The sequence below is a fragment of the Aegilops tauschii genome, chromosome 1, assembly GCF_002575655.3.
Source record: "Aegilops tauschii subsp. strangulata cultivar AL8/78 chromosome 1, Aet v6.0, whole genome shotgun sequence".
Lineage (NCBI taxonomy): Eukaryota > Viridiplantae > Streptophyta > Magnoliopsida > Poales > Poaceae > Aegilops > Aegilops tauschii.
In genome coordinates this window covers 48,937,949-49,010,037 of record NC_053035.3, presented here as the reverse complement: position 1 = coordinate 49,010,037, position 72,089 = coordinate 48,937,949, and the positions used below count along the sequence as shown (strand labels likewise).

Genomic DNA, 72,089 nt, shown 5'->3' with positions numbered 1-72,089 from the left:
ACCGGCCGCTGAACCGGATGCTCCTTACCCACCTCCTTGCGCTCCACCACAATAGCCACGCTGACGGCTCGTGCGTTTGCCGCTACATACAGTAGCAAGGGCTCCTTATCAACCGGAGCAGCAAGGACGGGGGGCTCTGCCAGTTGCTTTTTCAAATCCTCGAAGGCGGTATTAGCTGCATCATTCCAGACAAAGTTATCAGTTTTCTTCATCAATTGATATAAGGGCATAGCCTTCTCACCCAAACGGCTTATAAACCGGCTTAACGCAGCGATGCGACCCGCCAAACGCTGAACGTCATTTATACATGCCGGCTTAGCTAGAGAAGTGATAGCTTTGATCTTCTCTGGGTTAGCCTCAATGCCCCTGTCAGAGACCAAGAAGCCCAATAGTTTGCCTGCAGGAACACCAAAAACACATTTGGCCGGGTTAAGCATCATCTTATAGACCCGGAGATTGTCGAAGGTTTCCCTTAAGTCATCTATCAGGGTTTCCTCCTTGATGGATTTAACCACAATGTCGTCCACGTAAGCGTGAACATTGCGCCCGATCTGCTTATGAAGGCAATTCTGCACACAACGCTGGTAAGTCGCCTGTGCACACTTGAGTCCAAAGGGCATAGACACATAGCAGAAGGCTCCAAAGGGAGTGATGAACGCCGTCTTCTCCTGGTCCTTAACTGCCATCTTAATCTGATGATACCCGGAATAAGCATCCAAGAAACTTAAGCGTGCACAACCTGCCGTGGCGTCAATGATTTGATCGATACGGGGGAGAGCAAAAGGATCAGCCGGACACGCCTTGTTCAAGTCCGTATATTCCACACACATCCGCCAGGTGCCGTTCTTTTTAAGTACGAGCACCGGGTTAGCCAACCACTCTGGGTGAAAAACCTCAACAATGAACCCGGCCGCCAAAAGCCGGGCCACTTCTTCACCAATAGCCTTCCGCCTCTCTTCGTTAAACCGTCGAAGGAACTGTCTGACCGGCTTAGATTTTGGATCCACATTGAGAGTGTGCTCAACGAGTTCTCTAGGTACACCTGGCATGTCAGAAGGTTTCCATGCAAAGATGTCCCTATTCTCACGGATGAACTCGATGAGCGCGCCTTCCTATTTCGGGTCCAGATTTGCACTGATGCTGAACTGCTGAGACGAGTCACCTGGAACAAAATCAACAAGCTTAGTCTCATCGGCTGATTTAAACTTCATTGCTGGTTCATTCTCCGTGGTTGGCTTTTTCAGAGAGGTCATATCTGTTGGGTCAACATTGTCTTTATAAAATTTCAACTCTTCTGTGGCACAAACAGACTCTGCATAAGCCGCGTCACCTTCCTCACACTCCAGAGCCACTTTCCGGCTGCCGTGAACTGTAATGGTCCCATTATGACCCGGCATCTTGAGCTGTAAGTACACATAACACGGCCGTGCCATGAACTTGGCGTAAGCCGGCCGTCCGAATATAGCATGGTATGGACTTCTTATCTTGACCACCTCAAAGGTCAACTTCTCCACCCTGTAGTTGTTTTCATCACCAAAAGCCACTTCCAATTCGATCTTGCCGACTGGATAAGCCGACTTACCGGGTACCACACCATGGAAGATAGTATTTGACTGGCTGAGGTTCTTATCAACTAGCCCCATACGACGGAAAGTCTCATAATAGAGGATGTTGATGCTGCTGCCTCCATCCATGAGTACCTTTGTGAACTTATAGCCTCCCACCTGAGGAGCCACTACTAAGGCCAGGTGGCCCGGGTTATCTACCCGGGGAGGGTGATCCTCCCTACTCCACACTATGGGCTGCTCCGACCACCGTAAGTAGCGTGGAACCGCCGGCTCAACAGCATTAACAGCCCTCTTGTGAAGCTTCTCGTCTCGTTTGCACAAACTAGTGGTGAACACGTGATACTGTCCACCGCTAAGTTGCTTCGGGTTGGTCTGATAGCCCCCCTGTTGCTGTTGATGACCCTGACCAGACTGTTGATTGAAGCCCCCTTGACCGTTCTGAGGACCGGAATTTGACCCGCCACCCGGGCCATGAAAGCCGCCAGCGCCGGAGCCGCCTGCGCCTGGGCCGCCGCCCGGGCCATTGTAGTTTTTAAAGGCCTTCATGATAGCACAATCCTTCCACAGATGAGTCGCTGGCTTCTCTCTAGCGCCGTGTCTCGGACAAGGTTCATTCAACAGCTGCTCCAGAGAAGGTCCTGACCCGCCGCCTCGGGGAGGGGGCCTCCCCTTGCGTCGCTGGTTGTTGCCTTGGGTGTTGGCTACGAACTCCAGGCTGCCATCGGCCTTGCGCTTGCCTCCTCCTTGATTCCCCGGGTTAAACTGAGGGCCCTTGCCATTGCCGTTCTTCTTTCCCTTCCCTGTCCTTTCATCATCTGAAGGGGGATCCTTGGTACCATCGGAATCAGCGTATTTGACAAGAGCCGCCATTAGTGTACCCATATCCGTGCAGTCACGTTTAAGCCGCCCAAGCTTCATCTTTAGGGGCACAAAACGACAGTTCTGTTCTAACATCAAGACTGCAGAGCCGGCGTCCATCTTATCTGACGAATGTATGATCTCCTTGACCCGGCGAACCCAATGGGTTGTGGACTCACCCTCCTGCTGCTTACAGTTAGTCAAATCCACAATTGACATAGACTGCCTACAGGTATCCTTGAAGTTTTGAATGAACCGGGCCTTCAGCTCAGTCCAAGACCCAATGGAGTTCGGTGGCAGCCCTTTTAACCACGTGCGGGCAGTTCCATCTAACATCATGGTGAAATATTTGGCCATGGCCGCCTCGCTGACCTCTAGCAGTTCCATAGCCATCTCATAACTCTCAATCCAGGCCGCAGGCTGTAAGTCAGCTGTATAGTTAGGCACCTTCCTAGGGCCCTTGAAATCCTTAGGTAAACGTTCATTACGGATGGCCGGCACCAAACAAGGGACACCCCCGGTCCTGGTAGAAATACCCACATCAATGGACGCCGTTGGATAAGCCGGGGGGGTCTGATAAGCCATCAATTGCGGCACCTGCTCCGCCTCTTGCCGTGCTTGGTCTGCGGCGTAGAAGGTTCCAACATGAGCCGGGCCATGGCGTCGGACATTACTTGAGCTGGTCGCCGAGACCATGTGCCGGCTGTAGCTCGGGCTCTGGCCTGGGCGAGGAGTTGAGTGGATCCTGTCCCGGCTGTAGGAGTACGCCTCTTGCTGCGCTAGGGCCGTCTGCAGGAGTTCCCTGACCCGGCGGGTTTCCACGGCTGCCGGAGAATTGCCGTCAACGGGAAGAGCCGCCAGTCGTGCTGCCGCAGCTACCATGTTCTCCAGCGGGTTATCGTAATGACCCGGGGGTATTGGCACATACTGAGGTGGGGCAGGGGGCGCCTGGGGAGGCCCCATTACTAGTGGCTGAATAAGGGGTCCCGACCCGGGCGCAATGACCCCTGGTGGGTTACTGGATCCCGCACCCGGTGTGTTGAATAGATTGCGCGGATCATAAACCGGCGGGAGTCGAGACCGGGCCTTCTGATGCCTCCTTCTCATGACCTCGTTGGCCGCGTTCTGATCCATCGTGAGTTGGAAGGACTGCGCCTGAATCAACTGAGTCCGGGCGTCGAGAGCCGCCCGCTCCGCCGCCAGCCTGATCCCTTCTGCTGCAAGATCCTCTTTTGCTTTCATCAGATCCAATTTTAACTGTGCCACCTCCGCGTCATGCTGGGCTTGATCTGCCGGGTCAACCATGGCAGTTAACAGGGCCGTTATTTTATCTGTGAGATCCATCAGCATCTGAGCTGGGGAAGGCTCCGGGTTTTCTGATCCGGTAGCGGGGTTCTGAACAGGCTGCGCACCAGCCATAAAAACTCCAACCTGACTTGGCGGCTCAAAAAGGTCCGGAATACTGTTGCCATCGGAATAACTCATGAGCCTGCCATCTTGAAGTTGGTACAACGAGTTTGACTCATCAGCGGCCGACTCGCCGTCAGAGCCGGCGGCCGCCTCATCCCCAGACCCAGATGGATCGGAGGGCCTTCCATGGATGCATCCCACAAAAGCGCGTTTTAAGGCAGGCCAGGCCCGGGCGGGTCGTGCGCGCTGAGCCGTTTCGATGAGATCGGCGCAGAGACCCGGCTCGGGGCCCGGCTCACCAACCTTGCCAATGAAGACATGAATTCCGCCAAAGGGGACCCGGTACCCGTACTCCACTGAGCCGGCGTCGGGGCCCCAGTCCGCGTCGTCGATGTAGAGCCTGCCGCGACGACTCTTGGTCATCCGGCCCACAGCGTATCCCTTGAGCCCTTCGAAGCTGCCCTTCAAGAACTCAAATCCACCGTGCGCTGGCCCCACGGTGGGCGCCAACTGTCGTGGAATTGTCACGGCAGATGTCCTTGGGCTAGGACTTAGTCGTGGAGCCATCGCAACTAGGAAGCTTGAAGGGGTTATGCGGGGCAAGGAACACGAGGGGTTATACTGGTTCGGCCCCTTACGGTGAAGGTAAAAGCCTACGTCCAGTTCGAGGTGTTATTGATTAGGGTTATGATCGCCAGGGAGCTAAACAGCTATCCCGGCTCTCGGAGAGATTGTTGTCGCCCCCAAACCGCTGCCGGGTCGTCCCTTTATATAGGGAGGCTGACGCCCAGCAGCCCTTAGAGTCCCGGCCGGCTCATAAGAGTGTCCGGCTCGGACTCTAAAACAATACTTGCCTTACACTACAAGTCTACTATAACAATGATTGTAACTACGGGCTTTAAGTCATATCCGGGTCTCAGCCCATCTCTGGCCCATTATCCTGAAACTTAGCTCCGGGCTTCTGGTAATGATCCTTGGAGTAACCCGGCCCTCCTGGCGGGTGACCCCCAGGTCTATATCCTCAACAATTATGCTTAACTTTTCTGTCCTTTCAGTGCCCAGGCCAAGCCTACCAAGTGGGCGAAGAAAACCAAGCCAGTCGAAGAGCCGGATTTGCCTGAGCTAGAGGCAGCCGCTCAAGAACCGCCAACTGCCTCTGCTCCTGAGGCCGCTGCTCCAACCAACAAGCCTGTAGCAGAAGCTTCTGTTAACCCGGAGGCCTCCAGCTCGGCTCAACCCGCAGATGACCCGGACGTGGTAATCACCCGGACGGAATTTGTTGAACCGGGGAGGCCTACTGCGCTGGCCAAGTGCTCCGCCAAGGGGGAGTTGCTACAGCCCCGCCGGGTTAATCTGGACCTTACTGACTACACCAACCTGAACATCGGAGAGATCGTCTCCGGCTTCGTCAGTCAAGTGCACAAGAACCGGGATGCAGAGATCGGCATGGTGAACCAAATTCAGCAGAAGTCTGAGGTGTTACTCTTCTGTCTTTTTACTTACTGCATAGTTACCTTTACCATGCTAGCCCCCAAGTCGATGACTTATGACAGAATATGTTGTAGACTTAAGTTCCGGCTTACGCAATTGAACCGGCAATTTGTAGATAGAAACGTTCAATATGCATTAGCCCCCAAGTGCCAAGTGTCTTTTCTTGGAAAGTGCTTGGGACTTTAAAACTGTTCATCCTATAACCCGGAAATTATGCATACAGGCTGCTTGTAAAAAGTATGAAGCTGACATCTCCGATCTGAAGAACCGGCTAAAGATGCAAGAAATGGAGACCCGGAAGGCAAATGCCAAATTTGTGTCCAGTATCGCCGCGCAAGAAAAGCTGAAGACAGAGTTTGACGCTGAACGGAAGGCTTGGGCTGAAGAAAAGGCCGCGCTGGTGAACCGGGCTGAACAAGCGGAGAAGGCTCTCTCAGAGAAGACCGCCGAACTCTCCGGCTTAAAGTGCTAGGTGTCCCAAATGGTTGCCGCAATCTTCGGTAAGTCATCTCACCAGCTTTCATCAAGTTTAGAATCTTTATATCTCATAATTCATCCTCGTCGGCGGCTTATCTGATTCTGTTAAACAGGTCCCAGAAGTGCCAACCTCAACCAGAGTGTGGTAACCAAGCTGAAGGCCGTGTACACCCTGGTGGAGCAACTCTACACTGGGTCACAGCGTGCCTTGGCTGTGGTGGCCCTATCCAACGAGGTGCCGACTCACCTGGCGGAAGTTCTTCGCCGGCTTGCCGTTCTGCCTCAACGTATCCAAGAGCTGCGACGGGCCTCTGCAAGAGCTGGAGCGATCGCCGCGCTGAGCCGGGCCAAGGCGTTCCTTCCAGAGTTAGACCCGGCGGACATCGCCCTCGGCTATCCAAGTTTGAAGGAAGACGGCACAGCCTTCGACCAAAGGGACTTTGCCGCCTGCGTGAAGGTCGTGCGCCCGGTGGCCACTCTCATTGGAAACGACACAGATCTGACCAAGTACCAGCCAGGTTACAATGCGGAAAATCAGAGGATCCCGACCCCGCGCTATGAAGCCCTCAGCTTAATCCCGCCGGCTCGTCAGCACACCTTCGCCCCGGAGATTGACCCGACAGGGTTAATTGATGAGGAGGCTCAATTCGAAGCTCTGAGCGGCATCGACTGGAAGTCGTCGACTTTCCAGGCTTTGGGAACAGCCGGAGGAGAAGAAAGGGAGGAGCCGGAGACGTCAACCCAGCAAGCATCGTAACTCTGCTGGCGGCTTATCAAACAATGCCTCACCCTTTTGGACTCAATGAGTCTTGTAATAGAGTAGGACCAACACTTTATCTTTGCCGTGCCATCGTGCACGCCTTGAATGCTGAAGTCTATTGAAGTTGTCTCCTTTATATTTCTCCGGGTCATAATTAATCATTTGTTTTCCTTAAGCTTGAAATAGTTGCTTTTAACTATCCTGCATGGAAGGACAAATCACAAGCCTCGAGGCGGCTTACAGCCCTGAGAATCATAGGTGTTAGATATACAACCCGGAATATGAATCAAAAAAGACTGGTCCTCAATTATATCCTTAATGCAGCCGTAATAACACACTTAGCGGCCTGCAAGCATACTTCCGGTTTAGATAACCCGGGTAAGAAGGTTGGTACCTTAATTCCGATTTACCTGTCTTAATAGTTAACACTGTAAATCAATGTTAAGCCGGCAAAGTGAGACCCGGCTGTACACACTTTGAAATAATCAGAAGAAACTCATGATAAAGCGGAAGAACTTAGGGGCTTCCGGTTCGAATACGACCAGAGACCCGGCCCAAAGGGGTTATGCTAAGATTCGAATGCGATCATATATCCCCCAGTGGGTGTGGCGATGCCAATCAAGAGGGTACCGACAGCTATGTTCTCTTTGGTTCGAATACGACCCATGTTTGAACAGGAAGCCCCCAAATGACCTTAAGAATTGTTTAACGACGCTGATTCGAATATGACCCACGTCGGTTCTCAAAGGTGTTAAACTATGATTCAAATATGATCAAAGAAAACTCCCCAATGAGCTCGGCACTTTGCCAATCAAATGGGTATCGACAGCTATGTTCTCTTTGGTTCGAATACGACCTATGTTTGAACAGGAAGCCCCCAAGTGACCTTATTGCTTACGGCTAGATTCGAATACGATCATAAGCCGGATCCTCCTTCAAGTTATCATGTAATCTTGCAATGAAAACAACACGTGCACATGTGGAGGAGAAAAAAGGACAGAGGTCCTGCTTTATTGCTTATCATAATATGTATATGGCTTAGAGAAATATGTACATTAGGAGAGCCGGTGGCTCAAGTGTAGTAAGGCCGAAGCTAAGCTATGTTCCACGGCCGACGGGTCTCTTCCTCCGACTTACGTGAATCTTTATGCTCCCAAATGTCAATGAGGTAATATGACCCGTTGTGCAAATTCTTGCTGACCACAAAGGGCCCTTCCCAAGGCGGGGATAACTTGTGCGCATCAGTTTGATCTTGGATGAGCCGGAGAACCAGATCACCTTCCGGGAAGACCCGGGTTTTAACCCGGCGACTATGATAACGGCGCAGGTCTTGTTGGTAAATCGCTGAGCGAGCTGCTGCCACATCACGCTGTTCGTCCAACAAGTCAAGAGCATCTTGCCGCGCCTGTTCATTGTCCGCCTCAACATAAGCCGCCACTCGAGGTGAGTCATGACGGATGTCACTGGGGAGGACTGCTTCTGCCCCATAAACCATGAAGAAAGGTGTGAACGCTGTAGACCTGTTAGGAGTAGTGTTGATGCTCCATAACACGGAGGGAAACTCCTCCACCCAACAACCCGGCGTCCGTTGCAAAGGGACCAAAAGCCGGGGCTTGATGCCCTTCAGAATCCCCTAATTAGCTCTCTCAGCTTGACCATTGGATTGAGGATGAGCCACTGAGGAAACATCAAGTCGGATATGCTCTCGTTGACAAAACTCTTCCATAGCGCCTTTGGATAGATTGGTGCCATTGTCAGTTATAATGTTGCGCGGAAAGCCAAAGCGAAAGATCACCTTTTTCATAAACTGAACTGCCGTGGCTGCATCACACTTGCTAACTAGCTCTGCTTCTACCCACTTGGTAAATTTGTCAACTGCCACCAAGAGGTGGGTCTTCTTATCTTTGGACCTTTTAAAAAGGCCCAACCATATCAAGCCCCCAGACCGCAAAGGGCCAAGTAATTGGGATCATCCTCAGCTCTTGAGCCGGCACATGAGCCCGTCATGAGAATCTTTGGCAACCATCACATTTACTGACCAAGTCCTCCGCATCAGCATGAGCCGTCAGCCAATAAAAACCATGACGAAAAGCCTTGGCCACAAGAGATTTTGAGCCGGCGTGATGGCCACAATCCCCTTCATGAATCTCACGCAAGATCTCTTGACCTTCCTCAGGGGAGACACAACGCTGGAATGCTCCTGTAACACTACGGTGATGCAACTCGCCATTGATAACAATCATTGACTTAGCCCGCCGGGTTATCTGTCTGGCCAAAGTTTCATCCTCAGGCAACTCTCCCCGGGTCATGTAAGCCAGATAGGGCATTGTCCTGTCCGGTATGATGTAAATAGCCGCCACCAGTCGTGCCTCCGGGTCAGGGACAGCCAAGTCTTCCTCTGTAGGCAACTTAACAGAAGGGTTATACAGGACATCCAGGAAAGTATTAGGCGGCACCGGCTTTCGCTGAGAGCCCAGCCGGCTTAGGGCATCAGCCGCCTCGTTCTTCCTGCGATCAATGTGCTCTACTTGGTAGCCCTGAAAGTGCCCAGCAATGGCATCAACTTCGCGGCGATAAGCCGCCATGAGAGGGTCCTTGGAGTCCCACCTGCCTGACACTTGCTGAGCCACCAAGTCTGAGTCACCGAAACACCTTACCCGGCTCAAGCTCATCTCCTTAGCCATCCGAAGGCCGTGGAGCAAGGCTTCGTACTCAGCTGCGTTGTTGGTACAAGGAAACATCAATTGTAGCACATAATGGAACTTATCACCTTTAGGGGAAGCCAACACGACTCCAGCCCCCGAGCCCTCCAATTGCCTGGACCCATCAAAGTGTATAGTCCAGTATGTGTTATCCGGCTTTTGCTCGGGCACTTGTGACTCTGTCCAATCATTGATGAAATCCACCAAGGCCTGAGACTTAACAGCAGTGCGTGGCACATATTTCAGACCATGAGGTCCAAGCTCTATAGCCCACTTAGCCACTCTCCCTGTGGCCTCTCTGTTTTGAATGATATCACCAAGAGGGGCAGAACTGACCACAGTGATGGGATGACCCTGGAAATAATGCTTAAGCTTCCGGCTCGCCATGAACACACCATAAACAAGCTTCTGCCAATGCGGATACCGCTGCTTGGACTCAATGAGCACTTCGCTGACATAATAAACCGGCCGCTGAACCAGATGCTCTTTACCCTCTTCCTTGCGCTCCACCACCACGGCCACACTGACGGCTCGTGTATTAGCAGCCACATATAACAATAAAGGCTCCTTGTCAACCGGGGCAGCAAGGACTGGGGGCTCTGCCAGCTGCTTCTTCAAATCCTCAAAGGCAGTATTAGCTGCATCATTCCAGACAAAGTTATCAGTTTTCTTCATCAATTGATATAATGGCATGGCCTTCTCACCCAAACGGCTTATAAACCGGCTTAAAGCAGCGATGCGACCCGCCAAGCGCTGAACATCATTTATACACACCGGCTTAGCCAGGGAGGTGATGGCTTTGATCCTCTCCGGGTTAGCTTCAATGCCTCTGTCAGAAACCAAGAAACCCAAGAGTTTGCCTGCAGGAACACCGAAAACACACTTGGCCGGGTTAAGCATCATCTTGTAGACCCGGAGATTATCAAAGGTTTCCCTTAAATCATCTATCAGGGTTTCCTCCTTTATGGACTTAACCACAATATCGTCCACATAAGCATGAACATTGCGCCCAATCTGGTTATGAAGACAGTTCTGTACACAACGCTGGTAAGTCGCCTGTGCACACTTGAGTCCAAAGGGCATAGACACATAGCAGAAGGCTCCAAAGGGAGTGATGAATGCCGTCTTCTCCTGGTCCTTAACTGCCATTTTAATCTGATGATATCCGGAATAAGCATCCAAGAAACTTAAGCGCGCACAACCCGCCGTAGCATCAATAATTTGATCAATACGGGGAAGGGCAAAAGGATCAGCCGGACACGCCTTGTTTAAGTCCGTGTAGTCCACACACATCCGCCAAGTGCCGTTCTTCTTGAGCACGAGCACCGGGTTAGCTAACCACTCTGGGTGAAAGACTTCAACAATAAACCCGGCCGTCAAGAGCCGGGCCACCTCTTCGCCAATAGCTTTCCGCCTCTCTTCATTAAACCGCCGAAGGAACTGCCTGACCAGCTTAAATTTCGGATCAACATTGAGAGTCTGCTCAGCAAGTTCTCTAGGTACACCTGGCATGTCAGACGGCTTCCATGCAGAAATGTCCCTATTCTCACGGATGAACTCGATGAGTGCGCTTTCCTATTTTGGATCCAGATTGGCACTGATGCTAAATTGCTGAGATGAATCTCCTGGAACAAAATCAACAAGCTTAGTCTCATCAGCCGACTTAAATTTCATTGCCGGCTCATGTTCCGTAGTCGGCTTTTTCAGAGAGGTCATATCTGTTGGGTCAACATTGTCTTTGTAAAACTTCAACTCCTCTGTTGCACAAACAGATTCTGCATAAGCTGCATCGCCTTCCTCACATTCCAAGGCCACCTTCCGGCTGCCGTGAACTGTAATGGTCCCATTATGACCCGGCATCTTGAGTTGTAGGTACACATAACACGGCCGTGCCATGAACTTGGCGTAAGCTGGCCGTCCAAATATAGCATGGTATGGACTTCTTATCTTGACCACCTCAAAGGTCAATTTCTCCACCCTGTAGTTGTTCTCATCTCCAAAGGCCACTTCCAACTCAATCTTGCCGACTGGATAAGCCGACTTACCAGGTACCACACCGTGGAAAATAGTGTTGGACTGGCTGATGTTCTTATCAATCAACCCCATACGACGGAATGTCTCATAATAGAGGATGTTGATGCTGCTGCCTCCATCCATGAGCACCTTAGTGAACTTATATCCTCCCACCTGAGGAGCCACCACCAGGGCCAAGTGACCCGGATTATCCACCCGGGGAGGGTGATCCTCCCTACTCCACACTATAGGCTGCTCAGACCACCGCAAGTAGCGTGGAACCGCCGGCTCAACAGCATTCACAGCCCTCTTATGAAGCTTCTGATCTCGCTTACACACACTGGTGGTAAACACATGATACTGCCCACCGCTAAGCTGCTTTGGATTGGTCTGATAACCTCCCTGCTGCTGTTGATGACCCTGGCCAAACTGCTGATTAAAGCCCCCTTGACCATTCTGGGGATTAGAATTTGAGCCGCCGCCCGGGCCATGAAAGCCGCCGGCGCCTGAGCCGCCGCCCGGGCCATTGTAATTCTTAAAGGCCTTCATGATTGCACAATCCTTCCATAGATGAGTCACTGGCTTCTCTCTAGAGCCATGCCTTGGACAAGGCTCATTCAACAGTTGCTCCAGCGTCGGGCCTGACCCGCCGCCTCGGGGAGGGGGCCTCCCCTTGCGTCGCTGGTTATTACCTTGTGAGCTGGCGTTGGCTACAAACTCTAGGCTGCCATCGGCCTTGCGCTTGCCTCGTCCTTGGTTTCCCGGGTTATGCTGAGGACCCTTGCATTGCCGTTCTTCTTTCCCTTCCCTGTCCTTTCATCATCTGAAGCGGGGTCCTTGGTACCATCAGAATCGGCGTACTTGACAAGAGCCGCCATCAGTGTACCCATATCATTGCAGTCGCGTTTAAGCCGCCCGAGTTTCATCTTCAGGGGCACAAAATGACAATTCTGCTCCAACATTAAGACTGCAGAGCCGGCGTCCATCTTATCCGAGGAATGTATTATCTCCTTAACCCGGCGAACCCAATGTGTCGTAGACTCACCTCCTGCTGCTTGCAGTTAGTCAAATCCACAATTGACATAGACTGCCTACAGGTATCCTTGAAGTTTTGGATGAACCGGGCCTTCAGCTCAGCCCAAGACCCAATGGAATTCGGTGGTAGCCCTTTCAACCAAGTGCGGGCAGTCCCATCTAACATCATGGTGAAGTACTTAGCCATGGCCGCTTCACTGACCTCCAGCAGTTCCATAGCCATCTCATAACTCTCGATCCAGGCTGCGGGTTGTAAGTCTGCCGTGTAATTAGGCACCTTCCTAGGGCCTTTGAAGTCCTTGGGTAGACGTTCATTGCGGATAGCTGGCACTAAATAAGGGACACCTCCAGTCCTGGTAGGGATACCCACGTCGACGGAAGTCGTCGGATAAGCCGGGGGAGTCTGGTAAGCCGTCAACTGAGGCACCTGCTCCGCCTCTTGCCGCGCTCTGTCTTGGTCTGCTGCGTGAAAGGCTCCGTTATGAACTGGGCCATGGCCAGGGGGCGGGTCATGGCGTCGGACGTTACTTGAGCCGGTCGCTGAGATCATGTGCCTGCTGTAACTCGGGCTCCGGCCTGGACGAGGGGTCGAGTGGATCCTGTCCCGGCTGTAGGAGTACGCCTCTTGCTGCGCCAGTGCCGTCTGAAGGAGTTCCCTGACCCGGCGGGTTTCAATAGCCGTCGGAGAGTCACCGTCAACTGGGAGAGCCGCCAGCCGTGCTGCCGCGGCGACCATGTTCTCCAGCGGGTTATTATAATGACCCGGGGGTATGGGCACGTACTGAGGCGGGGGAGGGGGCACCTGGGGAGGCCCCATCACTTGTGGCTGAATAGGGGTCCCAGACCCGGGCACTATGACCCCTGGCGGGTTACTAGACCCTGCACCTGGTGTGTTGAAGAGGTTGCGTGGATCGTAAACCGGAGGGAGTTGAGATTGGGCCTTTTGATGCCTCCTTCTCATGACCTCATTGGACGCGTTCTGATCCATCGTGAGCCGGAAGGACTGCGCCTGGATCAACTGAGTTTGGGCATCGAGAGCCGCCCTCTCCGCAGCCATCCTGATCCCTTCCGCTGCCAGATCCTCCTTAGCTTTCACTCGATCCAACTTCAACTGTGCCACCTCCGCATCATGCTGAGCTTGATCCGCCGGGTCAACCGTGGCGGTTAACAGGGCCGTCATCTTGTCCGTGAGATCCATTAGCACCTGAGCCGGCGAAGGCACCGGGTTTCCCGCTCCAGCAGCAGGGTTCTGAACAGGCTGCGCACCGGCCATGAAGATTCCAACCCGGCTTGGCGGCTCAAACGGGTCCGGAATACTGTCACCATCGGAACAACCCATGAGCCTGCCATCTTGAAGTTGATACAACGAATTTGACTCATCGGTGGACGACTCGCCGTCAGAGCCGGCGGCCGTCTCATCACCAGATCCAGATCGATCAGAGAGCCCTCCATGGATACATCCCACAAAAGCATGCTTTAAGGCAGGCCGGGCCCGGGCGGGTCGTGCACGCTGAGCCGTCTCGATGAGATCGGCGCAGAGATCCGGCTCAGGGCCCGGCTCACCAATCTTGCCAATGAAAACATGAATTCCGCCGAAGGGGACCCGGTACCCGTACTCAATTGAGCCGGCGTCGGGGCCCCAGTTTGCATCGTCGATGTAGAGCTTGCCGCGACGACTCTTGGTCATCCGGCCCACAGCGTATCCCTTGAGCCCTTCGAAGCTGCCCTTCAAGAACTCAAATCCACCGTGCGCTGGCCCCACGGTGGGCGCCAACTGTCGTGGAATTGTCACGGCAGATGTCATTGAACTAGGACTTAGTCGTGGAGCCACCGCAACTAGGAAGCTTGAAGGGGTTAAGTGGGACAAGGAACACGAGGGTTTATACTGGTTCAGCCCCTTACGGTGAAGGTAAAAGCCTACGTCCAGTTTGAGGTTGTATTGATTAGGGTTTCGATGACCAGGGAGCTTAACTGCTATGCCTGGCTCTCGATGAGATCTTACTTGTCCTTAAACCGCTGCCGGGTCGTCCCTTTATATAGGGAGGCTGACGCCCAGCAGCTCTGAGAGTCCCGGCCGGCTCATAAGAGTGTCCGGCTTGGACTCTCAATTATTCTTGCCTTATACTACAAGTTCTACCATGATAATGATTGTAACTACGGGCCTTAAGCCATATCCGGGTCTTAAGCCCATCTTTGGCCCACCGTCTTCAAGCTTGGCGCCGGGCTTCTGGCAATGACCATATGAGTAACCCGGCCCCTCCTGGCGGGTGACTCTAAGGTCTATATCCTCAACAAGCTCGGAAATCCAGTCCCGCGAGGTTCAAGAACTCAAGGCACAAGTGGCGCGGATTCCGGAGATTGTCCAAGAGCAAGTGCAACAACAACTGGGAACGACGCTCACCGCCATTGTGCCTACCTTGATTCAGGGGCTGCAGACGTGGATTGCGGGCGGCCAATAGGGGCCGCCCCCGGTTCCCAGCTTCACGGCCAGCAACTCGCACAACGCGCAGGCGGCGCCATTGGTGTCTCCGGCGGAGGCGGTATTGGTGTCTCCGGCGCCGGCACGGGCATTGGAGCTTAATGCACCCGGGTGTACGCCGGCCGGCACCTCGGCAGAAAGCGGCCCCTCCGTCAGTTGCACGCCCGCCGTTGGCGGTGCCTCAACATTAGCCGAGCTCGACGCCATCACGGTAATTAAGCCTCTCGGCCGATGACTCTTCATCTCCTTGCCTTTGACTGGGCATCCCTGACGCCCTACATGTTTTCGCAGGGCGCCGCCGACGTTCCATGCACTCTCCTGCACTTCGTGGGCGGCGAGTTGATCGATGTCGCCAAGGGCAGAATCGTTCAACCGGGCAACCCCGTGTTCCACGGTAATCTGATGCCACCCACCGTGTATAGGGTTGAACTGGTTCGGGTGCTGCCAGGCTGCGACGAGTTGTTACCTCTGATTCGACCCGCTGGGGCCGACGAAGATGATTTGATGACCCTCAGCGCCTGCGTAAGCTGGCCCCTGCTTTGGCCGAAGAGCCAGATTTGTTTGGGGGCGGGGGACACCACCCCACAGACAACACCGCCAGTCGTGCCGGCGCCAAGCCATGGCAAGACTGCCGCAACGCTACCGGACATGCCGGACATCCCTATGGCATAGGATCCGGACATGCATATGGCACAGGATCCGGACAACGACGACAACGACGACGGTACATTTACCAACGTCGATAAGTACTTTGCCGAACATGGGTACGGTGACGAATTCTTCGAGCCTCCTTCTCAAGAACCCAACCCTGAAAAAGACGACCGCGATCTAGCTGGTACCGCGGAACCCAATTGCAACAGGCGTCGTCTGGCATTCAATTCTCAGGAGACACCTCCAGCTGCCACCTTTACCGAGCCTCAGATAGCCGAGGTGCGGAATATTATCAGCCCCAACACACTCAAGAAGGGACGGAAACAAAAGAATAACAAGGGCGGTGCGAGCCAGCCAGCACCGAGTATGATCCGTGCTCAGGACGGGCCACCTTCACCTAAGGATATCTCGAGGAGGGTGCATGTGGCGGGTAGGCCGATGCTACCGACTAATCTGCTCAATGCTGCAACCGGTGCTATGCGGAGTCTGCATGACAGTGTTCTTTCTTTGGAGAAGCGGCGTCTCTCAGAGAATGATGTGGCATACCCGGTTTTCGTGGCCAAGGTGCCAGAGGGCAAGGGCTTTGTGGATAGCACCATCGGGGGTACGATCGTCCTGTGGTTTGATGACATCTTCGCTATGTTTAACCTTCATCCGCTGCACTACACCTTCGTTCGGCTATTTTCGCTGAGTATGCAGATGTGGATCATTAGAAACAAGACCCCGGACATCGTGATAGTCGACCCCTTCTACATGCGTGCCAAGATCTTGGGCAGCGCTGGGGACCGGCAAGTCGCGAGTTCATACCTCGAAGGCGTCATTCTGGCAAACCCAGATAAGGATAACTTCCTCGTGCCTTACTTTCCCGAGTAAGTCATCCCCTCACCGCCCCGTAACATATGATTTCTTAGATTTCGATCGTTCTTTTTTTTCTAACATTTCGTGTTTTGTGCAGTGACACACATTGCACACTCATCCTCTTAAGCCCGAAATATTCCATGGCCACGTATTTTGACCCGGACCGTCAGTCGAAGAAAGACTACACAAATATCAAGAAAGTTCTTGATGATATTCTCCCCGGCTACGCCAGATCTGGAGGCACCTTCGGCATGCCAGTTCGTAGGTACGGCAAGCACATGTTCACCCACAATACGACGTTCCCCTGCGTCAAGCGGCCGTCCGGCCGTCAGAAGGATGCCTACTACGCCCTGCATCACATGCGGACGATCGTACGGGACCATAATCACCTTCTGCTACCAAATAATCTCAAAGATTGGGCCGCACGCTTGTCGGCAATCCAGGACGCGGACATCAGACAAGAATTCTTTCGCATCCAGTCGGAGTTTGCGGAAATCATCCATCAAGATGTCCTTCGTACCTCGGGGCAGTTCTATCTCAGATATCAACCGTCCAACAGTGAGATAGAAACAACGCTACAAATGCAGGCTGACAATGCCCGCGATTTCATGACCATCACGAAAGACGGCGGCTTCATCCACACTCCGGTCCCTGAGTCGAGTCGAAAGTAGTGATGCTATGTAGTTCTGAAATGTCGATTGGCTCATGTTGTAATATTAAACTTTAATGAACTTGTATGTCTCTTTGGTTTGGACAGTCGTTCAACTTATATGTAATCGATGCTATTTATTAGTAGGACCATGAATCGTGCTATTAATGTGTTGCTTTTCTCTTCCGATCCTTTTGTTTCATACTTATATATTGCTTATGTATTGTCTGTGAATTGCTACTAACGTTTTGTTTGGCTAGTGCATAGAGATGCCATCGTATGTCGTGTACAAGGGTAAGGTTCCCGGAGTCTACGACGACTGGGAGGAGTGTCGGAGACAGGTTCACCGTTTTAGCGGTAACAGTTACAAAGGGTACACCACTAGGGCAGAGGCGGAAGCTAGATACGCGCGCTATCTAGCGGGAGAGAGGAGGGAGCGGAGGAGGAACCGGATGAAGACCAGTTTCATCGCGATGATGCTAATCGTGATGACCGCAGCTCTCTTCTATGTGATGGTAGTTTAGATGATCGATATTGACTTGTAATGTGAAGACAAACTCGCTACTCGCGGTCTCGAGACTTGTAATGTTCTAACTTTGTTCGGTCTTTTGAATTCGGAGACTAATATGATGAATTGTATTCGGAGACTAATCTTCTATTGTATTCAATAAATCTGCTGTTTATATGTTGTGCTGTCTATATTCTGTTCAGTAATATGTTTTGTAACCTGTGCAAATATCAGAAAAGAAAAAAATTCCCTAATATTCATACTAGTGGCGCACCACCCAGCACTTTAGTGGCGCACTGCAAAATGCACACTAGTGGCGCATCATCAACAAGTGCGCCATTAGTAAGCCAGAGCACCTGGTTAAATATGGCCCCTGGGAGGCATACTAATGGCGCACCGTATGGTATACTAATGGCGCACTCCCTGGTGCGCCATTAGTATCTGGTATACTAATGGCGCACCTGTGGTGCGCCATTAGTAAAAAATTCTAATGGCATGATGCTAGTGGCGCACCTATAGTGCGCCATTAGTAGGCAAAACAGGTGCGCCACTAGCAAGCCTTTTCCTAGTAGTGGTTGTTATTTATATTTCCTTATATCATGATAAATGTTTATTATTCATGCTAGCATTGTATTAACCGGAAACTTAGTACATGTGTGAATACATAGACAAACAGAATGTCACTAGTATACCTCTACTTGACTAGCTCGTTAATCAAAGATGGTTAAGTTTCCTAGCCATAGACATGAGTTGTCATTTGATCAACGGGATCACATCATTCACTACTAGAAAAAGGCTTACTAGTGGCGCACCAGTTTTGCCTACTAATGGCGCACCACTGGTGCGCCACTAGCATCACGCCACTAGTAATTTTTACTAATGGCGCACCGCTGGTGCGCCATTAGTATCTGGTACTCTAATGGCGCACCAGGCAGTGCGCCATTAGTATAGGCCCCGATGCGCCATTAGTATGCCTCCCAGTGGGCATGTGCTTTGCCATACTAATGGCGCACTGGTGGGCGATGCGCCATTAGTATCCTTTGGCATACTAATGGCGCACATCTGGATGATGCGCCATTAGTATGTATATTAGGGATTTTTTTTCTTTTCTGATATTTGCACAGATTACAAAATATATTATTGGACAGAATATAAACAACACCACACAGCAACAGCAGATTCATCGAATACAATAGAAGATTAGTCTCCGAATACAATTCATCATATTAGTCTCCGAAATCAAAAGACCGAACAAAGATAGAACATTACAAGTCTCGAGACCGCGAGTAGCGAGTTTGTCGAAATTAATACTAATCCTAGCAAGTCCTACTAATCATCATCATACAACTTCTACTCGTTATTAATAACAAGTCATACGATCATCATCCTCACAGTCATCGAACCAACCCTACTTAATTGTTCTTAGCACATGATCATCAGTATTAGGTAGGACCGAAATACCCTCTTTAAGGTAAGATAGCATAAAACAATATAGACCCTGACTCTCCATTATGGAGAATGGAGATCATCCTGTCTCCAATTCTTGCGCCTCGCTTCCTTTTGCTTCCAAGAAGCTCCTTGCAACTGTCCATACATTTTTTCCATTCTTTGATTTGCATGTCTCCACTTCTTTTAGAAATCCGGTATGGACAGTTGAGATTCGTAGGATGACCTGGTTGTATATTCAAAACATCAAGCCTACCATTCTGATACATCAAATGAGGCACACAATCCTCTCGGATTATCTGTTGAAAAACATAGTAATAACTTCATAGTTAGCAATGATAATGTACTAGTTTTAGAACTATGCAAAATATGCACGGATGTCGTAATAGTAAGAAATCTTACCAGGGTATCTCCATAGTAGTTACCGTAGTTCAACACGTGCACTAGTGGCACGTATTGAGGACCATAATGATGAGGAGTTTGATTGTAGATATTGTAATTCTCAATATCAGTACAAAATCCGACCAGATGAGTTTTCTCCTTATAAGTTAACTCGGAGCCATCGGTGTAGTGGGTTTTGTCTACCATTTTCCGCTCATTTTTTGAACAATCAAAATAAGCTGTCAATGGAAATAAGTTGTCAACTATTTTGAAATAAACAATATAGATTAGTTAATAATTAACTATGTTTGAGAAACTCACATAGCGGTAGAACTGGAGGCGTATCAACAAGGACCCAAATGTCCATATTGTCTTGGTCGATGCCAGGATCACCAAGATCCATGGTGATAAGCATACCCTCATCAAAACCATACATCTTGCAAAATGCTTCCCAATTTTTGCAACCAAAATGGGTTACGCTCTCAGCATTATACAGATTTACTTCAAAATCCACATCATGATGTGTCCTTAGGTGAATTTTCTTCGTTTCAAAATTTTCATGATCTTCAAAATCCATCCTCTCCAAGACATAGCGTCTTGCATGGCATGGGATAAACTATACTCGAATTGTAAAAGATGAAATTACACGTTGGAATAGTTGAAGTCATGCTTAATTATGAAAAAAACACTTGTCGTCATTGCGTACCGTTTCAACTTCGAAGGTCTCCTCGAGCTTAATGCTGAAGCGCCGATCATCGTCTAGGTGAGGCCTGTCGCACAGACCTCGACCGTCGTGGCACCAGTCGCACTCCCCCGAGAGACTTTCGTCGTCCGATGACGACATTTCCTATGTTCATAATTCAAAACTACATCATCTCTGTTGGGCCCAATAAGATAATCCACAGCGTGGTGAAAACACGCCCTTCGAACTGGTTTGAGCAATTGGTGAATGGAGATGGTCTATGATTTTCAGTAGTAAGAAGTGAAGTGGTAATTTTGAGAGCTAATGGTTAGGATGAGTGGTTCCTCTTTCCTATTTAGCTTTACAATAGAATATTGTTAGTCATGCACACTTGTGCATTTTCAGCCAGGCCCAGTGGAGTTGGCCTAAAAACATTTCTTTCTTTAAGCCTGCTACATCCATCTCAAGTATTTATGGTCAAGGGTTAGCAGGGCCATCCAAATAGAATATGTTGGGGTTTGTCGACGCCGAGGCACCCTAAAAGCCGAAGCTTTCATCATTTAGGTTTTTATCGACACCGAGGCACCCTAAAAGCCAAGGTTTTATAATTTAGGGTTTGTCGACGCTGAGGCACCCTAAATGCTAAGTTAAGTTTTCATCATTTAGGGTTTATCGATGCCAAGGCACCCTAGGTTGACTGATATATATGGGTATCTTCTAATAATATACCCTATCAAGAAAAGGGAACAAGAATTCTAAGTTGGGCCTAATCACTTGGCTCTATTGCCACCTATGGTTTAATGCAGCAAGAATAAAGGGGCAGTTGATCCTACTTAATTAAGTACTAAGATACCCCGGCCCATGCATTAGTCGCAAGTGCCCCATATGTCCTATTTTTAGCAAAGTCATGCTAAAATTCACGGAAAATTTCAGCATGACCTTGCTGAAAATAGGACAAATGGAGTACCCGAATTTGCCGGAACGGAAGTTAATCGACATTCCGGCAAACTCAAGGGCCTCTCGGGGTACCTGCAAAATCATCACGACACGATGGTCGGAGACAAAACCCAGCAAACTAGCACCACAATGTGCCTCTACTTTCATATGGATGAAAAGGCCACAGACCATATGGTCCTCTGCTTTCATATGGACAAAAAGCAGCTCAACTTATGTGAGCTTCCATTCCAGATCTAATAGGTCACCCAACAAAATCAGCTCAACTTAGACTGTGAGCAAACTACCTATTGAAGCAAAGGCAAATATCTCTGAAGTTTGAACTAAAGCAGGGTTTCCTTGCTAATGATCCACAGTCCCACACTACTGAATGGGTTTTTGCAGAAACAAAACAGACATCACAGGAGAGAAGTCCCAGTGGACAAGTCAGAATGGCATAAAAACATGACTGCATACATTAGGGCATATGTGATTTTGGTACAGCTACACTACTGCAGGCTGCATACATTCAGTCATTCTAAAATTTATTTTAGTCTACTACTAAAATTCAGCACTAGCATATCTTCAACACTCCAATTTCTTTCAGTTTTGGCAGTTTATTTCCAGCTTTAAAATTTCAGAGAATTAGAATAAGGATAGTAGGAAATGAAAAAGAATTATGCTCAAAGAACAATGGTAACAGCAAAATATTGAAACCTTTGGTAAGCATTATATTACAAAAAAACAAGATATGCAGTACTATACAATATCCATAACCAGAAAACAAGACATGCATAGGCTATATTTGAAACAAGGTATTTTGCCAATCTTAGTTAACTGAAACTATCTACAATTCATGTGTTCAAAAATTCAGTTACATTCAGCTGTTGTGCAAAAACTATCCTCACTTTTCTTGAGCACTGCAAAATATCTTTCCTATGCAGCAAGAGAAAGCTGTAAAGCAGGTGATCTCACCTGCAAGGCACCAGGGTTGAGAAGCAACACACAGATGCCTTCTTTTGGGGAGGAAACAGCAGCCCAATTAGTAGTGCCTCATTGTTAAGGTGCTGTTCAAGCTTCTTATATGGATGAGATGGTATGATTTGTGGTCCTAGGAGATTTAGTTTGGGGGTCATAATCTCCAACCTCATCACAAAATACTACTACTACTGCTGCATATGATTCATGCCCTAAGCACAATATACTACTACTACTGCTACATCATATCATAGGAAATAATTGCCACTGATATCATTCCAGCCTCTCAAGTGGAAGATGACCCAGCTAACTGAATTTAGTTTCAGTAAGGTTTTCAGTAAAGCCAAATTAAGTGAATTTTCAGTGAATTTAACAACAGGAATTTTCTTGCTGGCATATCTGAGAAACTTTAATTTCTCATAATTTATCAGCATGCTAGTCAACATCAAAGCTCTCCTTGTTTCAAAAGTAACTAGAACAACAATTGTGCAGACCTGGCAATTTTTTTGCACTGCAAATTCACACTGGCATTGCAAATCGTCAGGTGTAGTACTGGCATTGCATTGCAAATTCACCATAATCCCTCATGACAGTTAGATGGAGTAGCACTCTTGATTAACAGGATGGCACCGACGGCCTGGAAGTGATCCATGGAAGAACTCACCTTGATGGACGAGGTCGTAGACGGCGGCAGAGCAGAGACGAGGTCGCAGACGCGGTCGTGGTGCTCCGGTGGACGCCGGCGTCGAGGAGGCTGCGGGCGGCGATCCGGAGGAAGGGGCCCGTGATGTCGTCGGCGTCCTTGGCCGCCTTCTTGACCTTTCGAGCTGAAGAAGGCACGGGTGGTGAGCGGAGGAGGAGGAGAAGCTAGGGGGATGGGGGAAGGGAGGGAGGGGACGTACGTGCTGGGGCGGGGGTGGAGTCCGGCGGGGGTCGGGGCGGCGGCGTCGAAGCAGCGCAAGACCACAGGGCGGACGACGTGGAGGCGCGGCGGACGGAGGGGGCGGAGCAAGGGGGCGGCGGCGTACGGTTGGGGTCGAGGAGTGGGGGATCTGGCGAGCGAGGGAGGGAGGGAGGCGACAGTGCGAGGGGAACAAGTATGAATTCTAATGGCGCACCTCCCCATGGTGCGCCATAAGTACGTCGATTCTAATGGCGCACCTCCCCCTGGTGCGCCATTACAAGTTTGTTTTACTTACTAGCCCGACTGGTCAGGTTATATCCCACCTAACCCTATCTCCATCATAACACGCCCACTAGCCCGACTGGCTAGCACACAGCACACACACTAGGAGGTCCTGGGTTCGATTCCCAGGCTCCCCAATTTTATTTTTATGCATTTAAAATGTTGTTTGATATTTATTTGTGTTTAAATATGTTCAAACTTGTTTAAATCATAACAGTAATTTTTTTTTATAAAAACAGTAATAATTTTTATAAAAAATGCATTTAAAATGCTGTTTGATATTTATTTGTGTTTAAATATGTTGAAACTTGTTTAAATCATAACAGTAATAATTTTTATAAAAACAGTAATAATTTTTATAAAAACAGGGTGCTCGGCGGAGGTGGAGCGGGGGAGGGTGCGGTGGGTCGTCGGGGGTTGCGGGGGGTGCTCTGTCCTTGTCGTTACCGGTGTAGGATTCCATCGTTACCCCGGAGTTCTGATAACCATCGCTCTTCATGTCCTTGTCGTCGGTGTAGAATGTGTGTACCTGTTGAATGCGAGGCGGAGGTTGCGGCGCGCGCGGGCGAGGGCGAGGTTGGTGTCGGCCCTGCGGCGCTGCTCCGGCGAGAGTGGGGTGGGGTCGGAGGGGAGGATGGGGAGAGGGAGGGGATGGGGGCGCGGATTGGGAGCAGACGGAGAGGAACTGGCGCGGGGGAGAGGGACGAAGGGGAACTGGCGAGGGAGAGGGAGGAATTAGCTATAGCATTCATTTGTGACGGTGGAGCAGGCCGGAGAGGGTGCAGGGGGTCGTCGGCGGCGGTGGAGCGGGCCGGGGAGGGTGCGGTGGGTCATCGGCGGCGGTGGAGCAGGGGAGCTAGGGTGCGGTGGGTCGTCGGCGGCGGTGGAGCGGGGGAGGGTGCGGTGGGTCGTCGGCGGCGGCGGTGGAGCTAGCAGGGAAGGGTGCGGTGGGTCGTCGGCGGCGGTGGAGCGGGGGAGGGTGCGGGGGGTCGGCGGCGGCGCCCGGTGGAGCGGGGTAGAGGGTGCGGGGGGTGCTTGGCGGCGAGGGGGGCCGGATCTGGCGAGGTGGGATAGCGATCGAGATGGAGGGGGATCGAGATCAAGTGTCCAGGAAATATACACTAAAGGCGCACGGGGAGCAGTGCACGGGGAGCAGTGCGCCATTACTAGCTTAAACTAGTAATGGCGCACTGCACCAGGTGCGCCATTAGTAGTTTTGCAAAAAAGTAAAAAAATAAAAAAAATATTAGTGGCGCACTATGTTGCTGGTGCGCCATTACTAGTTACAACTAGTAATGGCGCACTATGTCCTGGTGCGCCATTAGTATGTCTGGCAAAATAAAAAAAATTGTTACTAATGGCGCACCGTTTGTCTGGTGCGCCATTAGTGTCTTTCACACTAATGGCGCACCAGCACGTGGTGCGCCATTGCTATAAAACAATGGCGCACCACATGTCTGGTGCGCCATTAGTGGCCATTCCATCTATAGCCCTTTTCCTAGTAGTGATTAGAGAATGATGTGATTGACTTGACCCATCCGCTAGCTTAGCACTATGATCGTTTAGTTTATTGCTATTGCTTTCTTCATAACTTATGCATGTTCCTATGACTATGAGATTATGCAACTCCTGAATACCGGAGGAACACTTAGTGTGCTATCAATCGTCACAACGTAACTGGGTGATTATAAAGATGCTCTACAGGTGTCTCAGATGGTGTTTGTTGAGTTGGCATAGATCGAGATTAGGATTTGTCATTCCGATTGTCGAAGAGGTATTTCTGGGCCCTCTCAGTAATGCACATCACTATAAGCCTTGCAAGCAATGTGACTAATGAGCTAGTTACGGGATAATGCCTTACGGAACGAGTAAATAGACTTGCCAGTAACGATATTGAACTAGGTATGATGATACCGACGATCGAATCTCGGGCAAGTAACATACCGATGACAAAGGGAACAACGTATGTTGTTACGCGGTTTGACTGATAAAGATCTTCGTAGAATATGTAGGAACCAATATGAGCATCCAGGTTCCGCTATTGGTTATTGACCGGAGATGAGTCTCGGTCATGTCTACATAGTTCTCGAACCCGTAGGGTCCGCATGCTTAACGTTCGATGACGATCGGTATTATGAGTTTATGTGTTTTGATGTACCGAAGTTTGTTCGGAGTCCCGGATGAGATCACGGACATGACGAGGAGTCTCGAAATGTTCGATACGTCAAGATCGATATATTGGAAGGCTATATTCGGACATTGGAAAGGTTCTGAGTGGTTCGGGTATTTTTCGGAGTACCGGAGAGTTACGGGAATTCGCCGGCGGAAGTTGTTGGCCTTAATGGGCCATACAGGAAAGGAGAGAAGGGCCTCAAGGGGTGGCTGCGCGCCCCCCATGGGCTGGTCCAAATTGGACTAGGAGGGGGCGGTGCCCCCCTCCTTCCTTCTCCTCTCCTCCTCCTTCCCTTCTTCTCCTACTCCAACTAGGGAGGGAGGGAAACCTACTCCTACTAGGAGTAGGAATCCCCCTTGGGGCGCGCCATAGAGAGGGCCGACCCTCCCCTCCTCCAGTCCTTTATATACGGGGGAGGGGGGCACCCCATAGACACACAAGTTGACAGTTGTCTTAGCCGTGTGCGGTGCCCCCTCCACAGATTTCCACCTCGGTCATATCATTTTAGAGCTTAGGTGAAGCCCTGCGTCGGTAACTTCATCATCACCTTCACCACGCCGTCGTGCTGACGAAACTCTCCCTCGGCCTCAGCTGGGTCAAGAGTACGAGGGACGTCACCGAGCTGAACGTGTGCAGATCGCGGAGGTGCCGTGCGTTCGGTACTTGGATCGTTTGGATCGCGAAGACGTTCGACTACATCAACCGCGTTACTAAACGCTTCCGCTTTCGGTCTACGAGGGTACGTGGACACACTCTCCCCGCTCGTTGCTATGCATCACCTAGATGGATCTTGCGTGTGCGTAGGAAAATTTTGAAATTACTACGTTCCCCAACACCAATTCCATTTCGCCAGCCGACTTGGTCCAAACAGGAAAATTATTCGACTGCACGCGAGGCTCGACAGTTTACTTCCCAGAACATGTAGCTGGCTGGAGGAAGGAGAAAGCACAACAACATGAAAAGTGTTTGGACTACGCGGTCCTGACGTGTTTAGCCATCCAATGCGAGACTTTATTGGTCCGCCGATTGGTCCGAACGCAATTTTTCCCGCAAACCCGAGACAAACTATGGGATTTGCAGAAGTCCGAAGAGCAACCACGTAAGACTCCGATCCTGACGGACCTCGCGCCTCCATCCTCTCATTTTTTTTCACCTTCCTTTTTTCTCTTGTCATCGCAGCCGCTCCACCACCCTGGCTACCCGCCACATCCCTGCCGGAACTCTCCGAGTCCATCACCTCTAAGGCTCTAACGGTGCACCCCGGGCACCACCTACGTGGCTTCTCCTTCGTCGTCGTCCCGCACCTCTCCTTCTGCCGCCGCACAGGTACCATTCGTTCCTAAAATACTCACCATGCCTGGCAACTGTTTGGTGAAATGCCCGTGCTAAATTTGTTGTCCCTTCTTTGAAGCAATGGATTCGGATGTGGAGTACATATACAAGCACTATTTGAGTTGTCTGGCGGCTTGTCCGATGAGGAGGACTACACGGAAGAAAGACGATGATGTACGCGGTTTCTTACAGACGGTGAGCGTGCGAAGGAGCATGTTCTCAATTTCAAGGGATCATCAAGAGTCATCGAGTGCTCAACCGCAATAGGGTGTGCTCAACACCATCTCTAACTCAGTTGAATCTCACTTTGGCCAAAGACAGGAAGCAGCTAGCAAGGATATTGAGAAGGTATTTAAAGTTCTGCAGGCATGTTTTGTAGTTGTTCGTGGACTTACTAAAAAATGAAATCGAGAGACCTTGTGGAAGGTGATGATCTCTTATGTAATCATGCACAACATGATCGTGCAGAATGACGATGACTATGTTGTCGCAGGTCTTGAATTTGAGAACAGGGTGATTCTATCAAACTTTCAAACCAGAATCCGCCACATTTAAAGAGTTTATTCAAATGTATCAACAAATTCAGCACTGAGCAACCCATGAGCAACTGAAGAAAGAGTTGATTGAGTATCTTTGGGTGGTTAAGAGGGACAACAATGTCGGAGTGTGATATTTAAATATTTTTAAATTAGAAGTACTCGTGCATTCGAATATTTGAACTATTTTAGCTAAACTGGAACTATATATGCGGCTATTTAAACGTACGGACTTTAAAAATATTAAGGACCGATGTATGAGAATAGCATTGGATGGCCGGCTTCTGCATCTGTGTTCGCGGACTGGTCATGAAGGAAATTTGTGGATCAGTGTTTGAGATGCTCTATGAGATCGGGTTGGGTGATAATTCTGTGACTGGGCAGTGATCCGGTCGGATGTATAGCGAGGTTTTGAGAGGTCCGGTTCTATATGCTCTTGCATCCACGGTCTCAAAACGAAAGGCGACTTCTCCGTGGAGATCATCGTCACCTTACATCACCTGCGCACTCATCCCCCGTACTCCACGCGCCAGATATCGTGGCAGCTGGTAAGCCGCGCCGTTGTTTGATCACACCATTCGTCTCGCTACGGACAAGCCGCGTGCGTGTGCGCGCACCAGATTAACGAAGTATGCAAATTTTGGTTAAACGTTGGTGACAAATTTCGTGAGCACGAATCCGACGCAGGCTGGCGGCTACAGAGATAACGACGGATTTCATAAGCTATAGTACGATATCGACGACGGTGTCATATGGTAAGTGAAGTGCGAGTGACGGTTCACAGGAAACCAGAGGATAGAGGTTGGCGATCATGGCGCAAAAGGAGGCCGGCTTAGCAGCGATGAGCGGCGGCAACAAGGCCAAGCCGCACGCGGTGGTGGTGGTGTACCCGCTGCAGGGCCACGTCATCCCCGTCACGCACCTCGAGCTGCGGCTGCCGGCGTGGGGCTTCGCCGTCACGGTCGTCAACACGGAGGCCGTGCACGATCAGACGGTGCGTGCTCGGCGTCGACCTGGCAGAGCACGACTTCTTTGCCGCCGCGCGCTTCTCGGGGATGGACGAGCGCTACGAGCTTATCAGCGACGGTCTCCCCGTGGGGTTCGACCGGTCGCTGCACCACGACGAGTTCATGGGCTCACTGTTCCAGGCGCTCTCTGGCCACGTCGACGTGGTGCTCGGCCACGCCGTCGTCGACCCGGCCGCGACGTGCCTCGTCGCCGACACCTTCTTCGTGTGGCCGGCGACGCTGGCCAGGAAGTTCGGTATCGCGTACGTGTCCTTCTAGACGGAGCCCGAGCTCATCTTCAACCTCTACTATCATGTCCACTTGCTCACCAACAACGGCCACTTCGGATGCAACGCTGAAAAATACGATTTTTGGAATCCACTCCAATATGCTTATGTTTCAATTCAACAGAGTGCCACTAATATTTTTACCAAGGAAACAATATAAAAGTGTTTAGATCACTAAAGTGAGGGAGTAGTAGTAAATTTGCCATGCCATCAATTTTGAAGTTTCATTTTTTGTAGAGCCTCGGAAGGACATGATCACCCACATCCCGGGCGTGACGGCGATCGAGCCGCACGAGCTCATGTCGTACCTCCAGGAGACGGACACCACCAAGGTGGTGCACTGCATCCTCTTCAAGGCCTTCGAAGAGGCCCGCGGCGCTGACTACGTCCTCTGCAACACCGTGGAGGAGCTGGAGCCGTCCACCATCGTGGCCCTCCGTGCCGAGAAGCCCTTCTACGCCGTGGGGCCCATCTTCCCCGCCGGCTTCGCCCACAGCGCTGTCGCCACCTCTATGAGGGCTGAGTCCAACTGCTCCCACTTGCTCGACGCGCAGCCCCTGGGCTCTATGCTCTACATCTCCTTCGGGAGCTACGCACATGTCACGAAGCAGGAGCTGCATGAGATCGCGGGAGGAGTCTTGGCCAGCGGCGCGAGGTTCCTGTGGGTGATGCGGCCGGACATCGTCAGCTCCGACGACCCGGACCCGCTGCCCGAGGGGTTCGCGGCCGCGTCCGCCGGGCGTGGGTTGGTGGTGTCGTGGTGCTGCCTGATGACCCACAAGTATAGGGGATCTATCGTAGTCCTTTCGATAAGTAAGAGTGTCGAACCCAACGAGGAGCAGAAGAAAATGATAAGCGGTTTTCAGCAAGGTATTCTCTACAAGCACTGAAATAATAGGTAACAGATAGTTTTGTGATATGATAATTGGTAACGAGCAACAAGTAACAAAAGTAAATAAAGTGCAGCAAGGTGGCCCAATCCTTTTTGTAGCAAAGGAACAAGCCTGGACAAACTCTTATATAAAGAAAAGCGCTCCCGAGGACACGTGGGAAATTTTCGTCAAGCTTGTTTTCATCACATCCATATGATTCGCGTTCAGTACTTTGATAATTTGATATGTGGGTGGACCAGTGCTTGGGTGCTGTTCTTACTTGAACAAGCATCCCACTTATGATTAACCTCTATTGCAAGCATCCGCAACTACAACAAAAGTATTAAGTTAAACCTAACCATAGCATGAAACATATGGATCCAAATCAGCCCCTTACGAAGCAACGCATAAACTAGGGTTTAAGCTTCTGTCACTCTAGCAACCCATCATCTACTTCTTACTTCCCAATGCCTTTCTCTAGGCCCAAATAATGGTGAAGTGTTATGTAATCGACGTTCACATAACACCACTAGAGGACAGACAACATACATCTCATCAAAATATCGAACGAATACCAAATTCACATGACTACTAATAGCAAGACTTCTCCCATGTCCTCGGTAACAAACGTAACTACTCACAAAGCATATTCATGTTCATAATCAGAGGAGTATTAATATTCATAAAGGATCTGAACATATGATCTTCCACCAAATAAACCACTAGCATCAACTACAAGGAGTAATCAACACTACTAGCAACCTACAAGTACCAATCCCGGACTTAGAGACAAGAATTGGATACAAGAGATGAATTAGGGTTTGAGAGGAGATGGTGCTGGTGAAGATGTTGATGGAGATTGCCCTCTCCCGATGAGAGGAGCGTTGGTGATGACGATGGCGATGATTTCCCCCTCTCGGAGGAAAGTGTCCCCGGCAGAACAGCTCTGCCGGAGCCCTAGATTGGTTCCGCCAAGGTTCCGCCTCGTGGCGGTGGAGTCTTGTCCCGAAAGCTTGGTTATGATTTTTCTTCGGACGAAAGACTTCATATAGCAGAAGATGGGTACCGGAGGGCCCACAGGGGGCCCACGAGGCAGGGGCGCGCCCCCCACCCTCGTGGACTGGTGGAGGCCCCCCTGAAGTATTTCTTCCGCTCAATATTTCTTATTATTTCCAAAAATAACTTTCGTCGAGTTTCAGGACTTTTGGAGTTGTGCAGAATAGGTCTCTAATATTTGCTCCTTTTCCAGCCCAGAATTCCGGCTGCCGGCATTCTCCCTCCTTATGTAAACCTTGTGAAATAAGAGAGAATAGGCATAAGTATTGTGACATAATGTGTAATAACAGCCCATAATGCAATAAATATCGACATAAAAGCATGATGCAAAATGGACGTATCAACTCCCCAAGCTTAGACCTCACTTGTCCTCAAGCGGAAGCCGATAACGATAAATATGTCCACATGTTTAGAGGTAGAGGTGTCGATAAAATAAAATATGGACATGAGAGCATCATGATTATTCTCATAAAAGCAACATATATGGATATTGTCATATGATCTATTATGCTCAAGTAATAATCTGTTCACAATGCAAAGTATGAATCAGAAACTTTATTGAGAACTAACAAACTATAATCTCAGTCATTGAAGCAATTGCAATTTATCATAACATCAGAAATAGTCTATGTCAGAGCTTTCTAGCAAGTCCACATACTCAACTATCATTTAGTCTTTCATAATTGCTAACATTCACACAATACTTGTGGTTACGGAGTTTTAACCAGACACAGAGAAAGATAGGGGCTTATAGTTTCGCCTCCCAACCTTTTACCTCAAGGGTAATTTCAACAATAATAGTTCATGCTAACTTACATCCAATTAGATATATCTATCAGGATCTTTCCAACACCCTGTGCTTGCCAAAGGATAAAATGTAAAAAGGAAAGGTGAAGATCACCATGACTCTTGCATAAGATAGAAGATAATAATAAAAGATAGGCCCTTCTCAGAGGGAAGCAGAGGTTGCCATGCGCTTTCAGGGTTGGATGCACAAAATCTTAATGCAAAAGAACGTCACTTTATATTGCCACTTGTGATATGAACCTTTATAATGCAGTCCGTCGCTTTTATTTCTTCCACATCACAAGATCGTATAAAGCTTATTTCCTCCACACCAATCAATCATACATATTTAGAGATCAATTTTTATTGCTTGCACCGATGACAACTTACTTGAAGGATCTTACTCAATCCATAGGTAGATATGGTGGACTCTCATGGCAAAACTGGTTTAAGGATTTTTGCAAGCACAAGTAGTATCTCTACTTGGTGCAAAGAATTTGGCTAGCATGAGGGGGAAAGGCAAGCTCAACATGTTGGATGATCCATGACAATATACTTTATCTCAGATATAAGAAAACATAACCCATTACGTTGTCTTTCTTGTCCAACACCAACTCTTTAGCATGTCATATTTTAATGAGTGCTCCCAATCATAAAAGATGTCCAAGATAGTATATTTATATGTGAAACCTCTCTTTCTTTATTACTTCCTATTAATTGCAACGATGACCAAAGCTATGTTTGCCAACTCCCAACAATTTTTAATCATCATACTCTTTCTATGTGAAGTCATTACTCTTCATAAGATCAATATGATCTCTTTAATTCTTTTTATTCTTTTCTCTTTTGTTTTATTCACTCAAGATCATAGCAAGATAATCAAGCCCTTGACTCAACACTAATCTTTATTATATAACTCACGGACTCGATTACATAGAAAGATCATAAAGCAAAACTCAAAACTAGATCATACCAAAACTTTATTCTACTAGATCAAGATACTATTAATAGGATCGAACTAAGAAAAACGGTAAAGATAGGAGTGTGATGGTGATACGATACCGGGGCACCTCCCCCAAGCTTGGCAGTTGCCAAGGGGAGTGCCCATACCCATGTGATTATGTGTCCTTTGTTGGTGAAGAAGATGGAGGTGATGATGGATAGTCGCACATTGAGCGTAGGAGGTCCTCCAGCTTGCGGATAATGCCCTTGAGTGCGATGATATGCTCCTTCAACAAAATATTTTCACGTGTGAGATACTTGTTTTGTATACGAGCTAGCTCAATCATCTTGAAAGCTCCGATCTCAGTTGGGGTAAGAATATTGCGATCAAGTTGAAGGTTGTCTTCAGGAGCTTGGTCCTCCGTGGCCTTCTTGATCCCTTCATCCTTGTTGATCTCCATGGGTTCTTCCCTCTTCAGCTCTATCTTCATTATCCAAGCATCGTTGTCAGCATTGTTGGAGCAAGGGGACGACATGATGCCTGGCCTTGACAACCTTGACAGAAAACAGCTCGAAACAAGAACAGAGGACAATTGCATGATACAGGAGTCAAAACCTTCGGGAGATTATATAATGAATTTTTACCGACCAAAATACATATCGTGCAACAAAACGGAGTCCGGAGAGCACACGAGGTGCCCACGAGGTAGGGGGGCGCGCCCAGGGGGGTAGGGCACGCCCTCCACCCTCGTGGAGGCCTCGTGTCCTTCCCGTACTGCTTCTTATTTTCTATTTTTCTAAATATTCCAAAACGGAGAAATATTGCCATTAGAACTGTTTTGGAGTCGGTTTACTTACCGTACCACATACCTATTTCTTTTCGGAGTCTGAAATGTTCCGGAAAGTGTCCCTTATGTATTTCTCCGGGGTTACAGTTTCAATAACATTGGTTTCAACATTTATAGGATTACCTGAGATATAATGTTTAATTCTTTGACCGTTCACCACCTTTGGATTTGTGCCCTCGAAGTTGTTGATTTTTATGGCACCGGAACGATAGACCTCCTCGATAACGTAGAGACCTTCCCATTTAGAGAGAAGTTTTCCTGTAAAAATCTTAAACGAGAGTTGTATAGCAGTACATAATCACCTACATTAAACTCACGCTTTTGTATTCTTTTGTCATGCCACCTTTTAACTTTTTCTTTAAACAACTTGGCATTTTCATAAGCTTGGGTTCTCCATTCATCAAGTGAGCTAATATCAAATAACATCTTCTCACCGGCAAGTTTGAAATCATAGTTGAGCTCTTTAATAGCCCAATAAGCCTTATGTTCTAGTTCGAGAGGTAAGTGACATGCTTTTCCATAAACCATTTTATACGGAGACATACCCATAGGATTTTTATATGCAGTTCTATAGGCTCATAGTGCATCATCAAGTTTCTTGGACCAATTCTTTCTAGACCTATTAACGGTCTTTTGCAAAATTAATTTGAGTTCTCTATTCCTCAATTCTACTTGACCACTAGACTGCGGGTGATAAGGAGATGCAATTCGGTGATTAACATCATACTTTGCAAGCATTTTATGAAAAGCACCATGAATAAAATGCAAACCACCATCAGTCATTAAATATCTAGGGACTCCAAACCTCGGAAAAATAACTTCTTTAAGCATCTTAATAGAAGTGTTATGATCAGCACTACTATTTGGAATAGCTTCTACCCACTTAGTAACATAATCAACAGCAACTAAAATATGTGTATATCCATTGGAGGCAGGAAAAGGTCCCATATAATCAAAGCCCCAAACATCAAATGGTTCAATAACAAGTGAATAATTCATAGGCATTTCTTGACGTCTACTAATATTACCAATTCTTTGACATTCATCACAAGATAGAACAAACTTACGGGCATCCTTGAAGAGAGTAGGCCAATAAAAACCGGATTGCAATACCTTATGTGCAGTTCTATCTCCAGCGTGGTGTCCTCCATAAGCCTCGGAGTGACACTTGCGTAGGATCTGTTCCTGTTCATGCTCAGGTACACAACATCTAATAACACCGTCTACTCCTTCTTTATAAAGATGTGGGTCATCCCAAAAGTAATGTCTCAAATCATAGAAAAACTTTTTCTTTTGCTGGTATGTGAAACTAGGTGGTATAAATTTAGCAACGATGTAATTAGCATAATCAGCATACCATGGAGCAGTACGAGAAGTATTTATGACATTTAATTGGTCGTCAGGAAAGCTATCATCAATAGGTAGTGGGTCATTAAGAACATTTTCGAACCTAGACAAGTTGTCTGCAATGGGGTTCTCAGCTCCCTTTCTATCAACAATATGCAAATCAAATTCTTGTAGCAAGAGAACCCATCTAATAAGTCTAGGTTTAGCATCTTTCTTTTCCATAAGATATTTAATATCAGCATGATCCGTGTGAATAGTTACTTTAGAATCAACAATATAAGGTCTGAACTTATCACAAGCAAATACAACTGCTAAGAATTCTTTCTCAGTAGTAGCATAATTTCTCTGGGCATTGTCTAGAGTTTTACTAGCATATTGAATAACATTTAATTTCTTATCAACTCTTTGCCCTAGAACAGCACCTACAGCATAATCACTAGCATCACACATGATTTCAAAGGGTAAATTCCAATCAGGTGGCTGAACAATAGGTGCATAGATCAATGCTTTCTTATGTATTTCAAATGCTTCTACACAATCATCATCGAAGACAAATGGTATATCTTTTTGTAATAAATTAGTCAGAGGCCGAGAAATTTTTGAGAAGTCCTTAATGAACCTCCTATAAAAACCGGCGTGACCAAGGAAACTTCTTATACCTTTGATGTCCTTGGGACATGGCATCTTTTCAATAGCATCAACCTTGGCTTTATCAACCTCAATACCTCTTTCAGAAGCTTTATGCCCCAAGACAATACCTTCATTAACCATAAAGTGGCACTTTTCCCAATTCAAGACAAGATTAGTTTCTTCACATCTCTGCAAAACTCGATCATGGTTGCTCAAGCAATCATCAAAAGAGGATCCATAGACGGAAAAATCGTCCATGAAAACCTCACAAATCTTTTCACAAAAGTCAGAGAATATAGCCGTCATGCATCTCTGAAAGGTAGCAGGTGCATTACATAAACCAAAAGGCATATGTCTATAAGCAAAAGTACCGAAAGGGCAAGTAAAAGTGGTCTTTGATTGATCATCGGCTGACACAGGTATTTGAGAGAAACCAGAACAACCATCTAGAAAGCAAAAATGTGTATGTTTAGATAATCTTTCTAGCATTTGATCGATAAAAGGTAAGGGGTAATGATCCTTTTTAGTAGCTTTATTCAATTTGCGGAAATCAATTACCATCCTATAACTTGTAATAATTCTTTGCGGAATCAATTCATCTTTATCATTAGGAACTACGGGAATACCTCCCTTCTTAGGGACACAATGGACATGACTTACCCACTGACTATCAGCAACGGGATAAATTATACCTGCCTCAAGGAGCTTTAGTATTTCCTTTCTTAACACTTCTTTCATTTTAGGATTCTGTCGTCGTTGGTGATCACGAACTGGTTTGGCATCTTTCTCCAAATTTATTTTGTGTTGACATAGAGTGGGACTAATGCCCTTAAGATCATCAAGAGTATATCCAATAGCAGCGCGGTGCTTCTTCAGAGTTTTCAATAATCTCTCTTCTTCCTGCTCTGAAAGTTTAGCACTAATAATAACAGGATATATCTTTTTCTCATCAAGATAAGCCTATTTAAGAGTATCAGGTAATGGTTTGAGCTCAAACATGGGATCACCCTTGGGTGGAGGAGGATCCCCTAGGATTTCAACAGGCAAATTGTGTTTCGGGATGGGTTCCTGTTTAAAGAATACTTCATCTATTTCCCTTCTTTCATTCATAAACATATCATTTTCATGGTCTAGCAAATATTGTTCTAAACGATCACTAGGTGGTACGGCAATAGAAGCAAGACCAATAATTTCATCTTTACAAGGCAATTCCTCTTCACGGTGTTGTCTAAGAAATTTAGAAAAGTTGAACTCATGAGACATATCACCCAAGCCAATAGTAACGACATCCTTTTCGCAGTCTATCCTAGCATTAACTGTGTTCAAGAAGGGTCTACCAAAAATAATGGGACAAAAGCTATCTTGTGGGGAACCAAGAAAAAGAAAATCAGCAGGATATTTAGTTTTCCCACACAAGACTTCAACATCTCTTACAATTCCCATTGGTGAAATAGTATCTCTATTGGCAAGTTTAATTGTGACATCAATATCTTCTATCTTAGCAGGTGAAATATCATGCATAATTTCTTTGTATAAGTCAAAAGGTATTGCACTAGCACTAGCACCCATATCACATAAGCCATGATAACAATGATCTCCTATTTTAATAGAAATAACAGGCATGCCTACCACATGTCTATGTTTATCATTAGCACAAGGTTTGGCAATTCTAGCAGTTTCATCAAGAAAATAAATAACATGCCCATCAATATTATCAGCCAAGAGATCTTTAACAATAGCAATATTAGGTTCAACTTTAACTTGCTCAGGAGGTGTATAAGTTCTAATATTGCTTTTACGGACCACAGTTGAAGCTTTAGCATGATCCTTTATCCTAACAGGGAAAGGTGGTTTCTCAACATAAGAAGTAGGAACAATAGGATCATTATAAGTGATAGTCTTTTCTTCAACTTTCATAGGTGCAGCTACTTTTACTTCTATGGGAGAATGATATTTAAACCACTTCTCCTTAGGGAGATCAATATGAGCAGCAAAAGATTCACAGAAAGAAGCTACTATCTCAGAGTCAAGTCCATATTTAGTGCTAAATTTACGGAAAACATCGGTATCCATAAAAGATTTAACACAATCAAACTTAGGTGTCATACCTGACTCCTTACCTTCGTCGAGATCCCAATCTTCAGAGTTGCGTTTAATTCTTTCCAATAAGTCTCATTTGAATTCAATAGTCTTTATCATAAAAGAGCCAGCACAAGAAGTATCGAGCATGGTGCGATTGTTATCAGAAAGCCGAGCATAAAAACTTTGAATAATTATTTCTCTTGGAAGCTCATGATTGGGGCATGAATATAACATTGATTTAAGCCTCCCCCAAGCTTGAGCGATGCTTTCTCCTTCGGGAGGACAAAAATTAGATATATAATTGCGATCATGATAAACAAGATGCATAGGATAAATTTTTTGATGAAATTCCAATTTCAATCGTTTGTAGTTCCATGATCCCGTATCATCACATAGCCTATACCATGTCAATGCATCTCCCTTCAAAGATAAAGGGAAGACCTTCTTATTAATAACATCGCCGGGTATACTTGCAAGCTTAAATAATCCACAAAGTTCATCCACGTAGATTAGGTGCTCATCAGGATGCTTTTGTTCCGTCTTCTGCAAAAGGATTAGCTAGCAGTTTTTCTAGCATACCCGAAGGAATTTCAAAGTGGACATTTTCATTTTCAGTAGGTTCAGTAGGTTGAGGAGCAACTCTTTGCTCTACTGGTCGGGGTGAAGATACCCCGAACAAGCCCCTCAGAGGATTACTTTCCATAGTAACAAGTGACAGTAAATTTCAGCACACTATATAAATTTTTCCTTACCAAATTCCACCTACCAAAGGCGCTTCACTCCCCGGCAACGGCGCCAGAAAAGAGTCTTGATGACCCACAAGTATAGGGGATCTATCGTAGTCCTTTCGATAAATAAGAGTGTCGAACCCAATGAGGAGCAGAAGGAAATGATAAGCGGTTTTCAGCAAGGTATTCTCTACAAGCACTGAAATAATAGGTAACAGATAGTTTTGTCATATGATAATTTGTAACGAGCAACAAGTAACAAAAGTAAATAAAGTGCATCAAGGTGGCCCAATCCTTTTTGTAGCAAAGGAACAAGCCTGGACAAACTCTTATATAAAGAAAAGCGCTCCCGAGGACACATGGGAATTATCGTCCAGCTAGTTTTCATCACATCCATATGATTCGCGTTCGGTACTTTGATAATTTGATATGTGGGTGGACCAGTGCTTGGGTGCTGTTCTTACTTGAACAAGCATCCCACTTATGATTAACCTCTATTGCAAGCATCCGCAACAACAACAAAAGTATTAAGGTAAACCTAACCATAGCATGAAACATATGGATCCAAATCAGCCCCTTACGAAGCAACACATAAACTAGGGTTTAAGCTTCTGTCACTCTAGCAACCAATCATCTACTTATTACTTCCCGATGCCTTCCTCTAGGCCCAAATAATGGTGAAGTGTTATGTAGTCGACGTTCACATAACACCACTAGAGGATAGACAACATACATCTCATCAAAATATCGAACGAATACCAAATTCACATGACTACTAATAGCAAGACTTCTCCCATGTCCTCATGAACAAACGTAACTACTCACAAAGCATATTCATGTTCATAATCAGAGGAGTATTAATATGCATAAAGGATCTGAACATATGATCTTCCACCAAATAAACCAACTAGCATCAACTACAAGGAGTAATCAACACTACTAGCAACCTACAAGTACCAATCCCGGACTTAGAGACAAGAATTGGATACAAGAGATGAACTAGGGTTTGAGAGGAGATGGTGCTGGTCAAGATGTTGATGGAGATTGCCCTCTCCCGATGAGAGGAGCGTTGGTGATGACGATGGCGATGATTTCCCCCTCCCGGAGGGAAGTGTCCCCGGTAGAACAGCTCTGCTGGAGCCCTAGATTGGTTCCGCCAAGGTTCCGCCTCGTGGCGGCGGAGTCTTGTCCCGAAAGCTTGGTTATGATTTTTCTTCGGACGAAAGACTTCATATAGTAGAAGATGGATACCGGAGGGCCAACAGGGGGCCCACGAGGCAGGGGGGCGCGCCCCCCACCCTTGTGGACAGGTGGAGGCCCCCTGAAGTATTTCTTCCGCTCAATATTTTTTATTATTTCCAAAAATAACTTTCGTGGAGTTTCAGGACTTTTGGAGTTGTGCAGAATAGGTCTCTAATATTTGCTCCTTTTCCAGCCCAGAATTCCGGCTGCCGGCATTCTCCCTCCTTATGTAAACCTTGTAAAATAAGAGAGAATAGGCATAAGTATTGTGACATAATGTGTAATAACAGCCTATAATGCAATAAATATCGATATAAAAGCATGATGCAAAATGGACGTATCACTGCCAGGTGGAGGTCCTCTCCCACGCCGTGCTGGATGGCTTCCTCACACACTGCGGGTGGAACTCCGTGCTGGAGAGCGTGTGGTCTGGAGTGCCTATGCTCTGCTTCCCGCTGCTCACTGACCAGTTCACTAACCGGCGGCTTGTCGTGCGGGAGTGGCACGTCGGCGTGCCCATCGGGGACCGTGGTGCGGTGTTCGCAGCCGAGGTGAGGGCGAGGATCGAGGGCGTCATGTCTGGGAAAGAGGGTGAGGAGCTCCGGGAGGCGGTGAAGAAGGTGAGGGCAACGCTCGAGGCCGCCACGGCACACGGCGGGTCATCGCAGCAGAGCTTCGATGAGTTCGTCGATGAGCTAATGCGCTGTTGCGGCGGATGTTAAGCTAAGCCGGCCGATGGGCCAGAAGCACGCATGTCGGGCGTTGGGGAAGTGGCCGCGAATAAGCGTCTTTGTACTCTTGTCTTGTGTGTAGTATGTGCCCGGTCATTGACTAAGTGCTATGTGGTGCAATCGGTAAGTGGTATAGATCATAAATGGACGTGGAATGTGATTCTATTTTCCGTAATGTCTTATGGGATCCTCATTTATATAGACTTCTATAACCTCCATGATATCAAAGCCATAACATCTATTTCTAGTAAAGAAATATAAGAGACTGTCTCAAAAAAATGAACATATACTACTTCTCACTCCGTTTTTTTCATGAGTTTTTTTACATCTATCGAGTCTAGTGTGTGCATAGTCATTGACTCAAAGTTGCGAAGTGTGATCTTGTTTTCTCCATATATGAGAATTGTCTAAAGTCAAATTTCATAGAGTTTGACCATAAAAATATCAACATCTATAATATTAAAGTTATATGATTTTAAAAAAATAAATTTGTTATGCATCTAATGATACCTACTGATTTTGTATTGTGAATGTATTTTTCTTATAAAATTAGCCAAACTTTACGAAGTTTGACTTCAGTCAAATGTTATCAGATTTCCTAAATTACTTCTAGATGAGATTTGATAATGTTTCATCTAAGTCCATCTCCGTTTGATCTGTTTGTGCCTTTTTTTAAAAGATAAGACTTTATTCATTAGAAATAACGGTTACATCCATAAGCTTCTCAAACCAGTCCCTATTGTTCGATTTTTTTTGCTTGATTTGTTGGTGCTTGATTTTTGGTGCGAAGCTTCCCGTCCAGCACCCGCGTCCCGCGCCTGTTTTTGGCTCGTGTCGGCCCATTTGAAGTCGTTCTTTCTACGTTTTTTTGGCCTGTTAGCGCTCTCAGGGCTTGGGCATGTTTTCCTTTTGTCCCCAAGTTGTTTGCCCCTTGGGCTGACGAGTGGGAAGAGCAAGAGGAGATAAAATGAGAGGCAGTATCTACTATAAAAAGGAGAGCCACTAGCTGATCGTGTCACCTACTAAGGGTAAGATCAAGGACCTGACATCCTCGACCCACCTAGGGCCCCCACACCATTCTTGTAATGTTGCAGGATCGTAGTGGGCGAGAGTGCCCATGCTCTGCTTCCCGCTGCTCACCGACCAGGTCACTAACCGATGGCTGGTCATGCGCAAGTGGCGCGTCGGCATGCCCATCAGGTACCGTGGCGCGGTGTTCGCCGACGAGGTGAGGGCCAGGATCAAGGGCGTCATGTCTGGGAAAGAGGGGGAGGAGCTTCGGGAGGCGGTGAAGAAGGTGAGGGCGACACTCGAGGTCACCACAACGCACGGCGGGCCATTGCAGCGGAGCTTCAATGAGTTCAATGATAAGCTAACGCGTGCGTTGCGGCGGATATTAAGCTGAGCTGTCAACCGATCGGGCAGAAGTGCTGCACGAGGGCATCGGGGAAGTGGCTACGGGTGCAGTTTATAAGTAACATCATATGTATAAGTGTCTTGTACTTTGTTGTGTGTAATGTGTGCACAGTCATTGACTCAGTGATATGCGGTGCGATCAATACGTGGTTCATTTTGTGATTACACGATGGCGCGGCATACCAGCTCACACGACGGAGTGAAATTTGAAACAAGTTCATCAATTTCGACAAAAAGTTCATAAATTTGGAAAATATCATTGATTTTGAAAATATTTCATCAATTTAAAAAAACATCTATTTTGAAAACAAAGTCCATGGATTTGAAAAAAGTTCATTAATTTTGAAAAAAGTTCATTTGTGCATCAATGTTGAAAACAAGTTCACAAATTTGGATGAAGTTCATTCATATTGAAAAGTTGCATTCTCAAAAATAAAAAATAGAATAATAAAGAATAAATAAAAAATGAACAAAAAGTAAAACCCAAACAAAACCGATCTAGAAAAAAACATACAAAAGAAAGAAGTAAAACCCGCTAGGAAGCTTCATAAAGCTTCCCAAAACCAGTGATTGAAATCCCTATATACCTTTTAATGGGCTGGCCCATGCAGCATCGAAGGAGGTGGGGCGGGGTGTGCGCCCATTTGCAGCGATGCCTTCAACCGGTGTATCGGGCGCCGAATAGGATTCACACCCATTGCGACTGGCCGATGAATTGTCACGAGCACTAAATATAACCGTCCAAACAAACAAATAGAAGGAATATATAGCTCTAGCTTCCAGTCTTCCACGACAACCTTTTTACTTTCTTGTCCCTTTTTCTTATTTGGTTTTTATTTTATTTTCTTGTTCACCTATTTTAAGTAGATTTACCTTTTAACCTTTTTGTTTATATTTCTTATCATTACTTCAATATATATGACCCTTATTTCTTTGTTCATCAGCTTTAAGAAAATGTTCGGTGCGTTTAAAAGAATGTTTGTTGGATATTTTAAGATGTTCGAGGTGTATTTAAAAATAGTACATCATGTATTTACAAAATATTCACATTTTAAAAAGTGTTCATAACATATTTCTAAAAGTATTCTTTGTGTATTTTTGAATGTGTTAACTGTATTAAAAATGTTCACAGTGTATTATAAAATATTCATCATATACTATAAAATGTTAACAATTTTTTAATATTTGTCATTTTGTACTTTTTAAAACTCTAACCATCTATTAAAAATGTTTATCACGTAATAATAAAATATTCGATGTGTATTTAAAAATTGTTCATCATTTTTTCAATGTTGATGTGTATTTTTAATCAATTTTGTTTATTTGAAAATGTTCATTTTATGAAAAAAAGTCTATTTTGTACTGAAAGAGTGTTCAATTTGAATTCAGAAATATTTATCGTGTAATTCCAAAAAGGTTGTTGAGTACCTATTTTTTGTGTATTAAAAATATACATGAAAAACTGCGCACTAGTGTGCCATTCGTAGGATGGGAGAAACATGCCTCGCGATTCTGGACGGATGAAAACTTCATTTTGTAGCGAAGATCGCATATTCACATGCACACAATATTTTACTTTTCAATACAAAAGTAGAAGACAGGTCCATTGATCTTGGTTCTCGAAACACCTAACTTCTCAATTGTTTCAAGTCACTTATAAAATAGTCCCTGGTAATCATACAGTGTAGCAAAAGGCAATTAAAAAGGGACTACCTTTTGACATTAATTTTCTTTTCAGATGGCACAATCAACGAAGACCACGGGCAAATAACGGACGCATGGCCTGCCCTACGAAAGCTAATGTGACAATAGAGCCGACATCAGATTGTCGGTGCGGTGGCCCACGTTGTCCTTGAGGCGCTGGAGCGCCCTTTTGAACTCCTGTAGCTCGGCCTCCCCGAGCGCCTCAACGTCCGCCTCCCACCAGAACCGCTTCCCGGCCTACATATGCACGCCTACCACCTTCTTCCGATGACGCTCATCGAGGCAGCCTCCGCGGCCACCTCCATGTCTTTCTTCTCTATCTCACGACACAATGCCTCGAGGGCCTCCCACTCCACATCGTCAGCAGCAACATGAACATTGGCGTTGTTGTAGCCGACGTGACCCAGGACGGCTTCGATGGAAGGGCTGCCGAAAGTGTACCCTTTGCCGGCCTCGAAATACATGACGATGGCGAGGTTGGCGCTGCAGAGCACAGCGAGCTTGGAGAATTTCTTCCAGAGCCCAAACTTGCACTTCTCTGTATTCGCGCCCTTTCGTCTTCTTGCCAAGCGGCGGTTGCATCATGGTCGTCGATTGACGAGGTGAAACGCGACGACGGCGGAGCCCGGTGCCCTGTTTCTCTTGTCGAGCTTGTACCAAGGAGAAGAAGGCGTGCCAAGTGAAGGCGTGTTGGAGATGCCGTAAACTTTTGGAAGGAAATCACCTTGTGCGAATAATTACTGGACGTGCGCGGTTTCCGATTTGCAAACCATCAGTGTAAATTTTGGAAAGTATCCTTCTTTCTTTTTGAAAAGTTTATTATTGTAATTCGAAGGAATATCCGGCCAACTGAAATCTCTGGATGCGTCGGCCGAGTCACATGTGCTCCGTCCAGTCTGCTGACTCACTCTTCAAGCACAACCTATTTCGGCGCCGCTTCCGGATAGCTAGACATTTGTTCAATCATATCTGGAAGCGGGTGGTGGCATACGATAACTATTTCGAATGTAAGGAGGGTTCCCTATGAAAGGTTGACTTCTCCTCTTATCAAAAATGCATTGCAGCTACTCGGATGCTTGCATACGGAATACTCAGTGATCTTGTTGATGAGTATATCCACATGAGCGAGTCCATGTGTGTAGAATCCATGTATAGGTTCTGCAATGCTGTGGTAGCAGTGTTTGGCCTGGAGTACTTGAGAGGGCCAACTGTTGCGGATACTTGGAGCAATGCTGTGGTAGCAGTGTTGAGCCTACTATATTTAGGTTTTATGCCTAACAAATTAAACCCTAGTTTTATTTCGCATATGTTCAAGTCTAATCCGTAATTGTTTTAGAGTGCCTATTCAACCCTGATACGTCTCTGTCGTATCTACTTTTCTAAACAATTTTGCTTTTGTTTTGAACTCTAATTTGCATGATTTGAATGAAACTAACCTGGTCTGATGCCGTTTTCAGCAGAACTGTCATGGTGTTGTTTTCTGTGCAGAAATAAAAGTTCTCGGAATTGGACTAAACTTATTGGAGATTTGATTTTTTATGAAATATAAAAAAATACTAAAGTGAAGATCCACCAGGGGGCACCAGTTGCCAGCAAGGCAACAACGCGCAGCCGCCCGGGCCTCTTGGCGCGCCTAGATGCCTTGTGGGGCCCATGTGGCTCCGTTGACCCTAATCTCAAGCGTACAAATTCCTTTTCCCCGAGAAAAAAAATAAGAGAAGAATTTTCATCACGTTTTACAATACAGAGTCGTCGCCACCTCCTGTTCTTCATCGGGAGGGCTAATATGGAGTCCATTCGGGGCACTAGAGAGCAGGATTCGCCGCCATCATTATCACGAACACTAGTGGAAAAAATGCTAGCCGCAACTTTTGTTGGTGGCGCGTCATTTTCAACCAACGCCGGCACTATTTTTTTCAAATAGTGGTGGCGTTGGCTTATTTGGTACGATATTAGTAGGGGCATAGTGGTGGCATTGTAAAACAGGTGAGCGTGAGAAGTATATGGGGATCAACAATTTGTACCAGGCGTAATTGTAGCGACCAGACCTCAAATGGTCTGTGCTGCTGTGCACCAGTGTCATCCCTGGATCAGTAATGCTGACACACAGTACAAATGGAGGATTTATAACAGAGTAGCAATCACACACTTATTACATCGAATATCTCCGAAGAGATTAAGTATGATAAACATGGCTTAAGGCCATCTAATAACGATAACAGCGGAATACTTGGAAGATAAGTGAGTCCATCAACTCCAGCGGCATCACTGAGTATAAGACCACGACCTAAAGCACCTTACTCGTCGTCTGAAAGGTCTGCAACATAAAACGTTGCAGCCCGAAAACGGGTCAGCACATAGAATATGCTGGCAATGTAACACATAGAGAATAATGAACAATAATAATACTATACTACATGCATATATGGCTGGTGGAAAGCTCTATGGTTACAATTTTGCGAAAAGCCAATTTTATCCTACTTCAAAGGAATAAATTTTATTTAACTATCATGGTGGTTGTGAAACATTGAGATGGTTGACAGCATCTCAATACCAATTAAATGTCATCAATAACCCAACAAAATTAATTAGAAGTAACATGGTGACGAGATTCACATGATAATCCAAGTACTAGATACTCAAGTTGTCCATAATCGGGGACACGGCTAACCATGATTAGTTTGTACACTCTGCAGAGGTTTGCGCACTTTTCCCCACAAGACTCGATCTCCCCCGTTGGACGCACTACATGGTGTTTGAGTAACGGATGACCGAGACACAGTCTTTCAGAAGTGTTTGCACCTTACGTATGGGTAGACAGTTACACCTACTTTCCCCTACATCTGCTAGTCTACCACTGTAAGAGTTCACACAACTTAGTCAACTATGCTAGAGCCCATAATAGCTTGTGGCTGCACACGGAAGTTTCTAGCATGAATAATCTCATGATCCCTTTGAGCCTGGGTGGCGGTCCAAAAGAAAAACAGGCAATCCTAGAATACCCAGGTACCTCAATCCACCCAGATGTGAGTTTTAGTTGCCACCTTAAGTAAACCATTATTAACAATCTCACATCTATCATGAATATCACTCAAACCCAATCCACGTCTACGAGCATAGCATGGCAAAATAATGGCAAACGTAGAAGTAACTCCCAAGGGTTTGATAAAAGAATAGGTAATAGGTACTACCTCAACTACTTCCCAATACCCACAATTTAACTAGATCCTAATCATGCAATGTTTGAGGAATAGATCTAATGCAATAAAAACTGGGTATGGAAGGTATATGATCAAAGTGTTACTTGCCTTGCTGATGATCCGCGAAACCTAGCGATTCGAAGTAACAAGCGGCACACTCCGGGTACTCTATCGCAAACAAACAAGCAAACAATAAGTACTCATCTAATGCACAGGTAAAACTCGAATGAAAGATCCAACCAGAAAGTTCAACTTAAGAACTCCGGTTTGCAAAAAGAATCAACTCGAACGAAGCAACGAAAGTCAAACGGCGAAAGAAACAAAGTTCGTTTACTAATCTGGATCTAGGTCAAATTTTACAATAGCAAAAACTTGTTTGAGTAGGTTAAACGGAAAGAGAATTTCGAGACGAAACTCTAGGCGCTTGAATCGCCTGATTCCAATAAACGAGCGAAAAATTAAACAGAAACGAAGATTCGATCAGAAATCGAGATCTGAGATAATCGCGGAAAAATCCGATGAAAAAGAAAAACGGACGAACGGTTAAAGAACGAACGTTCGTTAACAGAGAAAATCCGACGAACGCGTTCGTTAAAACGAACGGGTCGGTGAACGTTCACAAAATAACAAAACCGAAGAAATAAACCGATCTAGGTTTTTTTTTAAACGAACGGTTTTTTTAAACAAAACCGGCAACGACGGCGAGGTATACCTCGTCGGGGCAGGGCTCCGGCGGGGCTCCGGCTGGCTCCGGCGAGGGCGGCGGGATGCGGCGGGGCTCAGGGGGCTCGGGGCTGGCGACGGGCGGCTCCGGCGGCGGGGTTCGGTGAGCGGCGGCGGCCTTCGGGCTACGGCTCCGGCGGCGGGGTGCGGGGCGGCGGCGGGGTTTATAAAGAGGGGGGAAGGGTGCTTGGAGGAGGGGGCAAGGCGCGGCGGCGGGGTGTCCGTGGCGGACACGGCGGCGGCGTCCGGCGTGCTCGCGGAGGAGAACGCGGAGATGGGCCGGCGGCTCGGCGGGGCCTCGGCCCGGTCGGGCCCGGCGCGATTTTTTTTTTAAAACGTTCCGCCAAAAATTCGTAGAAAAATAAATAAAAATTCAAAAAAGATAAAAAAAATTTCCCCGTCTAGTTAGAATATTTAGAACAGGGTGAACATTTGTTTTTGACAGAAAATAAATTTTTGAAAACATGCAATATTTTTTTAATGCAATTAAAATTGCAAATAAAATCCGAATAAATGATTTTAACATTTTTCCTCCAATATTTCAATTTTTTTGGAGAAGTCATATTTTCTCCTCTCATTTATTTTTAATGAAATATTTTTCCGGAGAGAAAAATAATTAAAACCAAAATCCTCGTTTTATTATTTGATGTAAATCAAATATGAAAATTCGAGAAAATCCCCAACTCTCTCCGAGGGTCCTTGAGTTGCTTAGGATTTATCGAGGATTTGTCGAAATGCAATAAAATATGATATGCAATGATGATCTATGTATAACATACCAAATTGAAAATTTGGGATGTTACAAACCTACCCCCCTTAAGATGAATCTCGCCCTCGAGATTCGGGTTGGCTAGAAAACAGGTGGGAGTGGTCCTTCCGTAGATCTTCCTCTCGCTCCCCGGTGGCTTCATCTTCCGTGTGGTGACTCCACTGGACTTTGCAAAACTTGATAACCTTACTGCGGGTAACTCGGCTGGCATACTCAAGAATCTTAACTGGTTTCTCCTCATAGGTCAAATCACTTTCCAGCTGAATCGCTTCGAGTGGCACAATATCTCTCAGTGGTATCTCAGCCATCTCTGTGTGGCACTTCTTAAACTGGGAAACGTGAAATACATCATGAACTCCAGACAATCCTTCGGGCAATTCCAGCTTGTAGGCAACTTCTCCCATACGTTCCACAACTCTGTATGGTCCGATAAAACGGGGTGCTAACTTTCCCTTAACTCCAAAGCGCTTTACTCCTCGAAGTGGTGATACTCGAAGATACACTCTGTCTCCGACTTCGTGAACTGTCTCCTTTCGTTTAGAATCAGCATAACTCTTCTGTCTGGACTGGGCTACCTTGAGCATATCGCGAATCAACCTCACTTTCTGTTCAGACTCCTTAATCAAATCTGGTCCAAACAACTGACGGTCTCCAACTTCGTCCCATAACAACAGTGTTCTACACCTCCTTCCGTACAAAGCTTCGAAAGGGGCCATCTGCAAACTGGTTTGATAACTGTTGTTATACGAAAACTCTGCATATGGAAAATTGTCGTCCCAACTAGATCCATAATCTAGTGCACATGCTCTCAACATGTCCTCCAAAATCTGGTTGACTCTCTCGGTCTGTCCATCTGTCTGCGGGTGAAAAGCTGTACTAAATTCCAGCCTGGTTCCCAATGTTTCATGTAACTGCTTCCAAAACTTTGAGGTAAATTGGGTTCCTCTGTCTGATACAATGGTCCTCGAAACTCCATGCAAACATACGATCCTGGTCATGTATATCTTTGCCAACTTAGCACTGGTGTAAGTGGTCTTCACTGGAATGAAATGAGCCACTTTCGTCAATCGGTCGACTACAACCCATATCGAGTCATAGCCTGAACGAGTCCTGGGTAATCCTGTGATAAAATCCATGCCTATTTTATCCCACTTCCATTCGGGTATCGGCAATGGTTGTAGCAATCCTGCTGGCTTCTGATGCTCTGCCTTCACTCTCTGACACACATCACAAACTGCTACATACTCCGCAATATCCTTCTTCATTCCGGTCCACCAGAAAGTATTCTTCAGATCCAAATACATCTTGGTATTCCCTGGGTGTATCGAGTACGGTGAATCATGGGCTTCTTGCAAAATCAACTTCCTGATCTCCGGATCATTTGGCACATAGACGCGGTCCTCAAACCATAAGGTATCGTGCTCATCCTCACGAAATCCCTTGGCTTTTCCTTTGCTCATTTTCTCCTTTATCTCTTCAATCTCCTGGTCTGTCTTCTGAGCTTCTCTGATCCTTTCCATCAAGGTAGACTGAATCTCCAATGTCGCTAAATAGCCCCTTGGGACTATCTCCAAACATAGCTCGCGAAGGTCCTCGGCTAACTCCTGAGGTAACTCTCCTGTCATGAGGGTGTTGACATGACTCTTGCGGCTCAATGCGTCTGCTACTACGTTAGCCTTTCCTGGGTGATAATGCAATCTCATATCATAGTCCTTAATGAGCTCCAACCATCTACTCTGTCTGAGATTTAACTCCTTCTGCGTGAAAATATACTTCAAACTCTTGTGATCCGTGTACACCTCACAATGGTTTCCGATGAGAAAATGTCTCCATGTCTTCAATGCATGCACCACGGCTGCTATTCCAAATCATGTGTAGCATAATTCTTCTCATGGGGTTTAAGTTGTCGTGAAGCACATGACACAACTCTTCCTTCCTGCATAAGCACTGCTCCGAGTCCTCGACGAGAAGCGTCGCAATAAACTTCATAGTCCTTGCGTTGATCTGGAGAATCAACACTGGTGATGTAACCAATCGTTTCTTCAACTCTTGGAAACTAGCTTCACAATCCTCAGTCCAATTGAATTTGGTGTCCTTCTTCAATAGCTCAGTCATGGGCTTAGCAATCTTCGAGAAATTCTCGATGAATCTCCGGTAGTATCCTGCAAGTCCAAGAAAACTCCGGATTTCTCCAACTGTCGTGGTGATTCCCAACTTGTCACTGTGTCAACCTTGGCAGGGTCTACTGCTATTCCTTCTCCAGAAATAACATGTCCAAGGAATCCAACTTCCTTCAGCCAAAATTCACATTTGCTGAACTTGGCATATAACTGATGTTCTCTGAGCTTCTCAAGTACCAATCGCAAATGCTCCTCATGCTCTTCCTCATTCTTGGAAAAGACTAAAATATCGTCAATGAACGCCACGATGAACTTATCCAAAAACTCCATAAACACTTTGTTCATCAGGTTCATAAAATAGGCAGGTGCGTTAGTCAGACCAAATGACATAACGGTATACTCATACAATCCATATCTGGTGGTAAAAGCCGTCTTAGGTATATCCTGCTCTCGAATCTTTAACTGATGGTATCCTGATCGTAGATCGATCTTGGAAAATACTTTAGCTCCTTTTAGGCGGTCAAACAAATCATTGATCATCGGCAGTGGGTACTTTTTTTTGATGGTCACTTCATTCAATCCTCGGTAATCAACAACCATCCTCAGCGATCCATCTTTCTTCTCCACTAGAAGTACTGGTGATCCCCAAGGTGACGAACTTGGGCGAATATAGCCTTTATCCAGTAACTCCTTGATCTGCTTCTTAATTTCCTCCAAATCTTTTGCGGGCATCCTGTACGGTCTCTTAGATATTGGCCCTGTGCCTGGCAAAAGTTCAATCAAGAACTCAATGTCTCTATCTGGTGGCATGCCTGGCAACTCTTCTGGAAATACATCCGGATAGTCCTTCACCACTGGTACTTCCTCCTGTACAACTCCTGATAAGGAATTTACTTGAGTCCTCTTCGGCATATGCCGGGATACATACTTGATCCTTTTCCCTTCCAGGGTGGTAAGCAAAATCGTCTTGCTGGCACAATCGATGTTTCCTCCATACAACGATAACCAATCCATTCCCAAAATCACATCCAAACCTTGCGATTCCAAAACTATGAGGTCTGAGGGGAAAACATGTCTTCCAATGGCCAATGGTATCTGAAAACATCCTTGGGTTGCCATATACTCTGCTCCTGGCGAGGTTACTAACATAGGGGTTCTGAGAACTTTGGTGGACATCTTAAACTTATTCACAAATCCCCTTGATATGTATGAATGCGATGCACCAGTATCGAAAAAAACGGTTGCAGTAAATGACTTAACCAAAAACTTACCTATTACTGCATCAGGCTGAGCTTCAACCTCCTCCACGCTCACGTGGTTCACGTGTCCTTTGTTGAACAGGTTCGGCTTCTTCCCAGAGCTTCCATTGCCATTTCCATTTTGGGCTTCAGGACATTCATCGGCATAATGTCCATTCTTCTGGCACTTAAAGCAAGTGACTTGACTCAGGTCCTCTTGGCTGGGGTAGATGGGTTGGTGCGGTTCTGTCCGTTGCTTCCTCCATTCCCATTACCATTTTTAGAGCCATTATGGTTGTGCGAACTACCTCCTCCATGGGTATGCTGAAACTGTCCTCCCGGCTTCGGGGCAAAACGGGGCTTCTGTTGAGCTCCTGAGTTATACTTCCCTTGTCCATACTTCCTCTTACGGTTTTCAATCTGCTGTTGCTTTCCTTCAATCATGAGAGCTCTATCTACCAGCTCCTGGTAGTTGTTGAAAGTTGCTACCATCAACTGCATACTCAGCTCATCATTCAGTCCTTCCAAGAACTTCTCCTGCTTGGCTGCGTCTGTAGCAACGTCATCTGGTGCATAACGTGCTAACTTACTGAAATCCTCCACATACTGGCCTACGGTGCGTCCTCCTTGGCGTAGGTTGCGAAACTCACGCTTCTTCATAGCCATAGCTCCTGCTGAAACATGAGCTGTACGGAAAGCTTGCTGAAACTGATCCCATGTGACTGTGTCAATAGGGTGCGTGGCTGTATAATTCTCCCACCATGATGCTGCGGGTCCATCAAGCTGATGTGCGGCAAAACGCACTCTTTCCGCATCTGTGCATCCTGCAGTGGTCAACTCTCTTCCAACTTTGCGGAGCCAATCATCTGCAACAATCGGCTCAGTGCTACTGGAAAAAAACGGCGGGTTTAGCCTTAAGAAACGGGCTAAGTGATCAACAGGTGGTGGTGGCGGTGGGTTGTTGTTGTTGTTGTTGTTGTTGCCTTGGTTCTGCACTAACACTTGCATCAGGGCATTCTGTTGCTGAATCAACTGGGTTCTCTGGCGGGAAAAAAAATCCGGTGTCGCGTCTCGGAGGCATCTGATAGGTTTAGAAAAGATGAGAGTTAAGAATAGAATGAGGTCTAGAGAGAAAACACTACCCATATGCTCATGAGACAAATTCAATCAATTCAAACAAGGCAAAACAATCGATCTAACTAGCGTTACAAAGTGCTTGAACTATACTATTAAATGGGGGAAAACTACTACTGATATGGTGGTCTATAAAATTCTAATCCGTTGAAGACTCCATGATGTCTACTCCAGCTTCATCAACAAAGTCATCTTCACTTGGTTCCGAGTCGGTGTCGTCGATGATGATGTAGTTATCCGGACAAGTGCATTAGTCGACTTCTGCTTTTGGCATTGGATTTCCCATGAATACTCCAATCTTCTTCTCCAGGTCGTCATTCTTCCCTACTAGTGCGATGATTTCCTCCATATAATCCTCGCGTGTAGCCTTGAGTTCTTCTTGGAGCTCCTTGATCTTGGTTAATGCCTTCTTCAGTTCTTCCTTGTCCGTGCACATCTGGTTCTCCTGGCGACGAATATGTTGGTTCTGCTCCTGGATGAAAGCTGCAATTGATCCATCCTTCTTGGTTTTGATCATCTCCCATTGCGCGTCTCGGCGTCCACAAATTTGGTAAATAGTATCCTTAAGCTCCTGATGGTAGACTTCTCCAATGCGTCCCATGGCGATGTGTGCGGCCATGCTCTTCCCTAAACTCCAGGTTGGTTCTTCGAAAACCAATCTTATGGGTTCAGTAACTGGCACAAACGTCCTTCCTGGAATGTGAACTTGAATCTTCCAGCTCTCCTCTTCGGGTAATGTGGCTTTGTAGGTTCTGGTGATGCTTGGTATTCCTATGTTCAAGTACTTAGTGACTTCCTTCAAGTGTCGTCCAAACGGCGTGTCTTCATCTGGTTGCATGAACTTGCTCCTTGCATCCGCCATTCCTAAAAGAGTAGAAAGTGGAGAGGGGTTAGAAATGAGAAGAGAGGAGCTTTCTAGGGCTTAAGCTTAGTGGTCGTGTCCTACAGTCAGCGTGTGCTCTGATACCAACTTTGTAGCGACCAGACCTCAAATGGTCTGTGCTGCTGTGCACCAGTGTCATCCCTGGATCAGTAATGCTGACACGCACAGTACAAATGGAGGATTTATAACAGAGTAGCAATCACACACTTATTACATCGAATATCTCCGAAGAGATTAAGTATGATAAACATGGCTTAAGGCCATCTAATAACGATAACAGCGGAAGACTTGGAAGATAAGTGAGTCCATCAACTCCAGCGGCATCACTGAGTATAAGACCACGACCTAAAGCACCTTACTCGTCGTCTGAAAGGTCTGCAACATAAAACGTTGCAGCCCGAAAACGGGTCAGCACATAGCATATGCTGGCAATGTAACACATAGAGAATAATGAACAATAATAATACTATACTACATGCATATATGGCTGGTGGAAAGCTCTATGGTTACAATTTTGCGAAAAGCCAATTTTATCCTACTTCAAAGGAATAAATTTTATTTAACTATCATGGTGGTTGTGAAACATTGAGATGGTTGACAGCATCTCAATCCCAATTAAATGTCATCAATAACCCAACAAAATTAATTAGAAGTAACATGGTGACGAGATTCACATGATAATCCAAGTACTAGATACTCAAGTTGTCCATAATCGGGGACACGGCTAACCATGATTAGTTTGTACACTCTGCAGAGGTTTGCGCACTTTTCCCCACAAGACTCGATCTCCTCCGTTGGACGCACTACATGGTGTTTGAGTAACGGATGACCGAAACACAGTCTTTCAGAAGTGTTTGCACCTTACGTATGGGTAGACAGTTACACCTACTTTCCCCTACATCTGCTAGTCTACCACTGTAAGAGTTCACACAACTTAGTCAACTATGCTAGAGCCCATAATAGCTTGTGGCTGCACACGGAAGTTTCTAGCATGAATAATCTCATGATCCCTTTGAGCCTGGGTGGCGGTCCAAAAGAAAAATAGGCAATCCTAGAATACCCAGGTACCTCAATCCACCCAGATGTGAGTTTTAGTTGCCACCTTAAGTAAACCATTATTAACAATCTCACATCTATCATGAATATCACTCAAACCCAATCCACGTCTACGAGCATAGCATGGCAAAATAATGGCAAACGTAGAAGTAACTCCCAAGGGTTTGATAAAAGAATAGGTAATAGGTACTACCTCAACTACTTCCCAATACCCACAATTTAACTAGATCCTAATCATGCAATGTTTGAGGAATAGATCTAATGCAATAAAAACTGGGTATGGAAGGTATATGATCAAAGTGTTACTTGCCTTGCTGATGATCCGCGAAACCTAGCGATTCGAAGTAACAAGCGGCACACTCCGGGTACTCTATCGCAAACAAACAAGCAAACAATAAGTACTCATCTAATGCACAGGTAAAACTCGAATGAAAGATCCAACCAGAAAGTTCAACTTAAGAACTCCGGTTTGCAAAAAGAATCAACTCGAACGAAGCAACGAAAGTCAAACGGCGAAAGAAACAAAGTTTGTTTACTAATCTGGATCTAGGTCAAATTTTACAATAGCAAAAACTTGTTTGAGTAGGTTAAACGGAAAGAGAATTTCGAGACGAAACTCTAGGCGCTTGAATCGCCTGATTCCGATAAACGAGCGAAAAATTAAACAGAAACGAAGATTCGATCAGAAATCGAGATCTGAGATAATCGCGGAAAAATCCGATGAAAAAGAAAAACGGATGAACGGTTAAAGAACGGACGTTCGTTAACAGAGAAAATCCGACGAACGCGTTCGTTAAAACGAACGGGTCGGTGAACGTTCACAAAATAACAAAACCGAAGAAATAAACCGATCTAGGTTTTTTTTTAAACGAACGGTTTTTTTAAACAAAACCGGCAACGACGGCGAGGTATACCTCGTCGGGGCAGGGCTCCGGCGGGGCTCCGGCGGGGCTCCGGCTGGCTCCGGCGAGGGCGACGGGGTGCGGCGGGGCTCAGGGGGCTCGGGGGTGGCGAGGGGCGGCTCCGGCGGCGGGGTTCGGCGAGCGGCGGCGGCCTTCGGGCTCCGGCTCCAACGGCGGGGTGCGGGGCGGGTGCGGGGCGGCGGCGGGGTGAGAGGGAGGGGGCGGCGGTGGGGTTTATAAAGAGGGGGGAAGGGTGCTTGGAGGAGGGGGCAAGGCGCGGCGGCGGGGTGTCCGTGCCGGACACGGCGGCGGCGTCCGGCGTGCTCGCGGAGGAGAACGCGGAGATGGGACGGCGGCTCGGCTGGGCCTCAGCCCGGTCGGGCCCGGCGCGAATTTTTTTTTAAACGTTCCGCCAAAAATTCGTAGAAAAATAAATAAAAATTCAAAAAATATAAAACAAATTTTCCCCGTCTAGTTAGAATATTTAGAACAGGGTGAACATTTTTTTTTGACACAAGATAAATTTTTGAAAACATGCAATATTTTTTAATGCAATTAAAATTGCAAATAAAATCCGAATAAATGATTTTAACATTTTTCCTCCAATATTTCAAATATTTTGGAGAAGTCATATTTTCTCCTCTCATTTATTTTTAATGAAATATTTTTCTGGAGAGAAAAATAATTAAAACCAAAATCCTCGTTTTATTATTTGATGAAATCAAATATGAAAATTCGAGAAAATCCCCAACTCTCTCCGAGGGTCCTTGAGTTGCTTAGGATTTATCGAGGATTTGTCGAAATGCAATAAAATATGATATGCAATGATGATCTATGTATAACATACCAAATTGAAAATTTGGGATGTTACAGTAATATAGTGCTAGCGTGGAATAGCATGGAACGCCAGCAGTATTATGTTTATTTGTGGCGTAATGTTGGTACCCACGTCAGTAATGTACTTTGAGACTTTAAATTTACTTTTTTTTATTTTTAGTTTAAGAATTGAAATATATAGTTTTGAGCCTTCAAATATGTAGTTTGACACTTTCAATTTTTTCTTTTTAGTTTTTTATGTGGTGATCTTTTTATAGTATATTATAGTTTACTTTTATTAAATTTATATTATTTTAAATGGAAGTATTGACAATTTTTAAAATATGAACTTTGAGACTTCAATTTTTTTCCTTTTTAGTCTGAAACTTGAAATATTTCGTTTTGAGCCTTCAAATATGTAGTATGACACTTAAAAAAAATCTTTTTAGTTTTTTATGTGGTGATCTTTTATATAGTATATTATAGTTTACTTTTTTTAAATTTATATAATTTTAAATGGAAATACTGACGATTTTTAAAATATGTACTTTGAGATTTCAAATTTACTTTTTCCTTTTTAGTTTGAAACTTGAAATATGTAGTTTTGAGCCTTCAAATATGTAGTTTGACACTCCCAAATTTTTATAGTATATTATAGTTTACTTTTATTAAATTTTATCATTTTAAATGAAAATACTAACCATTTTTTCTTTTTAGTTTTTTATGTGGTGATCTTTTTTATAGCGTTGGGCCAAGCCCAAGTATTAGGAGGCCTTTGGGGTCAAAACCAGGGAAACACAACTTCACCCCACTCCCTCTCTCTCATTCCCCTTTCCTCTCCCTCTCTCTCTCTCTCTCTCTCTCTCTCTCTCTGTCTCTCGCCGGTGGTTAGGTAATCTTCCGCTCTCTCCCCCTCTCTCCCTCTCTCGCAGCTCGTTGCCCTCCAATTTGATTGGATTTCATTTCGTTTTGAGCTAGGGTTTATTCGACGACGGCGGAAGCAACGAACTTCTAGGGTCATCGCCTCCATCTTCGCCTCCTGTAGTGTTCCTAATGTAGTGTTCCTAATCAATGGAGAATCTAGTAGGATATTGGAGGGTAGGCTTAAAACACAAATTCCCTAAGTCTAATTAGCAAATGCATTGCAATTGTTGCATGTAAACCACGAGAATATACTTGTCAAATGGTATGTTTAGCTTAAATATGATTTTTGGAGGGTAGGCTTAAGCCTATTGAAGCCTCCCTACTGGAATCGCCACGGTTCCTAATTAATGTAGTGTTCCTAATGCTAAATTGTAGTGTTAAATTCTTAAATTGTAGTGTTCGTAATGCTAAACTGTAGGGTCTTTGGTAAAGGAAGAGAGTAAAACATCCATGTTATTGTAGGGTCTTTGTAGTGATTGGCACTAGATCACTTCCCATGTGTGTTTGGTTCTTGTCATAATAACCTATACTTGTTATTATTTTGAAGTTCCAGCCATGACTAGCTAGAACAGCAACTACCAGTCCTCGTGTAACTTCTCAGCCTATGAAGTTGACAAAGGCGAAACGAGCACCAACCAGGTAAGGTTACAAAAACATCCATGAGCATTGCAAACACATGCATATATACATATATCATCTAACCATTCATTATTGATGATTTCAAATATTTGACTTGCTAGGCGTATGTACGAGACCCATCTCCAGAACCGATCCAGCAGCAGCTACCGGTACGTGACATGGACATGCTTAGCCGTGAGCTTGTCGCGTCAAAGGAGAGTACAATGAAGGCACTTAAGGAGTTGAATGACTCCCTGAAGAAAGAGAAGGAAGAGATGATCGACGAGAACTCTGATCTCTACAATAAGAAATTGAAGCTCATTGACTAGAAGGAGCTACTGGCCACCGAGATCGAGTCTATGAAGAAGGAGATACGGCTCCTAAAGGTCGAGAGGGAGAAACTGAAGACCTGGAAAGTCTATTTCAGAAAGGAGGGACAGAGCAACATGAACAAGTTGCATGAGATGAGGATCATTCTTCATCGTAGCTAGTTAGCGGATAACAAGTTGCGTGAGATGAGGATAACTTTTGCTTGTAGCTAGCTACCGGATAACTTTTGCTTGTAGGTAGCAACCTAGTTGATCACTACTGTTTGTGGATTTGAAGTTAGCACTAGATGTTTAAATGGCTACACATATACTAATAGCTGGGTATATATATTTTTATTACTGAAAAATACAAATTGCTGGCGTTGCCTCATAACAAACGCCATAGCTAACACAACATATTGCTGGCGTTAGCCAGGTGGCACGCCATCAGTACTAAAATACTGCTGACATGTCTGCCAACGCCACCACTAAATTGTTTTCACTAGCGCCATATTTGTGGCGTTGGGTGTCGACGCCAGCAAGGCATTTTTTTGCCACACCATAGCTAGGCTTTTTTCCACTAGTGCAACCCTCCTTCATCACCAATTTAATGATGCTCACTCCCAGGAGTGAGTTATTCCTTCGTATTGTTGTCCGGTGATGGAGTTAGATGAGATTCGTCATGTAACTGAGTCAATTTGTTAGGGCTTGATCCCTAGTATCCACTTTTTCTGAGATTGATGTTGCTATGATTTTGCTATGCTTAATGCTTTTCACTAGGGCCCAAGTGCCATGATTTTAGATCTGAACCCTCTATGTTTTCATGAATATATTTGAGTTCTTAATCCTATCTTGCAAGTTATATGCACCTATTATGTGTAATGATCCGCATACCCCAAAGTGACAATAGTTGGGATTCTTTTCAGTGATGATCGTAGTTTGAGGAGTTCATGTATTCACCATGTGTTAATGCTTTGTCCCGGTTCTCTATTAAAAGGTGGCCTTAATATCCCTTAGATTTCCCTATGGACCCCGCTGCCATGGGAGGGTAGGACAAAAAAATGTCATGCAAGTTCTTGTTATAAGCACGTATGACTATACATAATACATGCCTACTTTACATTGATGAATTGGAGCTATTGTGTATCGCTCTAGGTTGTGACTGTTATATGATGAATGTCATCCAACACAAATATCCATCATTGATCCAATGCCTACACTTTTCACATATCATCTTAACTAAGTTACTTTTGCTACTACTACTGTTACTACGGCTACCAAACTATCATACTACTGTGCTACTAAACACTTTGCTGCAGATATTTATTTCTCTAGGTGTGGTTGAATTGACAGCTCAACTTCTAATACTTGAAAATATTCTTCGGTTCCCATTGTTTCGAATCAATAAATTTGGGTGAAATACTACCCTCAAAAGCGGTTGCGATCCCCTATATTTGTGGGTTATCACTACCCTCTAGGCAACATCCACGTCTTTTCACTAGTGACAAGCATTAAGCATAACAAAGTCATAGTAACATCAATCTCAGAACATAGTGAATACTAGGGATCAAACCCTAACAAGTTGACACGATTACATAAGAAATCTCACCCACCTCCATCACGATCCAGTATGCCTACAACGGAATTACTCACTAATGATGGTGAGGATCATGAAATTGTTTATGGAGAAGGGTTGGTGATGATGACAGTGACAAATCCCTCTCTCCGAGCCTCGAACGGACTACAGATTAGGGCTCTCGATGAAGAACGAGAGATGGCGGCAGCTCCGTATCATAAAACGCGATGGCACTTTCTCTCTAATTTTCTTTCTCTGGAAGTCTGTACTTATAGGCTGGGAATTAGGTCCGACGGGGGTTTGTGGGACCCACAAGCCAGGTCATGAAGGAAATATGCCCTAGAGGCAATAATAAAGTTGTTATTTATATTTCCTTATATCATGATTAATGTTTATTATTCATGCTAGAATTGTATTAACCGGAAACTTGATACATGTGTGGATACATAGACAAAAACATAGTGTCCCTAGTAAGCCTCTACTAGATTAGCTCATTAATCAAAGATGGTTAAGTTTCCTAACCATAGACATGTCTTGTCATTTGATGAACGAGATCACATCATTAGGAGAATGATGTGATGGACAAGACCCATCTGTTAGCTTAGCATGTTGATCGTTAAGTTTTATTGCTATTGCTTTCTTCATGACTTATACATATTCCTTTGACTATGAGATTATATAACTCTTGGATACCGGAGGAATACCTTGTGTGCTACCAAACATCACAATGGAACTGGGTGATTATAAAGATGTTCTACAGGTATCTCCGAAGGTTTTTGTTGGGTTGGTATAGATCGAGATTAGGATTTGTCACTCCGAGTATCGGAGACGTATCTCTGGGCCCTCTCGGTAATGCACATCATGATAAGCCTTGCAAGTAATGTGACTAATGAGTTAGTTGCGGGATGATGCATTACGGAACGAGTAAAGAGACTTGCCGTTGACAAGATTGAACTAGGTATGAAGATACCGATGATCGAATCTCGGGCAAGTAACATACCGATGACAAAGGGAATAACGTATGTTATCATTACAGTTTGACCGATAAAGATCTTCGTAGAATATGTAGGAACCAATATGAGCATCCAGGTTCTGCTATTGGTTATTGATCGGACAGGTGTCTCGGTCATGTCTACATAGTTCTCGGACCCATAGGGTCCGCACGCTTAACGATCGATGATGTTTTTGTATTATATAGTTATGTGATTTGGTGACCGAATTTTGTTCGGAGTCCCGAATGAGATCACAGACATGACGAGGAGTCTCGAAATGGTTGAGAGGTAAAGATTCATATATAGGACGATAGTATTCGGACACCGGAAGTGTTCTGGGGGTACCAGGTACGTATCGGGTCACCGGAAGGGGTTCCGGGCAACCCCCGGCAAGCTATATGGGCCTAATGGGCCAAGAGGGAAACACACCAGCCACTAAGGGGCTGGTGCGCCCCCCCCATATGGGCTGGCCAAATTGGAGAAGGAAAGGAAAAAGGGAATACGATTCCCCCTTCCCCCTCTTCCCTTCCTACTCCGAATAGGAATAGGAAAGGGGGAGGCCTGATAACCCACAAGTATAGGGGATCGCAACAGTTTTCGAGGGTAGAGTATTAAACCCAAATTTATAGATTCGACACAAGGGGAGCCAAAGAATATTTGAAGGTATTAGCAGCTGAGTTGTCAATTCAACCACAACTGGAGATTAATTATCTGCAGCAAAGTGATCAGTAGCACAGTAATATGATAGTTTGATGGTAGTGACAGCAGCAACTGTAACAGTAACAGTGATAGCAGTAATTTTGTAGCAAGTGTAACAATGATGATAGCATTAGTAACTTAGCAGAAACAATATGGAAAAGTTCGTAGGCATTGGACCGGTGACTTGTTGGATGATATTCATCATGTGACAGTTATAACCTAGGGCGATACGGCACTAGATCCAGTTCATCGATATAATGTAGGCATGTATTCCGTAAATAGTCATACATGCTTTATTAAAAGAACTTGCATGACATCTTTGGCCTACCCTCTCGTGGCAGCGGGGTCCATATTGGAAACTAAGGGATATTAAGGCCTCCTTTGAATAGAGAACGGGAATAAAGCATTAACACATAGTGAATACATGAACTCCTCAAACTACGGTCATCACCGAGAGTGAGCCCGGTTGTTGTCACTCCGGGGTTGTCGGATAATAACACGTAGTAGGTGACTATAACTTGCAAGATCGGATCTAAAACATGGATATAATGATGAATTCATAAACGGTTCAGATTTGAGTTCATGGCACCCGAGCCCAAAGTGATAAGCATTAAGCATAGCAAAGTCATAGCAACATCTATCTAAGAACATAGTGGATACTAGGGATCAGGCCCTAACAAAACTAACTCGATTACATGATGAATCTCATCCAAATCCTCAGCGACCAGCGAGCCTATGAAGGAATTACTCACTCCCGGTGGGGAGCATCATGGAATTGGCGATGGAGAAGGGTTGGTGATGACGAAGAACGAAGATCCCCCTCTCTGGAGCCCCAAACGGACTCCAGATCTGCCCTCCCGAGGAAGAACAGGGCTTGGCGGCAGCGCCGTCTCGTGGATTGCGATAATTCTTTCTCCCTGATTTTTTTTCTCCGAAAATAGGAATTTATATTGTCAGGGTTGAGGTCTGCGGGGCCACCAGGTGGGTACAACCCACCTGGGCGCGCTAGGAGAGGGGGGCGTGCCCTGGTGGGTTGTGCCCACCCAGGGGCCCTCTCTGGTGCGTTTTGGCTCCAGTAATTCTCTTTTATTATATAAAAAATCCTCGCAAAGTTTCGTTCCATTCCGAGAACTTTTATTTCTGCACAAAAACAACACCATGGTAGTTCTGCTGAAAATTGCGTCAGTCCGGGGTTAGTTTCATTCAAATCATGCAATTTAGAGTCCAAAACAAGAGGAAAAGCGTGAGAAAAAGGAGATACGTTGGAGACGTATCAACTCCCCCAAGCTTAAACCTTTGCTTGTCCTTAAGCAATTCAGTTGATAAACTGAAAGTGAGAAAGAAAAACTTTTACGAACTCTTTTGCTCTTGTTTGCATAAATAAGCTTAAACAACACCCAAGTTTTCAGCCAACATTATAAATAACCATGTCAACAATAACTCTTAAAGATTATAATGACTCATATCATGGACATAATCAGCTAGCGAGCAATAATAAGATATCTCAAACGGCAACACGTTGTCCGAACAACCATGATATAATATGACAATAGTGGTATCTCGCTAGCCCTTTCTGAGACCGCAAAACATAAATGCAGAGCACCTCCAAAGTTCAAGCAGCGACTAAACATTGTAATTCATGGTAGGAAAGATCCAGTCATGACGCACCCAACATTAGCTACACACAATGCATAAATCATGATAACTGTGCTCTACTTAGTTTCTGGCGCTTGTTTTAGAAGGTGGTGACACAACATAAAAGTAAATAGATAGTCCCTTTGCAGAGGGAAGCAGTGATTTACAGAGGTGTGCCAGAGCTCAATTTTTGAAACAGAGATAAATGATTATTTTGGGACATGCACCCTTCTTATTCACTTCACGACCATCAGTTATCAACATCTTCCATGCCAAGCACGCTAGTGGCGGTTCCCAAGCGATAAAAGTAAAGGTTTACTCCCACTCCACCATCAATCACACTCCACGGCTTGTCCGAAACAACGAGTGTCGTCCATACCAACATCAGTCCCGGGGGAGTTTTGTTCAATTATTTGCATTTTTGAGTTTGGGACTGGGAATCCCTATTACCCCCCATTTTCTCATGCGATGGCGAGTGAATAAACTCTCGACCTGAGAATAACCCGCTTAGCATGGAAGATATCGACCACCTCCTGTCGTTCCATGAACGATCCAGACACACAAAAAGGATAATTTTTTTAGAAGTTTTTAGAGGTGGCACATGCAAATTTACTTAGGACGGCAGGGTAATACCGCATATAGGTAGGTATGGTGGACTCATCTGGAATAACTTTGGGTTCAAGGTTTTTGATGTACAAGCAGAATCCCCACTTAGTACTGGCGAAGGCTAGCAATTTAGATTGAGAAGCGGCCAGCTAGAGAGCAACAACGATCATAACCATGCATTATGCATAAGTAACATTGGACACTAGCATGAGTAGATATGAACACCATGAACATAAATATCATAGAGGATATGTTGGTTTTGATTCAACTACATGTATGAACATGTGCGAAGTCAAGCCACTCGAACATTCAGAGGAGGATACCATATCATCATATACCATATCATCATACTACATCACAATCATTTTAACTCTATGTTGATATCCAAGATAAATCATTATCCACTCCTAGCTACTTATGCATGGCATGAGAAACTATAATCTCTAATTATCATTACAAACATGTTTAATCATAATGGGTTGAAGCCTGGATACTAGGTTAAACATATTTACACAAACAGAACAAGTCGAGTTCATACCAGTTTCTCTTTTCCACGGCCAGTTCATCGATTGTCATCATTATTGCCTTTCACTTGCACGACCGAACGATATGAAAATAATAATAGTGCAAGAATGCCGTGGACTAAGCTGGAATCTGCAAACATTTATTCAACAGGAGAAGACAAGGTAAAATGTGCTCTTTATTAGTTCAACAATTATTCATATGAGAGCCACTCAACATTTTCATCGAGGTCTTCTCCTCGGTGCAGCTCGAATAAAAAGAAAAGAAGTTCAGAGAAACACACTGAAATATTTTTGGAGTTTTTGGTTTTCTAGAACAAGCAAATAAAAGGGGAAAACAAAAATGAGAAAAACTATTTACACGGGAAAGCTCCCAACAAGCAAAAGAAGAACAAGGAAATCTTTTTGGATATTCTTTTAGTACTACTACTAAGCATGCATAGAAAGTAAATTACTACAACTAATTTTTTTGGTTTTCTAAAGTTTTTCAAATACACAAGAAGAAAGCAAGAAAAGAAATATAAGCACGGATGGTACAATGAAAAAGTGTGGACACCGACAAATTAAATAAGTGAACATGAATGTAAAGTCGGTGGAAACACGTACTCCCCCAAGCTTAGGCTTTTGGCCTAACTTGTTAGTCGATTAGTAGCCTGGAGGGTAGTAGGGGTGCTGAGGAGCAGGCATCCACTCATCCCACTGTTGAGGCTCCTCCGCAGCCTCTGCAGCAGCGTGAGCGTTCCAGTAGGCGATGATGTCTGTAGGCATAATCCGGTATCCGCCCTGGCAATAGAATCAAACAAAGCAGGCGCAGGCAAATATGTGTCCACAACAGATGTTTGGTTAAACAAAAGATTATAAGTGAAGTTATCTACCTTTCCCTTGAGAATCTTATGCTCTTTTAAGGTGTCAAAATCTAAATACTGCGTGGGTAGGATAGTGTAAGGGCATATTTATCCCTTAGTAGTTTTGGTGATTGATGACAATACTTTTGCGGACTGATTGTGTGCATTGAGCATTTCAGAGATATCAGTTCTAGGCACAAGATGATTTGGTACCCCTCGAAGCATATTGAAGACGGAGTTCTTCTATGTTTCTTTTCGGTGGATTTGAGTCGTAGGGAAGCCGTACTATTAAGAGGGGGTTCGCGTTGGAAAGGTCTGGGTGGAATCATCACGTACACGTCTGTTCCTTTCTGCACCCCCTTTCCTTTGGCCCTTTGGAGCATCCTTTGTTTCTTCGTATCTCTGCAAAATGAAGAACTCCTAGTGTTGCTAAACCGGGGCATGCGGTAGTATTGCTCCTTAGAGAGGTAGTACCGCTTCTTGGAAGCGGTAGTACCGTGGCCTCAGGCCTGCACAGCAGCGTGAGCGGAAGTAGGGGCAGATGTAATTTTTTACATCCGCGCCCTACGCGGTAGTACCACTCCTGGCTTGCGGTAGTACCGTGTCAGATTTTTGCATAGATCGAAACTCAGCGGAAGTTGCCACGGATGTATTTTTATATGTCCATGCCTTCCCAGCCTAGACTAATCCTTCCCTGCGGTAGTACTGCAAGGGGGGCGCGGTAGTACCGCACTAGCGGTTCTACCGCCCTCTGCCTTAACGCATCAGGACTAGTTCTAGTCCATGTCATGTCAGCGGCAGTACAGCAGGACCTTGCGGTAGTACCGCTTGTCTGGTGCGGTAGTACCGCTCATCGCAGGCTGAGTTAGTGGATAACTGTTGGATTTGTTCTTTCACTATAAAAGGGGAGTCTTCTTCTCCGAGTTAACTACCTCTTCCACCCCCAAGCTCCATTTTTGCTCTAAGCTCCATTTTCACCCGATCTCTCTCCCTAGCCAATCAAACTTGTTGATTTTCTAGGGATTCGTTGAGAAGGCCCCGATCTACACTTCCACCAAAAGAAATTTGATTCCCCCCACTAATCCCTTGCGGATCTTGTTACTCTTGGGTGTTTGAGCACCCTAGACGGTTGAGGTCACCACGGAGCCATATTCCATTGTGGTGAAGCTTCGTGGTGTCGTTGGGAGCCTCCAATTAAGTTGTGGAGATTACCCCAACCTTGTTTGTAAAGGTCCGGTCGCCGCCTTCAAGGGCACCAATAGTGGAATCACGGCATCTCGCATTGTGTGAGGGCGTGAGGAGAATACGGTGGCCCTAGTGGCTTCTTGGGGATCATTGTGCCTCCACACCGCTCTGACGGAGACGTACTTCCCCTCAAAAGGAAGGAACTTAGGTAACACATCCTCGTCGTCACCGGCTCCACTCTTGGTTATCTCGTACCTCTACTTGTGCAAGCTTATATTGTGTTGCATCTCTTGCTTGCTTGTGTACTTGTTGTTGTTGCATCATATAGGTTGCTCACCTAGTTGCACATCTAGACAACCTACTTTGATGCAAAGTTTAATTTGGTAAAGAAAAGCTAAAAATTGTTATTTGCCTATTCACCCCCCTCTAGTCAACTATATCAATCCTTTCAATTGGTATCAGAGCCTCGTCTCTTTATTAAGGACTTAGCCGTCCGAAGAGTATGGTTGACACCGTAGACGGTGAGGAGGAGCACCCCGGTGTGAATCCGTCCTCGTCTACGGCCGATGGGGGAACCTCGGTCTCACGTGAGGAGTTCCATGTGGCTTTGGACACATTGAAAACCTCCATGAAGGCCGAGGTCAAAGGCATGCTTAAGGACTTTCTTGATGGTCTCAAATTATCCACCGCACCAGTGGAAGTGGTCGATCCCACTAACAAGGTGACGGATGCTAACTCCGACAAGGGGGAAGCTACTAGTGAGAAAGTTCCCTTGTCTAATGGTAGAAATGGTAGTGGCATCTTTGCCCATGTGAACCTCCCACTGCTTATGGAGGACCTATTCCCTCCACTCATTTAAATCATGCCGACTCTCCTCCTAAGATTGTGAAAAATGAGGATTTTGATGCTTTGGTATATCGCTTTAAACGTCATTTAAATCATGTTAATACTAACCTTTGGAGAATCATTGAGCAAGGTTTTTATCCGCATGAACCAAGCAACTTCACCCCTAGAGAAGCGCGGATCATCAATTCAACGAGAATGCTCTCTTCATCATCCAAGATGCAATTCCATCAGAAGATCTTGCACATCTCCGACCTTTCACCATGGCTAAGGAAGCATGGCACCAGTTGTCTCCCGTTACAAGGGAAGCGCAAGCATTCAACGCTCCAACTATGAAGTGGTGCAAGACGAAGCCGATGAGTTTGCAATGAATGAAGATTAAGAACCTCGTGAGCTTTACCGGAGGTTAACCACTCTCGCGGTCTCACTCCGAGATAATGGGAGCAAGGATACGGATGACAATTTGATCAAGCGCAAGTTCCTCAAGGCCATGATGCCTTACCACAAGGCCGTGTCCTCCGTCATCCGCCAAAGTCCGGACTTCCACACCTTGTCCTCGAGTAAAGTGTTGGATGAGTTTGTGGCAATGAGGATCTTGGACAAGACCGCCGACAATGCGGTGTTGCATTCTCAAAGAGCTAAGAAGCCCAACCTTGCTTTGAAGGCCAAGGTTAGTGTGGAAGAATAGGATGAAGAGGAAGAAGAGGATAGCAATCCCGAAGATACAAAATATGCTTATCATGAGCACATGGCTCTCGCTTCAAGGCAATTTTGGAGCAAGAAGAACATGAGGCCCAACTTCAACAAGAACAACTCAAGTGGCGCGAAGAGCAAGCAACGAGTGAGGACTTGCTATAATTGTGGCAATGTGAGCCACTTTGTTGTGGAGTGCCCATACGAGAGGAGGGAAGACAATGGTGGCAAGCTCATCCGAAAAGACAAGGCCAAGTCCTTCCTCAACAAGAGCAACTTCACCAAGAAGACTCCTCCCAAGGGGTTGGTGGCACAAGAAGAGTACAATGAGGATGATGATGATGATGATGATGGTGAGTCAGTTGCCATGGCCTCCGTTGCCATTGCGACAACTCCACGGGTCTCTCTCTTCGAATCACCCAATGAGAACATCACCGCCAAGTGCCTCATGGCTAAAGCCACCAACAAGGTAACCCCCAACATCAAAGCTACCATCATTACTAATCCTTCTTTTACGGATTGCATTGATGAAACTGAGGGGTCTAATGTGGAGGAAAATGAATTTGAGTCTTTTATGAGTAAGCTCAAGGGTAAATCCAAGAACCACTTCGTTGCTCTCTTGGAAGAACTTGGTGAAGCCAATGACATGATCGAGGCTCACGAAGATACCATCTCTAAGATGGAGGGGCATAGTCATGACTATGCCGATGAGATTTCAGATCTCTCCAATGCTCTTGAGGAAGAGCGCGGTCATCGTTTGGCTATTGAGGAGTCATACAACGATGACCATGCTAAATTGAAGAAAGATCTTGATCATGCTCTTGTTGTATCTCGTGTGCTAAACTCTGAGAAGGTCAATCTTGGGGTTGATCTTGCTAGACTCAAAGAGGAGTTTGATTTACTTGACAAGGCTCGCAAGGTCTTGAAGGGTGCTCATGCTAGACTCAAAGAGTCTCATGATCAACTCCAAGTAAAGCTAACCAAGGAGAAAGCCACTTTTCCTCATATGGTTTTAATTGATAATGCAAATGCTACTAACCCGTGTTGTGAGCATGTGCATCTTGTTGAGGAGAATGCAAAGTTGAAGGAGCAACTTGAGAAAGGCCTTGTGTCGTGTATACAAGGTGAGAAGAACCTCAACGACCTTTTGAGCAATCAAAAGGAAGTTGTGGCCAAGGAAGGGATTGGGTTCGCACCCAAACCCAAGAACAAGAAGAAGAATGACAAGGCCAAACGACCTCCTCCTCTTAAGCAAACCTTTGTGAAAGAGGGAGAGGGTGCTCCTAAGGAGAAGAAGAACAATGTGAAGGGTGGTGGTGTCAAGAAGGGCAATGCCACTCCTTCCAACAAAGCCGGCGACTTTAACCCTTCCTATGTGTTATGTCGTGCTAGTGATGGGCATGTTTATGCTAAATTTGTTGGTTCTCCTTATGAGTACATTGAATGGTCTATTTGGGTTCCAAAGACCCTCGTCACTAACATCAAAGGACCTATTACAAAATGGGTACCTAAAACTAAGCATTGATCTCTTGTAGGTGTTTGCTTCCGGTGGGGGATCATGGTTGCTCGATAGTGGAGCCACTAATCATATGACCGGAAGCAAGGACTTGGTGGTAGACGTGCACAAGATTTCATCTATGCCCACCAATGTCGAGTGGGGTGATGCCTCGTCCTCTAAGGTATTGGGACTTGGAAAGGTTGTCATTTCTCATGATCTCACGATCGAGAAGGTCATGCTTGTTGAGTCCCTTGCATACAATTTACTTTCCGTTCGTCAACTTGCAATCATGGGCTTTGCCACTTTCTTTGATATTGATACCGTGGCCCTCTTGTGGAGCAAGACTCTTAAAGTAGCCTTTGTTGGGCATGTCGAGAACGGTCTCTATGTGATTAACTTTTCGGAGCGACCCACTAAGACCGCGACATGCCTAATGGCTAAAGTTGACGTGGGATGGCTTTGGCATCGCCGTTTAGCCCATGTCAATATGAGATCTTTGCAAAGTCTTCTCAAGGGGGACCATGTCCGTGGACTAACAAACGTTAGTTTTGCCAAAGATCATGCTTGCAGTGCTTGTATCGAAGGAAAGCTACATGAGAAGGCTCACCCTCCCACGACTATCATCTACTCGAAGAGGACTTTGGAGCTCTTTCACTCGGATCTCTCTGGGCCTCCATCCTTTGATAGTCTTGGGGGTAGGAAGTATTGCTTGGTGATTGTGGACGATTATTCAAGATACACTTGGGTGTACTTCTTCAGGAGGAAGAGTGAGACCCGACAAACCGTCATTGATTTTGCAAATGAAGCTCAACGCCAACACAATGCAAAGATCTTGACGATAAGAAGTGACAATGGCACCGAGTTCAAGAACTACACCTCGGATGAGTTTCTTAGTGATGAGGGGATCAAGCATCAATATTCCGCACCATACACTCCTCAACAAAATGGTGTAGCGGAGAGGAAGAACCGGACGTTGATGGATGCGGCAAGGACCATGATGGCCGAGTTCAAGTCTCCATACAACTTTTGGGCCGAAGCCATCAACACCGCGTGTCATGCATCCAATCGGCTCTATCTCCGCAAAGGCTTGAACAAAACTCCATATGAGATACTCATCGGTAACAAGCCCAATCACAAGTACTTTCGGGTGTTCGGGTGTAAGTGTTTCATTCTCAAGAAAGGTGTTCGTTTGTCTAAATTTGAGGCTAGAGCTCTAGAGGGCATATTTGTTGGTTATGCTACAAACTCTCATGCTTACCGTGTCCTCAATAAGTCCACGGGACTTGTTGAGGAGACGTGTAACGTGGAGTTTGATGAGAATAAAGGCTCCCAAGTGGAGCAAAGTGGCACTTGTGATGTAGGTGATGAAATTCCTCCCCAAGCCATAAGAAGAATGGGTGTTGGTTTTATCCTACCCATTGAGGAACCCCTTGTGGCCGAAGGAGAAGGACAATGTTCCACTCAAGTGGAACCATCACCAACCCAAGGCCCACACGCTTCCGAAGAACAAAGTGAAGGCCCTCAACCTCAAGAACAAGACCAAGGGCAAGATCAACCTCAAGATGTTGTAGAACCACCAAGTGATGCCCAAGGTCAAGTTCTCTCCTCCGAGCAACTTCGAGATCAAGAGCAAGCTCAAGATCAAGAACAAGCTCAAGACGACGCTCAAGATGATCAAGTAACCGCTCCTCAACTCACTCCCGAGGAGGAATTGGAGCGTCGTGCCGCCAAGATTGCATCCAAGCTCTCTACCAAGGGTCATCTCATGACAAATGTGCTTGGAAGCATACGAAGGGGTAAGCACTCGTAGAAAAAACTATTGTGAACATCACGCGTTTGTCTCTTGTGTTGAACCCCAAAAGGTCTATGAGGCGCTCGAAGATCTGGATTGGCTTAATGCCAGGCATGAAGAACTCAACAACTTCGAGCACAACAAGGTGTGGAGATTGGTGCCAAGGCCAACGGGGAATCATAATGTCATTGGAACCAAGTGGATCTTCAAGAACAAGCAAGATGCTAATGGGATCATTGTTCGCAACAAGGCTCGGTTGGTAGCACAAGGCTACTCCCAAGTCAAGGGTATCGACTATGGTGAAACCTTTGCTCCCATTGCTCGCCTTGAATCCATTCGTTTGCTGATTGCCTATGCTTCTCATCATAACTTCAAGTTGCAACAAATGGATGTGAAGAGTGCTTTTCTTAATGGTCCCATTAATGAGTTGGTGTATGTCAAACAACCCCCCGGGTTCGAGGATCCCTATTTCCCCGATCATGTGTACCAACTCGATAAGGCACTCTATGGCCTTAAACAAGCCCCACATGCGTGGTATGGCCACCTTACCGAGTTGTTGCAAGATCGTGGATTTGAAATTGGGAAAATTGACCCCACTCTTTTTACTAACAAGGTCAAAGGGGAGTTGTTTGTGTGCCAACTATATGTTGATGATATTATCTTTGGTTCTCCTAACAAAGCTTTCAATGAGGAATTTGCCGCTCTCATGACCTCGAAGTTCAAGATGTCCATGATGGGAGAGTTTAAGTTCTTTCTTGGGTTCGAAGTCAAGCAACGAAGAGAAGGAACCTTCATCAACCAAGCCAAATATACTCAAGACAATCTCAAGAGATTCAAGCTAAGTGATGTCAAGCCGGCCTCCACTCCAATGCCCGTCAAATGCCAACTTGACATAGATCCCAATGGTAAAGAGGTGGACCAAAAGGTATATCGCTCCATGATTGGCTCCTTGCTTTACCTTTGTGCATCTAGACCGGATATCATGTTGAGTGTGGGAATGCACGGTTTCAAGCCGCACCTAAGGAAAGTCACTTTGTGGCGGTCAAGCGAATCTTTCGATATTTGGCTCATACCCCAAACTTTGGCTTATGGTACCCAAGAGGAGCAAACTTCAACCTTGTAGGTTATTCGGACTCCGATTGGGCGGGAGACAAAGTGGATAGGAAGTCAACTTCCGGAGGGTGCCAATTTCTTGGTTGCTCTTTGGTGAGTTGGTCTTCTAAGAAGCAAAGTTGTGTGTCTCTCTTGTCCACTGAAGCAGACTATGTGGCAGCCGGTAGTTGTTGTGCACAACTTCTATGGATGAGGCAAACTTTAAAGGATTACGGTGTCATTTGTGACAAAGTGCCTCTTTGGTGTGACAATGAAAGTGCCATCAAGATTTCTCTCAACCCGGTGCAACACTTCAAGACGAAGCACATTGAGATTCGGTATCACTTCATCCGGGATCATATTAGGCGAGGGGAGATGAAGCTCAACTATGTCAACACTCATGATAACCTTGCAGATATCTTCACGAAGCCCTTGGATGAAGCAAGATTTCGCGAGTTAAGGCATGAGCTAAATATCATTGATTCGAGCAATGTGGTTTGAACCCTTGCACACCCCACCATACTCAACTTGATGTCTCGTTAAGGTGTAGGCATGGACATAGGGGGAGTGTTGTTCTCTCAATGAACTCTCCCTCCCCGCATTATGCATAAATTGATCAACTCTTTCACATTAGCCA

At 45.9% G+C, this 72,089-nt stretch overlaps 1 protein-coding gene and 1 pseudogene across 1 annotated transcript; one reads left to right on the top strand and one right to left on the bottom strand.

Moving 5' to 3' along the window:
• Nucleotides 1-27,916: 27,916 nt before the first annotated feature.
• LOC109763640 (UDP-glycosyltransferase 86A1-like) lies at nt 27,917-39,655 on the top strand (annotated as a pseudogene).
• A 3,222-nt stretch (nt 39,656-42,877) lies between these two features.
• LOC141027412 (uncharacterized) lies at nt 42,878-43,248 on the bottom strand. Its single transcript, XM_073504441.1, has 2 exons — nt 43,084-43,248; nt 42,878-43,021 (listed from the first exon to the last, which is right to left on the bottom strand). The coding sequence occupies exons 1-2, from the start codon at nt 43,246-43,248 to the stop codon at nt 42,878-42,880; spliced, it is 309 nt and encodes a 102-aa protein (XP_073360542.1).
• Between the last annotated feature and the right edge of the window lie 28,841 nt (nt 43,249-72,089).

Bases quoted from the DNA above. Each gene is read 5' to 3' on its own strand.
- LOC141027412 (XM_073504441.1), bottom strand. From the start codon at position 43,248: ATGTATTTCGAGGCCGGCAAAGGGTACACTTTCGGCAGCCCTTCCATC. The intron at 43,022-43,083 runs GTGGCCGCGGAG...GTGCATATGTAG, and splicing joins TAGAGAAGAAAGACATGGAG to GCCGGGAAGCGGTTCTGGTG.